The 70382-nt window shown below is 45.8% G+C and overlaps 4 protein-coding genes and 1 long non-coding RNA gene across 14 annotated transcripts in view; 2 read left to right on the forward strand and 3 right to left on the reverse strand.

Annotated features, from left to right (window-relative positions):
* RARA (retinoic acid receptor alpha) overlaps positions 1–1673 on the forward strand; it is a 43313-nt gene extending 41640 nt beyond the window's left edge. For all 9 annotated transcript variants that reach the window (XM_078065701.1, XM_036080006.2, XM_078065700.1 and 6 more), the window contains one exon: positions 97–1673. In XM_078065701.1, coding sequence (XP_077921827.1) covers positions 97–314 — 218 coding nt within the window. In that variant the 3' untranslated portion in view covers positions 315–1673. The remainder of the gene's footprint in view (positions 1–96) is intronic.
* A 6037-nt stretch (positions 1674–7710) lies between these two features.
* On the reverse strand, positions 7711–8615 carry GJD3 (gap junction protein delta 3). The gene has a single exon (XM_078066459.1). The coding sequence runs from the start codon at positions 8521–8523 to the stop codon at positions 7711–7713; it is 813 nt and encodes a 270-aa protein (XP_077922585.1). The 5' UTR covers positions 8524–8615.
* An 8434-nt stretch (positions 8616–17049) lies between these two features.
* On the reverse strand, positions 17050–45924 carry TOP2A (DNA topoisomerase II alpha). The gene is made up of 35 exons (XM_078065706.1): positions 45780–45924; positions 44760–44915; positions 44455–44545; positions 44122–44185; positions 42550–42695; positions 42305–42402; positions 41867–42079; positions 41344–41517; positions 41054–41155; positions 40811–40948; positions 38442–38580; positions 36865–37022; positions 36457–36582; positions 36076–36186; positions 35831–35936; positions 35631–35740; positions 35293–35385; positions 34646–34760; positions 34422–34543; positions 32432–32580; positions 30499–30730; positions 30169–30303; positions 29843–30043; positions 29467–29662; positions 27595–27686; positions 27330–27494; positions 27117–27200; positions 25754–25936; positions 25331–25421; positions 20837–20989; positions 20479–20605; positions 20314–20357; positions 19774–19914; positions 19132–19331; positions 17050–18148 (listed from the first exon to the last, which is right to left on the reverse strand). Exons 1-35 carry the CDS (start codon positions 45798–45800, stop codon positions 18020–18022), a joined length of 4605 nt encoding a protein of 1534 aa, XP_077921832.1. The 5' UTR covers positions 45801–45924; the 3' UTR covers positions 17050–18019.
* A 15644-nt stretch (positions 45925–61568) lies between these two features.
* Positions 61569–67467, reverse strand: LOC118528843 (uncharacterized). Its single transcript, XR_004913823.2, has 2 exons — positions 66581–67467; positions 61569–65205 (listed from the first exon to the last, which is right to left on the reverse strand). It is a non-coding gene; the product is annotated as an uncharacterized LOC118528843 (long non-coding RNA).
* The window catches only part of IGFBP4 (insulin like growth factor binding protein 4), a 12588-nt gene continuing 7410 nt past the window's right edge, over positions 65205–70382 (forward strand). The window contains exons 1-2 of one of the 2 annotated variants that reach the window (XM_078065707.1): positions 65205–66009; positions 68021–68077. In XM_078065707.1, the coding sequence (XP_077921833.1) occupies positions 65661–66009; positions 68021–68077 (406 nt within the window). In that variant the 5' untranslated portion in view covers positions 65205–65660. The remainder of the gene's footprint in view (positions 66010–68020; positions 68078–70382) is intronic. The other variant, XM_036081461.2, reaches the window with a different exon arrangement.

Raw genomic sequence — 70382 nt, forward strand, 5'->3', positions numbered from 1 at the left:
CGGGTAGAACTGGTCCTTCTACCCCTGCACCCTCCCTCCTGGAGCTTTGTGAGGCGGGGGGCCCGTGTGCTGATCTCTGCTCTTCCTTTCCGGCAGGGGCTGAGCGGGTGATCACGCTGAAGATGGAGATCCCGGGCTCCATGCCACCTCTCATCCAGGAAATGCTGGAGAACTCCGAGGGCCTGGACACTCTGAGCGGACAGCCAGGGGGTGGGGGGCGGGATGGGGGTGGCCTGGCCCCCCCACCTGGCAGCTGCAGCCCCAGCCTCAGCCCCAGCTCAAACAGAAGCAGCCCGGCCACCCACTCCCCGTGACTGCCCGTGCCCCGTGGACACAGCCCTCACCCCACGCCCTGGCTTTTCTCTGCCTTTCTACCAACCATGCGACCCCCACCAGCCCTGCCCCCCCCACCTGTCCTCCTTTTCCTCGGGGACAGGAGGGAGGAGGCGGCGACTCTTCAGAGGGAGGCCTGGGCAGGATGGACTGCCTGCTCCTGCAGCCTGGGCTGACGTCAGGGGCAAGGTCGTGAACTGAGTGAGGACCCCTGGTCCTGGGCCTCAGGATGGAGCCTGGGGGCCTTGCGTTCATCAAGACAGCCCTCTGCCCCCCTCGCCACATCTTCATCACCAGCAAATGCCAGGACCTGGCTCCCCCGTACTCAGAACCCACAAGCCATTGCCCCCCGGTCGGGAAACCCCCCCTGCCTCGGTTGGTGACAGAGGGGGTGGGCCAGGGGTGGGGGGGTCCCCCTGTACATACCCTGCCGTACCAACCCCCAGGTATTAATTCTCGCTGGTTTTGTTTTTATTTTAATTTTTTTTTGGTTTTGATTTTTTTAATAAGAATTTTCATTTTAAGCACATTTATACTGAAGGAATCTGTGCTGTGTATTGGGGGGAGCTGGATCCAGAGCTGGAGGGGGGTGGGTCTTGGGGGAGGGGAGCGGCTCACAAGGGGCTCCCACACTCTCTCCATGTCCCTGCACCCCCTAGCCCTCCTCCCCAGCCTTTTTCTCCTCAGTTTTCTCTTTAAAACTGTGAAGTACTAACTTTCCGAGGTCTGCCCTCCCCTTCTCCCTCTGCCTAACCACTGGGCGGGGACAGTTTCAGGCCGCCCCCAGGAGGAGGGGGCCCGCCATGAGAGACAGGGCAGGGGGCAAAGCGAGGGGGGCCCTCAGAACATGCTCGTGTGTGTTTCTCAGCCCTGTGGACTCGGCAGAGCTGCCTCTCCCTCATCTAAGCCCCCCAGCCCCCACTGTGAAGGGGCTGGCCAAGGAGTTCGAGCTGCCCCGTCCCCCAGCCTCACAGCCACCAGCACTGCCCACAGGGCCCCCAGACACACACACACACACACACACACACGCGCGCGCGCACACACACACACGCAGTGGACCGATGGGCCAACGGACACACTTGGCCCGAGTTCCTCTGTTTCCCTGGCCTGCCCCCTGCTCCCCACCCCATCCCCGTGCCCCCTCCTTGCCCCGCAGGACGGGCCTACAGGGGGTTCCCTCCCCTCACCCCCTGCACCCCCAGGCTGGGGGAGCTGGTTCTGCCCTGCCCTCCTTGCCCCGGGGTTGGGGTCTCATCCCCCCAGAGCCCGCTGGTGCACCTGTTACTGTTGGACTTTCCACTGAGATCTACTGGATAAAGAATAAAGTTCTATTTATTCTACACATGCCTCAGAGCCTCACTGCCTCGCTGCTTTCTTGCCCTGTGTGGGCAGGGAGCTGGGGATGGGGGGCAGCTAGGAGCACCGGGACCAACCTGCCTTCGGGGCCTGCCTTGCTGCGCTGGGGTCTTTGGTGGAACAAGATAGGCCTGCCCTTGGGAGGCCCTCTGTCTAGGGGTCTACATAGCCCGTGTCAGGGAGCTCTGGCTGGAGGTGGGGGGGGGAGAGGAGAAACTGTTCCCACCTTCGGGGAGTCCCCAGTCTGAGGGAGGAAGCCAACCCCAGCTCTCTGGGAATCTTGGTCTGAGGGAGGAAGCCTGCCTCTGCCTTCAGAGAGTCCTGAGCCCTTGGAAGCCAGAGCTTGGGTCTGGGGGTCACTAAGTGGCAGAGGAGTTCTATTCCGGACTTGACCTTCAGGAGTGGCAGTTGGCATGGGTACCCAGGTCAGGAGCCCTTGGCAACCTAACAAGAACGTAGGATTGGGATGGCCTTAGAAAGCCAGCCCCTCCATCCCTGTGCGTCCAAGAAGGACTGTCTTGCCCTCCCCTGCCTACCCCTAAGCTCACTCTGTGGGCAGGAGGCAGAGAAGACAGCTTGCAAGGGAACTTGGTTGCTCCTGGTGGAGAGGATCAAGTGGGCAGGCCTGTAGTGGCATCAAAGACCAATTCTCTCCACTCTTCACACTACACATCAAGGCCCAGAGAGGGCAGAGCCCTTGCCCAGGGGCACACAGCGAATTCATCGCAGATGGGGGCCCAGTACCCAGGGTTCTCACCTCTCAGCCAGAGGTCTTTCCTGGAACCCTGATGCCCCCAAAGAAGCGTCAAGCACTGAGGTCTGAGGGCTCCAGGGAGGTGGCAGTGGAGGCTGTGTCTGGGGCGGGTTCTCAGGGCGCCTGGGCAGGAAGAGATTTCCCGGGCAGGAAGAGCTCCTTCCACAGGGGCCTGCCTGCCATTTCTATTTCAGCCACCAGGTGGCGGCAGCTCCTCACTTATCTCGCCGTCTGGGCGGCCGGAGTGTGCGCGGGGACAGAGGTTCTCGTCCTCCAGCAATTTTTTTCTAACATTTTCTTTATGTATCTGACGGAAATTTAACATAACACACCTACCCACGTGCTTTACAAAAATCACTATACTATCACACTGTAGCGTAGCAGCTGAAGGGAAAGGTCTATGAATTTCAGTGTGTTAATGCACACAGCTGCATGGCAGATAGGATATCGTCCTAATACACTGACATTTAAAAGAAGTGAGAAGAAAAAAAAAATAAAGAAGTGAGAAGGTTGAAAGCCATTCTCTACAAGAAGCCCAGGAAACTTAAGGAATATGGGTGAATGTTGAAATAAAAGCTGACAATGTATAATAAAACCATGCCCCCCCAAAAAAATCCACAACCCCCTAATATTTTACATGTAGAACAGAATCAGGTTTGTTTTTTTTTCAAGATTTTTTTATTTATTCATTCGAGACACAGAGCTAGAGAGGGAGAACATGAGCGGTGGAGAAATGGAGGGGGAGAAGCAGGCTTCCCGCCGAGCGGGGAGCCTGATGCGGGGCTCCATCCCAGGACCCCGGGATCATGACCTGAGCCGAAGGCAGACCATCTGAGCCACCCAGGCGCCTCCCCCCCCTTTTTTTAAAGATTTTATTTATTTATCTGACAGAGAGAGACACAGCGAGAGAGGGAACACAAGCAGGGGGAGTGGGAGGGGGGGAAGCCGGCTTCCCGCCGAGCAGGGAGCCCGATGCGGGTCTCCATCCCAGGACCCTGGGATCATGACCTGAGCCGAAGGCAGACGCTTAACGACTGAGCCACCCAGGCGCCCCCCCCCCCCCGCCCGCTTTTTTAAGTAAGCTCTGCATCCATCGTGGAGCTCGAACTCAAGACCCCAAGATCGAGTCACATGCTCTTCCGACTGAGCCACAGGCGCCCCCACGCGTGATAATTCTGTATTGCAAGAGGGCATCTTGGCATTTCTAGTCTGTGCCTACCAAATGCCAAGAGGGTCGCCCTCATTGTGGCGACTAGAGCAGTCGCCCCGAATTTACAGAGTGCCCCCCACCCCGGGGTAGTAGCTTTGACCCTGGGGCTTGAGGTTGCCCTCTGAGGCTCACAGTTCATTGCTGATGAGCAGTTTCTTAACCACGGCACAAGTGACATTTTGGGCCCAGGAATTCTTTGTTGTGGGGGGGGGCGCTGTCCTGTGCATTGTAGGGTGTTTAGCAGCATCCCTGGTCTCTGCCCACTGGATGCTAGTTGCACCTTCCCCCCAGCTATGACAACCTAATATGTCTGCAGACATTGCCAAGTGTCCCTGGGGGGCAGAACTGCCCAGCTGAGAACCCCGCTGTGGAGTCTGATCACTGAGGTCTGACATGTGCTTTGCACGGGGTCCGGTTCCCTCCTCCACAGGAGAGACTGACCCAAGGACGGTGACTGGGGTACAAGCTGGGGAAGGCAGTGACTAAGTCTTGGGCCTATGGGAGCGCAGGGCATTTAACCAGGCCTGGGGCAAGTTTCAGAAGGCTTCCTGGAAGAGGTGCCCCCTCCCAGCTGAAGGTCTAAGGGGAAGAGTTAGCCAGAGGTGATAAACAGAGGTGATAAATAGCTTCATGTGATCAGAAACTGTCACCAGCTCTGTGCTTTAACCATTTTGGTTGGTATGCTGGAAGAAGTAAGTTGGAGAGGCTGGGATGGGCTCAGGCCAGGTCTGGTTCAGGAGCTGGACTTGACCCTGAGGGCGATGGGAGTGAAGGATTTCAAGCCAGCCAGTGAGCTGTTTGGATTGGAACTGCAGGGAGCAGAGCAGAAGCTGTGGGAGCACTCCAGGTCACCGGGGACAGGGCTGACCTTGGGCAGTCCCCAAAGGGTGAGAGCGGATAAGGGGAGGAAATGCTTAGGTGGCAAAATGGGAGGACCAGGTGATTCACAGGACATGGGAGGCGGGCAGAAGAGAGGCTTTGGCAGTAGAGGGTGGACGTGGCCTGGGTGGATGAAGACAGCAGCACGGAGAGGGGAAACTAAGGCAGTTGGGGTTGCATTTGAGGTGCTGGTGACCCTCCCTCCTGTCCTTTACTCCACTCCAGCCACATGGGCCTCCTTGCTGGCCTCAAACAACCCTCAACGTATTCCTGCCTCAGGGCCTTTGTACTTGCCATTCCCTCCACCCAGAATGCTCTTCCTGGAGCCAGCTTCATGGCTAGCTCTTTGCTACTGTCTGTTCCAGTGTCACTCCCCAGCGATAGTAACTGTCTTGCCTTACTTTAAACGATACCTGGCAGTATATTCTATTGCCTGCCCCTCCAGTGGTTTTATTCACCACTGGAGCCCAACATCTGGATCTGCTCTGTTCAATACAGCAGTCACTAGCCACATGCGGTGACTGAGTCTTAAAAATGTGGCTGGTCCTGGGCGCCTGGGTGGCTCAGTAGGTTGGGCATCTGCCTTTGGCTCAGGTCATGATCCCAGGGTCCTGGGATCGAGTCCCACGGCGGGCTCCCTGCTCAGTGGGGAGCCTGCTTCTCCCTCTCCTCCCCATGCATGCTCTCTGTCACTCTATCTCAATCTCTCAAATAGATAAAACAAAATCATTTAAAAAAAAGTGTGGCTGGTCCAAATTGAGATGTGCTCTAAGCATAAAATACACACCAGATTTTTTTTAATATATATTTTTCAAGATTTTGTTTATTTATTTGACAGAGAGAGACACAGTGAGAGAAGAACAAAAGCAGGGGGAGTGGGAGAGGGAGAAGAGACTTCCCGCAGAGCAGGGAGCCCGATGTGGGGCTCGATCCCAGGATCCCAGGATCATGACCTGAGACGAAGGCAGACGCTTAACGACTGAGCCACCCAGGCGCCCCAACACACACCAGATTTCAAATACTTAGTACAAAGAAAAAATAAATATCTCTTTAATACTTTTTTTTAATATCGATGATGTGTTGAAATAACATTTTGGATGCAATGGGTTAAAGAAAATATGTTATTAAAATTAATTTCATCTGTTTCCTTTTACTTTTTTTAAAAAGATCTTTATTTATTTATTTGACACAGGGAGAGAGACAGCGAGAGAGGGAACACAAGCAGGGGGGAGTGGGAGAGGGAGAAGCAGGCTTCCCGCGGATCAGGGAGCCCGATGCAGGGCTCGATCCCAGGATCCTAGGATCATGACCAGAGCCGAAGGCAGACGCGCAACGACTGAGCCACCCAGGCACCCCTGTTTCCTTTTATTTTTTAATGTGGCTACTGAAAAATTTAAAATTACACATGTGGCTCACATCCTATTTCTATCGAACAGCGCTGATCTTGAACATTGCCTGGCATATAGTATGTGCTCAACAAATATTTCTTGAATGAATACATCTGGAAAGCAGCTGGATATCCACTTCTGAGTTTGTTGGAGGTCCAGGCTTTGCACACATAGCTGACCATCATCAGGGAAATGTCGCACACCACGCGCGTGGATAAGCCCTTGGGCCTCAGGGACACCTTCAGTCCCTCATGAACGCAAATTGACGAAGCACCTCCTCTGTGCCAGTGTGGAGGGGCGAGCAATGCCATCCAGCAGGCGAGCTATGCCTGGGGAGGCAGGGGTGCCGCGGGGCGTCTAGCTCCGCCTTGGGGGTGGGAGCTGTGAGGGACGGCATCTATTTCTTCCCAAATGAGACCAAAAGGTAGGTAGGTATTAGCTAGGGTGGGGAGGGGGTTCTGCAGAGAGGCAGGCTCCTCCAGGCCAAGAAACAGCATGTTCAAACATTTGGAAGGAGATGGGTCACTGTGCCTGGCAGGAAGATTAAACTCAGTATGGTTTGGAGCACAGAAACCGTAGGAAGCCCAGGCCATGGGGCTGGGGCAGGACTGGACAGGGCGGGACTTCAGAAGCCTCATTCGGGTGCTGGACTTACCCCAATGACAGGGAGCCCCCGAGGGCGTAAGCAGGAGGACTAGGAGACAATCAGCCAGGTTGGGTGGTGGTGGCCTGCTCAGCAGGGTTGGATAAAGCCCAGGGCAGGGTCAGATGGTGGCCCCTGGATGTCACTTAGGTCCTGGGTGATCTTCGGGAGAGCAGCCCCACTGGGGTGGCAAGGGAAGAAGACAGATGGGGGCGGAGAGGAGGCAGGAAGGGGACAAGAGGAAGCCACGTAGGTTGCTCTCTGTTTTCCCCCAGGAGGGAAGATGGTCGTGGCTGCAGGGAAATGCAGGGCCGGGGGCACGTTTTGGGGCGGATTTCTTTCGAGGATGGAAGGAACTTGGCCATGTTTATGGACTTGGGGAACAGCAGCAGGGTGAGGGAGTGAAGCTAGGACAGAGTCCTGCCTTCTGACCCTACTGCCCACCCCCACTCTACTTCCAACAAAAGGGACCGCTTGGCCACCCTGCCCGGGCCACACAGTCGAGGGTGTGGATGGTGCCCACAAGCCCTCCACACCGAGTCCTGCGCAGGGTGAAGGGGCACCTCTCTCCTCCCTGTGTGGGCTCCATTAAGCGGGGAGAGCTTCCTACAATACCCCTGCAGGTAAGGGGGGAGCCATTGTGCCTGTCGCTGGCACCTTATCAGATCTCTCTCTCTCTCCCCCCCCCCCCACGCAGTCACCCAGGGCATTCAGATGCATGCACATATAGAGCCCACACAGGGCATACACATGCACACACCGCGAGCCCACATAGGATGCACCTGTGCGTACACACATGCACACACACAGCTCACACTATACATACGTGTACACGTGTGCACACACATAGCGAGCCCGCACCCGGGCCACACCTCAGTCTGAACGAGGAGAGGCCCGCGCGCGGGAAGCTGGTATCACGATGACTTTTTTCTGAGCACCACCCGAACCCCCACTTTCCTCCCTGCTAAGTCCTCCTGTGCCCTTCCTCTCAGTCCCGGGCCTCCTTCCCCGCCGCCTGGGTCGGGGAGGGCATCCGGACCCGCCTCCGGTCATCCCCCGGCCCCTCACCCGCCCCACCGAGAGCACCCGGGAGGCGCCCGCGCAGGCTCGTGCGGCCAGTCCCCGCGGAAGCCCCCGCCGCCCGCCTCTAGACGGCCAGGTCCTGGCGGACGGTGGCCAGGGACGCCTTGCTGCGGCCGCTGCCGCCCTCGCTGTCGCCGGCGGGGGCCGGGTGCGCGTAGGCGGGCGGGCCGCGGGGGTCGGGGCGCGGGCGCCGGGCGGGCGGGACCGGGGGCGGCGGGAGCAGCTGCCGCGCCTCCTCGCGCGCGCGGTGGCGACGGCGGCCGGCGCGCGGGCGGCCCTTCCAGAGCAGGTGGCCCAGCTCGGCCACGCTGAGCAGCGCCGAGAGCAGCCCCACGGCGAAGTAGAAGAGCACGAAGACGGTCTTCTCGGTGGGCCGGCTCACGAAGCAGTCCACGGTGTGCGGGCACGGCGGGCCGGCGCACGCGAAGTGCGGGGCCACGCGGAAGCCGTAGAGCAGCGCCTGGCCCGCCAGGAAGGCCAGCTCGGCCAGCAGGCGCAGCGCCACGCTCAGCAGGTAGCAGCGGCGGCGGCGCGGGGGCGGCCCGGGCCCGGCGTCCGCGCCGCCCGCCTCCTTGCCGGCCCGGTGCACCGAGTGGATGACGAAGAGCACGGGGGGCGCCGAGAGCAGCAGGATGTGGAAGAGCCAGAAGCGGTAGTGGGAGACGGGGAAGGCGCGGTCGTAGCACGTCTGGCGGCAGCCCGGCTGCAGCGTGTTGCACACGAACTCCTCCTGCTCGTCCTCGAACACGGCGCCGCCCACCGTGGCCAGCACCAGGATGCGGAAGATCAGCATGACCACCAGCCACAGGCGGCCCACGAGCGGCGACTGCAGCTGCACGGCGTCCAGCAGCGAGCCCAGGAACGCCCACTCCCCCATGGCGCTGCGGACGCGGGGGCGTCAGAGGCCGGCCCCAGCAGCGTCCCCCCCCACTCCCCCCCAACCCCGGCCCATGGGATGAGGTCAGCTGGCCCTCCTCTAACTTTGGGGCGAGGCAGGGGCTCAGTGAGGCCTGGGTTTAGCTGGGATTTGGTGGGAACTCGGGAGTCGGGGCTGGGGTGGGGGGCAGGAGGCGTTAGGAGATTCTCCACTGTGGGTGCCCTTCTCCTTGGGACCGACAGGTGCGGGGGAGGAGCCCCACCGTCGTGCTCTAGCTCTAGACCCCCATGGGCCTGCTTGGTTGGGCCGCTGGCTCCTCCAGAGTCCAGATCTGTAGGGTGTGAACTTGGACATCAGGAGGGGCAGCCACCCATCGCACTGTAGAAGCAGAAACCCAGGGGTGCCCTTATGTGCTCCAGGATGCTTTCCATGGGCAACCATGGTGCCTCCAACCCAGGACTCCAGACCCAGCTTGGTACCCCTGGGAGAGCTGGGAGCCGGTAGACCCAGAGGGACCTCACCTCCTTCTTTCTCTGCCCACCATTTCTCTTGCCCTTCTTATTGCAGTGAACTCCTCTCAGAATTGGGGGGTGGACACAAAAGTAGTCCCACTTCCTTAACTCGATCCTTTGTTCCAGGTGTCCCCTGCCATCCCACCGCAGAGTGGTGGGAATACGGGCCCAGCCCTCTCCCATCTCCTCCCTCGTGTCCCTCAGCTTCCAGGCTCCCACATCTCCTGAGAACCTCCCCCAACACACACACACACACACACACACTCACATGGGTCCCACAGCCCCCTGGCGCCCCCCAGACCCTCACCTGACCCCACTCACCCTGGAGCTGGAGCTGAGGTGTTAGAGCTGAGGGAGGGATCCTGGGAGATGGCTGGGACTTGTTCCTCCTAGGCCCTCTTTCATTTTCCCTTTTGGATTTGGCCAGGACGGATGACAGGACAGAATGGATGAGAGGGGCTTGCTCTCCCCCTTCTCTTAAAGGGACAGGGTGGCCCTGTTGGCTGGCTCCACCCTTGGGAACAGCCATGCCCCTTGCTGGGCTTTGCCAGCCCTCCCTTTCTCCCTAACCCACTCCTACCCCCATCCCACTGCTGTGTCTCCTTCTGGGAATGGGGGAGGGGGTTAACCAGAACCAACCGCTTTTGAGGGGGCAGGTTATGGAAGCCCATGGAACAGACTCCCTCAAACTGGAAGGCGTAGATCCACTATCAACTGACTGCCACCTTTGAGGCTGAAGAGAGGTTTGGTGCTGAGTTGGGGGCAGCAGCTCTGTCACTGATGGCCTTGGACAAGTCACTGAGCAATTCTGGGCCAGTCTCCTGGCTTGTCAACTGAGGATGCTGGGCCATCTGACCCCCAGGTTTCCTTCCAGCTCTTTGTCTTAAAGCGAAGGTCCCAATCATATTACGGAGAACAAAGAAAACCTGTGTCCAGAAAAAAAAATCCCATATGGAAACCATTAAGGCATCAAGAGTGGTCAGCATTGGTGGTTAAATAAAAGCTTTTTCTTTCTTTCTGCTTTTCTATAATTTCCAGATTTATTATAATAAGCATGTTATTTTATAATGGGAAAAATAGACTTCTCCTAGAAGGCTCTGAATCACATCCTATGACTCTAGGTGGCAGGAGAAGCTGTCCCTTAGGGGAAGAGTTAGGATGACTCACGCTGACCTGAGTGGCCAGGGAGGGGACGCTCCCAGGTTGAGACATTTTGTTCGTCCCCTGTAGGCCTTTCTAGGAATCCACCCAACACGCACACCATTCCCCTCCACCTGTGCACCTGGTCTCTACCAGGCCCAGCGCTGAGCCCGTCACACAAATTAGCACATTTAATCTTCTTGATGACCCTGGCAGGAGGGAAGCTGAGACTCGGAGGGTCTCAGCCACTTGCCTACAGTCACACAGCATGTAAATAGCTGGTCCCTGTCTCATGCCTGGCTTGACTGGCTGGGAGCCCATGCGCTTGAGCCCATCATGGAACTGTTCTCCCTCTAGCCTGCTTGGGTTTCCCAGGGCCCGACAATTCCCAGGGCTTTTGTTGGGTCTGGTAGGCCCAGACACTGGAAGTGGACCATGCCTGCCCGGCTCTGAGTGGGGAGGCCCAGACTCTCCCCCTCCACGACATTTCCTCTTCCCTTCAGCCATGGGGGCCTGTATAATTTTCCATGTGTTGACAGGGACCCCCTGACCTGATTTCAGGAAGGGGTGGGAAACGAGCCCTTCACCCACACTGGCTCAGGGGCCCAGCCCAGCCTGGAAAAACCCTAGGTTAATGATGGATGTGCCGGGGAACCCTGCCCACCGTCATGCAGAGTTCCCTTGGGAGTGGGCCTGGCTGGGGAGACACTGCCTTGGACAAAGTCCAAAGGAAAGCATGTGCTGGGGCCCCACATTCCAAAAACAGGATGTGGGGTGGGGGCATGGCTGACTTTCCCAACCCTGACCTCTGCCTGCTCCTGGCAAAGCTGCTCCCCGACCCCCAAACCCCAGCCCCAGGTATGGGGGCTCAGGGACACACCTCATCTCTCCTGGCTGTCCAGGATTGGTCCCTGCCCTGTCCTCATGGCCCCTGCTGGGTCAGGCCACCGGCCTAGCCTGGAAAAACCCCATCAGACTGTCTGCCTGTTGGGAGTAGAAAATGGCAGAGGTGGTGGGCTCGGGTGGGGCAGGAGCATGGTCTCGCTGTGCTGCCCCCAGCCCCTGGTGCCACAGGGCCAGACACAGGAGAGTACAATCTCTGGGGCCCAACCTCCTGCCCAGACAGTGCTGTCCAGCCCGAGAGGAGGTGTCACTGATGCTGCCCAGGGCTGGTGACACATGGCCCCATTCTTGGCCATACTTAAGATCTGGAGCTGGGCTGAGAGGCCCATCCTACACAGGGTCACGGTCAATCTCCACCCCAGACACTTCACCCTAGCCGGTGGGACTGTGGAGCCGATTCCCGTTCTGTCGCACATGGACACACACGGGCCGCTACTGCATGGTTGTACCCGGTAAGTGCCATCATCAAGACACGACTGTACTTTCTCTTCCCTGTGCCCCTCTAACAATTTTTAGTCTTTACAGAAATGTTGCCTTTTAGTGAGGCCTTCCCTAGCGGCCCTCACTGGAATTAACCCCCTACTTCCCATCCCCTTTCTCAGCTTTGTCTCCTTTGCACTGATCACTACATAACATACTCGGTATTTTTTTCTTTTGATTTTTTATCCTGTGTGGCACCTGTCTCCTCCATTAGCATGTCAGCTCCATGAGGGCAGGGCCTCTGGTGCTCTGTTCACTGCCCTGGGTCACCACCTACAACAGTTCCTGGCACCTGGTCTATGCTCAGAAAATATTTGTCAGGTGGATGAATGAAGTGGGGTGGGAGGGCTGCAGAGGGCGCGGATCGGCTGCGCCCCGAGACCATGAGAACGCTGGTGGGTCGCCTGCCTCAGTTGCTCACTCTGATCTCCTCTAAAGCTTGTGATCACTTAAATGGCCGATTTGGTCCGAGATCAGTAATCAGAATGTCCAGTCCTGCGTAGAAATGAAAACCCCAAAACGGGTTAATGGTACAATTCCTCCCTCACCTTCCTCCCCCCTCAGCCTGGGTGGGAACGGTGCTGGCCTCCGAGGGTGGGTGCGTTGGTTTCCGGTTACCCTGCCGCACCTCTCTACCACTCCCCACCCCTTCTGCTGCATAGTGTCTGACCCTTCAAACCCTTTCCGGGCCTGAAAACCTCCGGACGGGCGACCTTCTGTTCACAGGTGGTCCCCGCTCCTCTCTTCTCCCCCGGCCTTCAGTCTGCGGCTCCCAATACACCCCTCCGGCTCTGCCCCCTCACCCACGGGGACCCGCTAACCTGCTACCTCCTCCCTTGGCTCTATCATTATTTAAGATTAGGTTCGGCTGTAACAGAAACAGCAAGAACAGTGGCTTAAACAAGAGAGAAGCTTGTTTCCCTCTCATTTGAAAGGAGGAGGCCGGTGGGCTGTTCAGCAGTGGCGGGGCAGCTCTGTGCTCCAAAGTCCTTAGGGGTGCAGGCTCCTCCCCACCCCTCCCTGGGTGTGGCCCAGTTCCCCCCGATCCTGTGCGCCACACTCCAGGCAGCGCCTGGAGGAAGGGATGAAGGCGGGAGAAATTAAGTGCTGGGACGTCTCTCAGAAAGTCCCGGGAGCTGCCACGTGACCGACTGCTCACATATTATTGGCCAGGATGGCCTTCCGCAAGGAAGGCTGGGAAATGTAGTCTTTCCCCCCCCAGGTGGCCTTGCACGCAAGAAAGGGGAATTTCACCCTCACTGTCACAGATCTGCTTCTGTTATTGGCCCTCTCCGCTGAGGTGGGGATTCAGAGAAACTCGGTTCCCTCAAGTCTGCCCCCGCCAGCTGAATAGTTGTATTCAGGTTCTCAGCGGTTTGGATGATGTCCACCCGCGTAGGTGGTGATCTTTACTCAGTCTACTGATTCAAATGCTAATTTCTTCTGGAGAGGACACCCTAAGAGACATCCCTAAGAGATATCCCTAAGAGACATCCCTATCTGGACATCCCCCCTCCTTTTTTTTTTTTTTAAAGATTTTATTTATTTATTTGACAGAGAGAGACACAGCGAGAGAGGGAACACAAGCAGGGGGGAGTGGGAGAGGGAGAAGCAGGCTTCCCGCGGAGCAGGGAGCCCGATGCGGGGCTCGATCCCAGGACTCTGGGATCACGACCTGAGCCGAAGGCAGACGCCCAACGACTGAGCCACCCAGGCGCCCCTGGACATCCCTTAATGCAGTCAAGTTGACACATACAATTAACCTTCACATGTTCCTCAGATTTGCAATGGTGCTGCACCTGAGTGAAAGACACCCGAGACTGATTCCTGGAGTAGTTCAAGTTCAGCGTCATATCAGAACTGGAACCCACATATTACTTTTATAACCTGAAAAAAATTATGGTTATTTTCATTTGGAAGGTAGACATGTAACATTTACTATTTTTGTAAACTATAGGAAGATGCAAAAAAGAAAAAAAAATCACCCAAATCTCATTCTCCAAAGAAAAGCAGATGACGTTTTGCAGCAACTTACAGTTGGCCTTTCATTTTTTTTTTTTTTAAGATTTTATTTATTTATTTGACAGAGAGAGACACAGCCTCTCTTGGGAGAGGCTTTTTTTTTTTTTTTAATTCTGATGTTGCTTTTATTTTTAAAATCTGGTTAAAAATATATTTTTAACATCTTTACATTGAGAACATTATAAGTATCTGACAGTTCAGCCTGAGCTGGGCGGGTTTTAAGGCTCTAGCTTGGTGGTGCACTTGAGCGTTGAAGCACCTTTGTTTCTGCCTGGACTCATGGCCTGCAGGGCCGGGTCCCCCAGGTCAAGGGTAGATGGAGCCAGCTCACTTCAGTTTCTGACAGACCACACAAGACCATGCAGCTTAGGTTTAACAATAAACTAATTAACAAACTAATTTAAATAAACATTCTAGGAGTTTTGAAGACCCTAATCTCCTTTCCACTCCCTCAGCACTGTATCTGTAGTTCAGCAAGATCCCTAATGGATTTGTAAGTACAAGTTTGAAAATTACTGGTTTATATTTGAGCCTCACGCTGTCTAAAAGTTAACTTTTAAAAATATATTATTTTTAAAGATTTTATTTATTTGAGAGAGAGTGAGCGAGGTAGAGAGCACAAGCAGGGGGAGGAGGAGAAGGAGAGGGAGAAGCAGACTCCCCACTGAGCAGGGAGCCTGATGCCAGGCTTGATCCCAGAACCCAGGCATCATGACCTGAGCTGAAGGCAGACGCCACCCAGGCGCCCCTAAAAGTTAGCTTTTTATTGCAGTATTTATACACAATAAAATGCACCATTTTATAATATAATTCAATGAGTTTTGATATATTATATAGGATAGTTTTTGTATCTTTTTCTCCCTGCTACCCAACAGGACTTTCCTGTTGTTAAATGCTCTGGGAAAATATGACTTTTATTGACTGTAATACATGGTAAGGGTGTACCAGTTTAACCAGTTCTTCCATTGTAGGACACTTATTCTGTTCCCAGTTTTTCACCAGTGTGAATAATGCTACAATGAATGCTTTTGGACACAAACTTTTTGTTTTTTGGACTTCAGAATAATTTTCCAAAAGTGGAATTACTGAGGAAAGACACACTGGGCAGGTCAGGACAGATATCCATCATTCTAGGAGCCAAAGTTAATGACTTAAAAAATTTTTGTCTTTGGGTTTTAGGAAAAAATGGCCAGAAATCACTTAAAAAAATTCCCTTGCAGCAGGAACAGTGGGCTGCAATGTTTTTTTTTTTTTTTTAAAGATTTTATTTATTTATTTGACAGAGAGAGACAGCGAGAGAGGGAACACAAGCAGGGGGAGTGGGAAAGGGAGAAGCAGGCTTCCTGCCGAGCAGGGAGCCCGATGCGGGGCCCGATCCCAGGACCCGATCCCAGGACCCTGGGATCGTGACCTGAGCTGAAGGCAGTCGCTTAACCAACTGAGCCACCCAGGCGCCCCTGCAATGTGTTTTAAAAGAAAAGCCTTAGTATGCTTATTGTATTATTTATCAATGGATGTATTTTGAATTTTGAATTTTCTCAATATTCTTTTGTAATTCTGATTGGTGTAATATGTATTTATCTAAGCAATGCTTCATGTGTAGGAAATAACTATTCTATAGAGGGTCTAAATGTACATAACCAGGTTTATTAGCACTAGAATTTTTATCTTCTAGAATGTTAATTGGTTTAAGGAATGAAGTCAAGAGATGTATTCGTTTGGAGTCTTAGTTAACAAGTGCTTTACTGATCAGGAGCAAACTTCTACTTTTAAAAGATAAATGTTTTGGACTTTTTTCTTTCTAAAGAGGGTTTGTATGCTTTCCTTCTATCAACAAATGTGTACTTACCAGACAGGGACTTCACCTCTGATTTGTAAACCTTTCTTCACGTCAATCAATAATGTATATGATCATTCTTAAGGAGTACCTTGTATTCCTCATTGTACCAAATTTGTTTAAACTAATTTTTTTTTTTAAAGATTTTACTTATTTATTTGACAGAGGGAGGCACAGCGAGAGAGGGAACACAAGCAGGGGGAGTGGGAGAGGGAGAAGCAGGCTTCCCGCCCAGCAGGGAGCCCGAAGCGGGGCTCGATCCCAGGACCCTGAATCATGACCTGAGCTGAAGGCAGACGCTTGATGACTGAGCCACCCAGGCGCCCCTAAACTAATTGTTTTATCCGAGGTCTCTTGTTGGACATTTAGGTTATTTTCAATTTTATTAGATACTTCAATAAGCATCTTTGCATGTGGCTTTTCTTGAGATAATTGTAGATTTACATGGAATTTTTTTTAAAAGATTTTATTTATTTGAGAGAGAGAAAGAGCATGAGCTGGGGGAGAGGCAGATGGAGAGGGAGAGGCAGACTCCCCGCCAAGCATTGGAACCCCCCGAGGGGCTTGATCCCAGGACCCTAGGATCACGATCTGAGCCAGGAAGGCAGACGCTCAACCGAGCCACCCAGGCACCCTTTACATGTAGTTTTGAGAAACAAGAGATCCCTTGTATACTTCGCCCCACTCTCCCCTAATGGTAGCATTTTGCAAAATCAGGTGACTAGGATATTGAGATTTCCTGTTTCTGTGCGTTTACGTGACTTTTTACACATGTCCCAATTCTTGTCTTTAAAAATTTTTTGAGAGAGAGGGAGAGAATGTGGGGGTGCAGAGAGAGAGAATCTTAAGCAGGCTTCACACCCAGTGCAGAGTCTGATGTGGGGCTCAACTCATGACCTGAGGTAAAATCAAGTCAGTCGCTTAACCAACTGAACCACCCAGGCACCCCATGTCCCAATTTTTCTCTTGAACTACATTTCTTAAAGTGAGAACTGCTAGGACAGAGCTTGACCTTTTGGCCCAGATTCTGATTCAAGGGCTCATTTTTCCAGATCTTTGTCAACCCCTGGGGCTAGGTTTAGGATATCCCTCTGAAACTCAACATTACTTTTCTTTTGGTACATTTTTAAATGGTTTTGTTTTTGACATGTCTGTTTGAACTTAAACTTTGGTATAAGATGTGAGGAAGATGTGAGGAAGGGATTGGATTTATCTAATATTTCTTTTTTTCTAAATGATTGGCCAGTTGCCCTAACGTCATTTATTGAGATCATCAAGTAGTTGTCCTGATTATCAAAATAGTCATTAAAGGGATCATTAAAAAACCAAAACAAAACAGCACAAAAACCACGCATATTTGAAACTACTTGCTCATGGCGGGGCAAGGCCTTCTGAGTGTGAAGGAGATGAATAACTTTGTACCCATGTATAAAAACCTGGGGAAAAACCTGATTGCCCTTGATTAGGTCAGGATGCTTATCTCTTAGACCTATTACTATGGCCAGGGGCTGTTAGGTAGGTACATCAATAAAATGACCAGAATTTCCCTTTCCTCAAAGGGAAGTAAAGACGGATATATTTTAGAGTAAGGAAAAGGGTATACTGCAAGGGGGAAAAAGGGTAATCAATGGGTTGCAATGTTTAGAACATTTTATTAAAGTAAAAAATTGTTGAAATTAAGTGAAATAGAAAAACATAGTAAATATTTACAAAAACACTGAAAACACCACTCAACTCACACACATGTAAAAATGCAGAAATTTCATAAAAAGTCTGTAAGTTGAAAATTATGGAGATTTCTCAAAATGGATATAACCGCTCACTGCTGAGTATGGATGGCATTAATATAAGATCTTTGAATGAATGTCGTCCCCGACTTTTTTGCAATCCAATCCTCCCTAGAAATTTGTTCTTTGGGAGATTCGAACTTGGAGACAGCCCGAGGGGACAAGTCAAGAACTGAGATAGTCACAACACTAATTTTCTTCACCCTATTGACTGTGTTGAGGTTATACAGAGACAGCCAGGCTATTTTTCTTCAGCCTCTGCTAATATTCAAAAGGATATGGAGAATATGAGCAATTTCTCATTGCTTGAGCAAAAATTCAGCACATAAAAGGCTGAGTGGGGAGTATTTGTACTAGAACTATAAAGTTCTATCTGATGGAAAATTACCTATAAAACTAAGGTAAAACAGAATTAATCATGCTCTATCTCTTATTTACTGAAAGTATGAGAAGAGGCAAAGTAGACGTTTATAACAATTTTAGCTTAATGAGTGGTCAAGAAACTATGTTATGCTGAAGTGACCACACAACTATCTCCAGAGTCCAGAAGAACTTAAAATCAGATTCGAAAGACAAAAGAAAAGACACTCCAAACATGGACAAAGCAGAGAAGAAAACAATGCCCATGGTGGTCACTACTTAGACAGTATTATAAAACGGTAATAGATACTTGGGCTCTACATACTTCACTTTGATGGTTCTGGATTAAAACTACCTTCCCCAAACAAAATTCAGAGGGGAGGAAATTAAGGGACTCAGGTAACTCTAAAACCAGTCTTGGACTCAATAAGACCATTACTTAAAATTATCCCATTTTAGAACAGATCATCTTCGTCTGATTCTTCGAGGTACTTTATAGGTTTCTTTGCCCGTCCAGATTTGGCCCGAGGAGCCACAGCTGAGTCTAAGTCCAGATGGAAGTCTTCACTCTCCCCCTTGGATTTCTACAAGAGGAAGTCCAAGTAATATGCACAATGTTAGTCTGACAGCAACATTTCACTGTAAAAAATATATCAACAGACTACAATTTAATGAGTTTCCCTCCTTCTAATAAGTAGTAAGAAATAGATCTAAGGCAACTCTCATTGACTAAGTGGCATATATATATATATTTTTTGAAGATTTTATTTATTTGTCAGATAGACAAAGAAAGAGAGAGCACAATCAGGGGAAGTGGCAGGGAGAGGGAGAAGCAGGCTCTCTGCTAAATAAGGAGGCCGATGTGGGACTCTATCCCAGGACCCTGGGATCATGACCTGAGCTGAAGGCAGACACTTAACTGACTGAGCCACCCAGGTGTCTCATAAGTGGCATGTTTTTATTTATTTTTAATTTTATTTATTTATTTACTTGCTTACTTTTAAAAGATTTTATTTATTTATTTGACAGAGAGAGAGCGAGAGAGGGAACACAAGCAGGGGGGAGTGCGAGAGGGAGAAGCAGGCTTCCCGCTGAGCAGGGAGCCTGATGCGGGGCTCGATACCAGGACCCTGGGATCATGACCTGAGCTGAAGGCAGATGCTTAACTGACGACTGAGCCACCCAGGCATCCCAAGTGGCATGTCTTTACATATAACTTTGTTACAACTAGTAAAAGCTAAATGGATTATGAGATTCACATTTCTTTCCTTTTTTTTTTTTTTTTTTAAAGATTTTATTTATTTGAGAGAGAGAGAGAAAGCACGAGCCAGGGTGGGAAGGGAGGGGCAGAGGGAGAAGCAGACTCCCCAGTAAGCAGGGAGTCTGACGCAGGGCTCGATCCCAGGATCCTGAGATCAGGACCTGACCTGAAGGCAGACATTTAACCATCTGAGCCACCCAGATGTCCCTACATTTATTTTCTTAAAAATGTGTCAGATTATTAAGAGCAAATCTTGGTTATGTATTTTAAAACACCTACAGCAAAAGGACTGGCTAGGATAAATACCTTGTTTGTGACTGTTTTAGAAATCATTTTCTCAAAATTAGAGTCGGAATCATCAGAAGTGGATGGCTTCCTTTTGCGGCGAATTTTGGTTTTGGGGGGATCAGGCTTTTGAGGCACATCAGAATTCAAGCCTGGATCCTTTTTGGTTCCTTTTGGTGCAGCCCTTTTTTTGGCACCTGTACTGGAGGTGGAAGACTGACCTGCAAGTCAACACAGGCATTCATCATGTGTCCACTCAGATGAATTTTTCTCACTGTGAACTTTTTTTAGCAAGCTGTTGATTGCTTCTATTTAATACAGGAAAAAATCTAATACAGCCGAAAATACATTAGAGAATCAAAGTATTCTTAAGCATCTAACTTTTTTATAGGTTTATGTTTTACATTAAACTTCCGCACTGTTTATAAACCCTGTCCCTGTCATAGAAATGAGCTAGCTAATGCCTTGCATTTTGAGAAATATGCTGATTTTAAACCTTTTGACCACCAATTTTGATTATAAAGATCTAAATATTTGCTTCCATTTGGAAAAGGCTTAATTCCACTATTAATAGTAACTTTTGAGAGTAAAAAAATTGAAATCGACTTGTGGCAGCCTGCTACTTAATCCTAATACGAACCCATCTCAAAGATTGAAGCTCACTTTTTGCTGCCGTCTTCTTCACTGCCACCTTCTTTTTAGAAACCGGGTTTAGGATTTCAGTGTCCGCTGAGAAATCAGCAGCAGGAGAACCTGCAGGGAGTGGTGCACTGTCCTTGGCCTCATCAGCGTCGAGGTCCATTACTTCAAACGGGAAGGAAAATAGTACATATAAGCAACACAGAAAAATCTGTTTCCTGCTCTAAATCCCTATTTAAACACCAAGTCCGTGACTCTTCTAGAATATTTAAAACATACTCTTATAACTTTGATCTAATTTCTGGATTCTGCATCAGCAGTTATTTTTTGTACCTCTAGCACTCAGCACAGTAAACAGCAAGCACGTGATGACTTTCAGTATATTAAGTGTAGAACCCCTTTCTGTGCAAAACTAACCCTAATGAACAACAGCAATATAATGCTAATAAGAACCCACATTTATCTTCCAAAGCAGGACTTAGATAAGGTAGTCAGATTAGAACCCAGCTGGACCCGTTCGTCCCAGTGAAGCAGACATCTCACTACTTTTACTTAAATACATACCTGACGTGGCACTTTTCTGCAGCTTCAGTTCTTTGGTAGTATGTCTAGAATAAAAAAACCAAAAAACATCCTGACAACCAATTCTAAATGTGTCAAGTAACAAAGACTATGTCATTGACTACTGGCAACAATCATGATAAAATCCACATTAGAGAAGATACTCACTTCGGGGAAGCTTTGGTCTTAAGTGGACTAACATCTGATGATGGGACAAAATCCTCATCTTGAATTTTTTCATCAAAATCTGAGAAATCGTCATCTGAATCCAAATCCACTGTGAATTTGGTTTTTGCTATAAAAAACATACATAGACAAAGAATAAAAGAGGGTAACAGAAATATTTAATCCACAGATTGATACAACATTTCATGAAGATTTAAGCTTTAGTTTAATCTCCTAAAAGATGCTTTCGTTTTTCAAAAACTTAATAATAACTGCTCTAAGATATAACAATTTCTGGGATTAATGCCTTGAAATACACTGGCCACTCAGATCTTTCAACACATTCAGCACTTTTCCTTACTTGCTGCTCTCCGCGGCTCTGTCTCTCGTGGAGGGACATCAAAGTTACTTTCGTCACTGCTCATATCTGATTCTGAATCAGACCAGGGGTTTCTCTTCTTTCCTTTTTTGATTGGTTTAAATGGCAATGTAGTTTGCTTCTTTGTCTTGGTACCTAGAAGCGAGATGGGAATGAACCAACTTTACATGTTCTTTGACTCACTTTTCTCCATCTATCATCCATCTGTCTTTCAAATATTTATTGAGCTCTGTGCTAGTATTGAGAATACAGTGGTGAACAGAAACAAACATAGTCCCTCTTCCTGTGGAGTTTATAGCTTGGTCATCTAATCCCATAAGTAAGTTGTTGTCACCTCTACAATGTACATGCACCCACACTGATCTCACCTTTCTCTCAGTCCCTACAATGGCTAGTATATACTGCTTTAATTTTTGTTCTTTTTACATTTATTTATTTATTTATTTATTTATTTATTTATTTATTTATTTATTCGACGAGAGAAAGCACAAGCAGGGGGAGGGGGAGAGGGAGAAGCAGACTCCCCATTGAGCAGGGAGCCCGATGCGGCACCCGATCCCAGGACCCTGGGATCATAACCTGAGCCAAAGGCAGACGCTTAACCATCTGAGCCACCCAGGCGCCCTTAATTTCTGTTCTTCATAAACCTCTTGAAGGTAAAATGCCATGCTCTCCCACTTCTTGTGCCCACACATTATTTGAGAGTAATCAAACTCATGGGAACATGAAGGCTCAAAATACTCAACTGATTCATTGGTTTTATATGCTAAAAGATCACTAGCTGGGTTTAAAGTTAAAGGTGTGCTGCATTAGAAGGTCAATCTATGGGGCGCCTGGGTGGCTCAGTCGTTAAGCGTCTGCCTTCGGCTCAGGTCATGATCCCAGGGTCCTGGGATCGAGCCCCACATCGGGCTCCCTGCGCTGCGGGAAGCCTGCTTCTCCCTCTCCCACTCCCCCTGCTTGTGTTCCTTCTCTCGCTATCTCTCTCTGTCAAATAAATAAATCTTTAAAAAAAAAAAAAAAGAAGGTCAATCTATAATTTTGCACAGTATAGCATACTTTTATTATTTCTTCAGTTTAATACTAAGATGTTTCTATTTATTTTATTCATCTTTGTATCCCCCACAGAACTGGGCACACATTATCTATTAAAAGTAGACACTCAAGGTTAGACTTATAGATCAATCAATGGAATAGAGTGGAGAATCCATAAATAAACTCTAATACTTACGGCCAATTGATTTTTGACAAGGGTGAAGACAATGTAATAGGGAAAGAAGGTTTTCAATATGGTGCTGGACAACTGGATATCCACATGGAAAAGAATTAAGTTGGACTCCTTCCTTATGGCACATACAAAAATTAATTCAAAATGGATCACAGATCTATAAGAGCTAAAACTAAAACTCTTAGAAGAAAACATAGGGTAAATCTTCATGACCTTGGATTTGGAAAAAGATTAGACATGATACCAAAAGCACAAGCAACAAAAGGAAAAAAAAAAAGATAAATTAGACTTCATCACAATTAAAAACTTGTGGTTCAGGGGCGCCTGGGTGGCTTAGTCAGTAAGCATCTGCCTTCGGCTCAGGTCATGATCTCAGGGTCCGGGGATCGAGCCCCGATGCCCTGCATCGGGCTCCCTGCTAGGCGGGAAGCCTGCTTCTCCCTCTCCCACTCCCCCTGCTTGTGTTCCCTCTCTCGCTGTGTCTCTGTCAAATAAATAAATAAAATCTTTAAAAAAAAAAAACAAGGGGTGCCTGGGTGGCTCAGTCGTTAAGCGTCTGCCTTCGGCTCAGGTCATGATCCCAGGGTCCTGGGATCGAGCCCCGCATCGGGTTCCCCACTCCGTGGGAAGCCTGCTTCTCCCTCTCCCTCTGCCCCAACTTGTGTTCCTGCTCTCACTGTCTCTCTCTGTCAAGTAAATAAAATCTTAAAAAAAATAAAATAAAATGAAAAAAAAAACCCAAAACAAAACAAAAAAATTTGTGGTTGAAAGGACACTATCAAGAAAATAAAGAGATAATCTATAGGAGAAAATATTTGAGAATCATATATCTGATAAGGGACTGGCATCTCGAATACATAAAGAAATCTGGGGCGCCTGGGTGGCTCAGGTGGTTAAGCCTTCAACTCGGTTTTGGCTCAGGTCATGATCTCAGGGTCATGAGACTGAGCCCTGTGTGGGGCTCTGCGCTCAAGGTGGAGTCTACTTCAGATTCTCTCTTTCCTTTTCCCTCTGTTCCTCTCCCACTTACGTACCTGTGCTCTCGCTCTATAAATAAAATAAAAATCTTAAAAAAAATTAGAATACATAAAGAAATCTTACAACTAACTCAACAACAAAAGATAAATAACCTAATTAAAAAAATGGGCAAAGGGTCTGAATAGACATTTTTCCAAAGAAATATAAATGGCCAATAAGCACATGAGAAGATACTCAACATCATTAGCCAACAGAGAAATGCAAACCAAAACCACGAGATACCACTTCATATCCACTAGGATGGCTAGAAAGAAAAAAAGTGACAAGGAGTTAACTGTGCTGGTGAGGATATGGAGAATTGGAACCCTCACACATTGAGTGTAAAATGGGGCAGCTGCTCTGAAAAACAGTGTGGCAGTTCCTCAAAAGGCTAAACATAGAAAAAATCATATGACCCAGCACAATTCCACTCCTAGGTATCTACCCAAAAGAAATAAAAACATTAAGTCCATATAAAAACTTGTATACAAATATTCATAGCAGTGTTTACAAAAGCCAAAAAGTGGAAACAAGCCAAATACCTATCAACTGATAAACAAATAAATAAAATGTGGTATATCCATACTATGAAAAACTATTCGGCAATAAAAAAGAATGAAGTATTGATACATGTCACTATATAGATGACCCTTGAAAACATTATGCTAAGTGAAAAATACCAGGGACAAAAGACCAGATATATGATTTCATTCATATGAAATGTCCAGAATAAGTAAATCTAGAGACAGAAAGTAGATTAATGGTTGCCTAGGGGGAGGAGAAATTGGTAGGAAATGGGGAGTGACCATCAAGGGGTAGAGTGTTTGTTTTGGGGGCAAAAAATGGTTTTAAAACTGTTGAGTATACTAAAATGATTGAATGGTACAATTTATTTATTTTAAAAAGATTTTATTTACTTATTTGAGAGAGAAAGAGAGAGAACAAGCAGGGGGAGTTGCAGAGAGGGAGAAGCAGGCTCCCCACTGAGCAGGGAACCCGACATGGGGCTTGATCCCAGGACCCTGGGATCATGACCTGAGCCAAAGGCAGACGCTTAATCGACTGAGCCACCCAGGTGCCAATGGTATACTTTAAATTAATGAACTTGGTATGTGAATATCTTATTAAAAAAAGTAGATGCTCAGTAAGGGTATAATCAAATGGTTAGTAGAATTTTTTTTTTTTTTAAAGATTTTATTTATTTATTTGACAGAGAGAGATATAGCGAGAGCAGGAACACAAGCAGGGGGAGTGAGAGAGGGAGAAGCAGGCTTCCTGCCGAGCAGGGAGCCCGATATGGGACTCGATCCCAGGACGCTGGGATCATGACCTGAGCCGAAGGCAGACACTTAACGACTGAGCCAACCAGGCGCCCGGTTAGTAGAATTCTTAATTCTATTTAATTTATTGAGTGCTACTTATATCCCAGGCATGGTGTTCAACTTTAGGGATAATACAAACATGACTAAGATGTGCTCACTATTCTCAAAAAGCTTTAGTTTTATAATTGGCTAGAAAGTGGAATTTAATAAACTGAGTGTGTTTTCTTTAGATCCCACTAAGGAATTCAAATTGCCAAATTAACAAACTATTTCAAAATGATCTCTTCTAAAATAAATCATATCCAAGGACAATATCAGGGAGGTTCAAGTAAATTTTAGACATAGTATCCCATCATGTTACTCACTAAGGACTTACTAAACATCTACGCGGAATGTACTGGGTAACAGACACAATTTTTTTTTTTTTAGATTTTTATTTATTTATTTATTTGAGAGAGAGAGAGAGAGAGAGAGAGAGAAAAACAGCATGAGAGGGGAGAGATCCAGAAGGAGAAGGAGGCTCCCCGCTGAGCCGGGAGCCCGATGTGGGACTCGATCCCAGGACTCCGGGATCATGACCTGAGCCGAAGGCAGTCGCTTGACCAACTGAGCCACCCAGGCACCCCCTAGGTAACAGACACAATTTAATCTCAACTCTATACCATTTTACTTAAAATATTTTAATACCGGGGCGCCTGGGTGGCTCAGTTGTTAAGTGTCTGCCTTCGGCTCGGGTCATGATCCCAGGGTCCCGGGATCGAGCCCCGCATCAGGCTCCCTGCTCAGCGGGAGGCCTGCTTCTCCCTCTCCCACTCCCCCTGCTTGTGTTCCCTCTCTCGCTGTCTCTCTCTCTGTCAAATAAATAAATAAAATCTTTAAAAAAAAAAAAACTTTAAAATATTTTAATACCTGGTTCTCTTTTCTGTTTTTTCTCCAACCTTTGTTTCAGACCTTCTAGTTCGATACTGTCTTCTGGAGGGCTCCCTTCAGTGTTTTCATTCTAAAAGAGAGCAAGACAAAGATGGTCAAGTTCTGCTAACTTATTATTTGGAATAATGTAAGGTCAAATATACAAATATATATCTGGTCAAAGAGTGATTTTTTTTCTTTAAATTTTGCTTAAGAGCTCTGTAAAGGTATGGGTATGACTTTTTCAATATACTTAAACATTAAAAAAAATATATCAGGCTCACAGGAAAGCAAAGTTATGATTAGATATAGGATTCTCTAACCCTAACTGCAAACTATGGGATTAGAAATTTTATATCATTTGTTCAATTTTAAGCCAAAATAAGTTTTAAGTATTTATGTATAACTTTTCAAGAGTAGTACCTTAATTTTCTTTTTAATTTTCTTTTCTGCCTCTGCTTTCATCTCTACGGTCACTCGGGGGATGACTCTTCTCCCGGACGGAGAAGGCAAAACTTCAGCCATTTGTGTTTTTTTCCCCTTTGCTTTCCCCCCTTTCCCAGGAAGTCCGATTTGTTCTTCTTGTTTTTCCTTTGTTTCAACAGCCTATAAAAGGGGTAAAAGAAAGCAAGTTTATAAGTCAATAAAGACTACAAAATCTAGGCTACTTTATAGGAATAGAATAAAAGGCCAGTTAAACTGATTCCAATTTATTACATCTTAAGATAAATTTTTTTCTTTGATTTATGTATGTATGTAATCTCTACACCCAGTGTGGGGTTTGAACTCACGACCTTGAGAGATCAAGAGTTACATGCTCTTCTGACTGAGCCAGCCAGGCACCCCACATCTTAAAGTAAATTTGTGATAAGCTGTGCCAAAACTAAGTATGCCATCAGTAATAGTGAAGATATAATTAAGGCCCACTTTGACAAGTGTGGACACCAAAGATTGGGTTCTACTCTTGATTCTACCATTTAAGCTTTCTGAAGATAAAAAGGGGAAACTGTGTTAGGGATAAAATACTTAGATACATATACACATATTTGTAAACTCAAGTAAGAAGTGAAAGGATGGGATTCCACTTGCACATCCATACCGAAGTATAATAATATAAAACTGCATGTTAAGCATTTTAGCTTAATTTATGAAATGCTTTTTCTTATCTTAAAATAGTGTTGGAAAACAAAGCATATTAGTGAGATTTAGGTAACAAAGTATCTTCTGAAACTACTGATTAGCTAGCCCTGAAGGTAAACATCTTTGTCCTTTTAGATTGACTTGGGAGACTGTGTTGGTCTTTTTCCATATTTAAGTAAATATTCTTATTCCATACTTATTCCCACTAAGTCAGAAATCAACTCCTACCCTTTCCTCTCTTTGTCCAAAAAATTCTAGGCAGTACGCTTCTGGCCATCATTTACTTTATTCTAACAATCTGTTCTTTCATGTGTTATCTTGGAATGTTTCCTTATGCCTCTTGTATTCTTTCTATTGCTAATTGTGAAATTTCTTTTTTTAAAGATTTTATTTATTTATCTGAGAGCGAGAGAGAGAATGAGCACGAGTGGGGGGAGGGGCAAGCAGACTCCCTGCTGGGCAGGGAGCTGGACTCGGGGGTCGATCCCAGGACCCTGGGATCACAACCTGAGCTGAAGGCGGACGCTTAACTGACTGAGCCACCCAGGCGCCCCCAATTGTGAAATTTCTTGACAAAGAGGTATATTGCTAGAATGTACTATTTCATTAATAAAAACTCTAACATTGGCAATTATAAACTACACACCTCCAGCTCTTCAATAAAAGCAGCCAAGTCTTCTTTCCACAAATCTGATGGACTCTTTCTCTTTAATGTTTCTAGCTCTTGCTCCTTCATAAGATAGACAGAAAATTAAGAGTTAATTTACAGGCATAAATAGCACACAATTTTCATGAAGCACAGTTTGTCTTTCACCATTTGAATAACTGAGCAATATGTTACCCTCCACCAACAACTCACTTTTTCATTTCTCAGCTTGCACAGTTCATCCTTCTTCTCCTTGGTGAGATACCAAAGAGGCATATCAAGAAGGTAGTTGAAGGTTGGTCCAGAGTCTCTTACAGAGTCACTCTTTTCAGCTTCATTTTCATTGTCACTCTCTTCATTCTCTTCTTCATCTGGTACCTAGAGAAATTAAAATGTAGCTTTAACAGGAATTATGAAACAGAGACATTAGGTTATATACAGTCTTCAATAACATAGAAAATGCTAACCGAGAAATTACCTTTAGCTGGGCTTCTTTCCAAGCCTTCACGGGATCTGAATCATATCCCCTCTGAATCAGAACTTTAATTAATTCTTTCTTAGGCTTATTTTCTATTAAAAAATGTAAACAGAGATAATGGTTTTGAGCAATATTTTAGGAAAGGAATAGGTTTTACCATATTAATTCAAAAGATTAAAACTAAAAATTGGGGCGCCTGGGTGGCTCAGTCGTTGGGTGTCTGCCTTCGGCTCAGGTCATGATCCCAGGGTCCTGGGATCGCCCCCCGAGTCAGGCTCCCTGCTCCGCGGGAGTCCTGCTTCTTCCTCTCCCACTCCCCCTGCTTGTGTTCCTGCTCTCGCTATCTCTCTCTCTGTGAAATAAATAAATAATCTTTAAAAAAAAACAAAACTAAAAATTAAACTGTCTTTGTCTTGCATAAATCTGTACATCCTGGTTTAGAGAGAAGTCTTTTTCCTAAACCACTGACAAATGTAAATTACCACAAGTGGGACAGTCAAATCACATGAAATTGTTGACCTAATTATAATCTTAAAAGAACAGAAGACAATCAAACCTTTTTTTCTGATAAGTCTCTACCTCAATTATACTCCCTTTTAAAAATTTTAACATTTGATTGGGCAAGATTTCAGTGCCACCAACCGAAACATTGATTGGGTTGCAACACACAGATTGCACCCATTCCCTTTTTCTAGAGTACCTCTCTTCCAATGACTATTGCAGTCAATTTATTACACTTTGAGGGATATTAAGTTACTAGCTACAAGATATTTCAGAATGAATTTCTGAGTACCATCTTTTACCAATTAACTTGACACAGATTACATGTTTAGGCCCTCTACATTTTTATACTCAAGAAGACTGCATAGTGCCATTATTCCTTAAATTCCTGTCAACAAGACACAACTTTTACTTTCTGTTCTTTGAAGGATGTCCATTATCACTCATTTTAGCTTTGCCTTAGGCAATAATTCTATGAAATTAAGGGGTGGTTATGCTAGTGTTATTAGTTTTAAAAAATATTCACGAATTTGGGGTGCCTGGGTGGCTCAGATGGTTAAGTGTCTGCCTTCGGCTCAGGTCATGATCCCAGGGTCCTGGGATCGAGTCCCACATCGGGCTTTCCGCTCAGCGGGGAGCCTGCTTCTCCCTCTGCCTCTCCTCTCTCTCTGTCTCTTATGAATAAATAAATAAAATCTTAAAAAAAAAAAAAAAAAAAATTCACGAATTTGAACATGTAACTATTAAGTTAAACATTTTTGTGTACGACCAGAAAATTATTCTGTGATCACCAGGAACGCGTGTTGCCATGTTTTGGAATTTGCTACTATAACCCATAAGTTTGTTGCCTAGCTTTCCTAGTTAGCTCTGGCCAGGGTTGAGCTATTTTTTTTTTTTTTAACTTCCTTACAACCCAGCTTTTATCAAAACTGTTTCCTTCCTGGTCACTTAAACCCTGACTTAGTTGCTTCTAGAATGTCTTAAAAAAAAAAAAAATTCCAAGACATGACTCTTTCAGTCTTCAGTACACAATTTAGTTGTAATATAAGCCATTTATAATCTTCCTTCTGGCCTTTTTCTCCCCTCTCAGACTTAACATCTCTTCTCTTGATCACTTTACACAGGTTACCTTTCGATCTCTCTATTCTCTGTCTAAATGTCAACTAAATCTTGATTTATCAAGATGTTCAATCTAAGAAAAGCTATCTTTTCCAAACTGTAAATGACTGGGTATTTAAAAGAAATGCTTGTATAAGTGACCAGCTGAACTAAATGATTTTGCCCTCCCTCCCCACCATTACTCTTCCAAAATGTTTAAAGTTTGGCATAACTGTAGTTTTAGTACAGACAGTTATTAATCCAAAAACATACCAATGATTATTTTGCCATCTATTTTCTCTAAGATAAAGCGAGCCTGATTGTTCAGTTTAGCAGATTCAGCACCAAGCATTCCTAGAAGCCATTCTTTTCTTAATCCATAATATTTAAGCCTGAGTTCAAAGAAGTCTCTTAGAATATCCAACACTGTGTCGTATTTCTTTAAACATCCTACATGGTCAAAAAGCACCTAGGAAAGAAAAACAAGATTATAAAGCCAAGAACAGATAAATTGGCTAAACTTTAATGGTTTTAGAGAAAAGACTTTATTCTTCAAAAATATAAAAGTATTCTAGGATTTCCTTTTAAAATTGATATTAAACTTTAATATAAATTGAAACATGAGTACCTCTCATAAAATAAGACATACCATAGAGTTGCATGTGAGACTAGTTTGGAGTTTGAATACTTTGTGTAGTCCCACTCTCTCTGCCTCTGCCAGTTTCTCTTCAGTCATTTTCACAACAAACTTCACAGTAGTGTCTGTATGGTATTCCCTATAATCTGTTATGAGAGGTGGTGTCTTCTCAGTTCCATTCAACATAGGTTCTAGAACCTGTTCTTTATATGTCTAAAGAAAGATATAATCCTTTTGTAAGTGTCTAAAATACAGGCTTAGGAGTAGTCAACAAGTAGTAGTAGTACAAAGTGTTTCCCCGATCACAAAAATCAAAGAAGAAATCCACAATTACTTACCTGGGTCCATGTTCTGATAGGAAGCTCTGAGATTTCAATGGTTGTGGAATTAAGAATAGCCACTTCACCACTAATCACATATTGATTTGGAGCCAGCTCTTCAATAGTACCCTTGAAGTTCTTGTAACTTGGAAGCTAAATTGGTATTTTAAAGAAGAATAGGTTTTCTAAATGTGACACTAAAAAATAGAAATCCCAACAGCATTAAACAATAAATCTAACGAACATTAAAGTATGAAATAAATTTTATATGTGTCCTCTTTAACTATATAGTCTACTGAATTGAAACCGGAGAAAAATGAAGGATGCTTATATACACAGAATAGTTACCATTGGCAAAGGTTCTTGTCCATCCATCAAACGCCTGATATTATTTACAACTTCACGAATATCAAAGTTGGGGATTTTGCAGGACCACCCAGTACCGATTCCTTCAGCACCATTTATCAGCACCATGGGTATAATAGGAATGTACCATTCAGGTTCAACACGTTGATTGTCATCATATAAAAACTTCAATGTGTGATCATCTTTTGGTGGAAATAACAACCGAGTCAAAGGGCTAAAGAAAACAATCAAAGAATGTTATTTTACAAAAATACTGACTTTGATACTTAACTTGTGAAAGGACATGTGTTATCTTATATCTATGCATGAAAATTACTTTGGCTTTACTTGCTGACTAACAGTATTTATTTAACAGTATTTAGCACTTTGTATGTGCCAGGTACCACAGACATAAAGTCTCTAAGGAGCTCACATTCTACTACAGGGAGACAGACAATGCACATACATTTTTGTCAGGTGGTGGGTAAATGCTAAGAAGAAAGAAAAAATAGGTAAAAGTGATTGAATGATGGAAGGTGCTAAGGAATGGTAACACTTTCTGAAAGGATGACATTAGAGTGAAGAAATTGAGAATGAGCCACCATGTGGTTATCTGGAGAAAGGGTATTGTAAGCAGAGGGACCAGTAAGTAAAAAGCCCTGAAGAGAGAGTGTGCTTCGCGTCTCTGAATATAGGCAGAGGCCAGGTGTTTTTGAAACAGAGACAGTATGAGATGGAGTCAAAAGATATGGGGAGTGGGCACATAGATCATGTAGGTCCTTTAGATTTTACTCTAAACGAAAAAGTTGGAAGGTTCTGAACCAGAGTGATCTATTTGAAAAAAATTAGTTGGCTGCCATAAGAAAGCAGGATGGTAGACTATATTATAGTACTTTAGATAACTGGGGTGCCTCAGTAAATATTGAGAGGGTAGTCAGCTATGAGATTCAGGGTTGGAGCTGTTGAAACTAGATGGATGGGTAATCATCTACGGATGGCAAGTGAGTGTGGCTAGTGGAAAGAGAACTAATGAAGGAGCTTTGGGGCAGGCCAGTAGTTAGAGGCTGGAAAGATGAGAAGGACCCAGCATAGACGACAAATAAGGAAGAAAGCCAACAGTCTGGTATCTTGGAGGACAAATAAGAGTTTCAAGGAAGATGAAGTGATTAGCTAATGCTGCTGAAAGGTTGAATAAAATGAGAGTAGAAAATTGACCATTCATGATGTACTTTCCATAGACTTATAAAGAGTAAAATTTCAACTGTGGTATTTAGGAAGAATTAAGCTCTTCTTTACTCTGACCCCAAGTCTACAGCAGGGTTTCTCAACCTGGGCATTATTGATATTTTGGGTCAGATAATCCTTTGTTATGAGGGATATCCCATGCATTGTAGGGTATTTAGCAGTAGCTCTGGTTGCTGCCCACTAGATGTAGCACAGCTCCCCTAGTCACGACAATCGAAAATGTTTCCAGACATTACTACGTCTCCTGGGAGATGGGGTGGTGGTGCAAAATCTACCCTGGTTGAGAACCACTGCTCTGCACGATGGAAGTGAAGAAAATATAAGAAATGGAAGTAAAAACATTTAGTTTGGCAAGGAAACAATACTTTTAAGAAATTCAGGCACGGCTATCAAACTAAAATAGACTTTAGACTTTCTGCTTCTTGTAAGGAGTAGCAAAATTAAACTTAAGTGAGCTAGTTTTTAAAAAGTTAATACTGTAAGCATCTACATCAAAAGTACATTTTCTGATTAACTGCATTTTTATATTTTTTGTCAACTAAATGTCACATTAGTTCAAAATTGGAAATGGCAATTCACTAGAAATTTTTTTTTAAAAGTTGAATATATTTTTTTTATTATGTTCAGTTAGCCAGCATATAGTACATTATTAGTTTTTGATGAACTCACTAGAAATTGAAGTTATACCCACCTGAGCATTGTGAAGATGTATCGAGGACTAGCAGAATCCTTGCCACCATGCAGCCTAGTACCAAACTGACCAATGGGCTGCAAGAGGTTCAGATTATTGCTACCCACAAAATTCTGAGCCAAATTGATAATGGTCATCATTAGTGACATCTGGGGGTGGAAAAAGATTAGTTAATCTGATCTGTAGGCTTCTAATAATATATGTCCATTATTATGACTAAGCCTCACTATAATCCTATAAGGTTTTATGAGATATAGATGTTTATTGACTCTTCCCAGATAATTACATGGCAGATGTACCTAAACTCAAGACTTCTGGCTCCAAGTTCAGGGGTCTTGCCTTCCAATAATTTCTATCAAGTCCTATTCAACCTTGAAGGCATAGCTCTTCTCTTCACCTCAGCAGAATGAAATATTTCCTCTTTGTGTTATAACACTTTGCTCATTTCTTTCCTTTTTTTTTTTAAAGATTATTTATTTATTTATTTGTCAGAGTGAGAGAGAGCGCTAGAGAGCACACAAGCAGGGGGAAGCATCAGGCAGAGGGAGAAGCAGGCTCCCTGCTGAGCAAGGAGTCCCATGCGGGACTCAATCCCAGGACGCTGGGGTCATGACCAGAGCTGAAGGCAGACGCTTAACCGACTAAGCAACCCAGGCATCCCGACACTTCGCTCATTTCTATTCTAGCATGCATCACTTTATTCAATAGTGTGTGTGTGTGTGTGTGTGTGTGTGTGTGTGTGTGTGTGTGTGTGTTGGCTAATTAAATTGTGATTATACCTTGAGTAAGGAACACACTTGTTTTTATATACCTGGTACATGGTAAGCATTCGACAAATGTTTGTTGTGTGAACATTTACTAAACGCCTACTATGTTTTTTTTTTTTTTTTAAGATTTTATTTATTTATTTGAGAGAGAGAATGAGATAGAGTATGAGAGGGGGGAGGGTCAGAGGGAGAAGCAGACTCCCCGCTGAGCAGGGAGCCCGATGCGGGACTTGATCCTGGGACTCCAGGATCATGACCTGAGCTGAAGGCAGTCGATTAACTGACTGAGCCACCCAGGCGCCCACGCCTACTATGTTTTGATTGAAAGCAACAAGCAAGACGATCATTACATTTAAAGCTCTAGAAACCTATAGGCAACCTAGTTCTTTAAAATAAAATGAATACAAAAAAGCAATTAATCAAAAAATAAAAAAGGAATATATGTTTGTATAAAATCAAACAACTCAGAAATACAAAAAATTGGCAAGTTGTCCTTTTTAACTGACAGATTTAACCAAAGTTAACAACCTGGAGCACACCCTTCTAGGTATTTTGCTTTAAGTACTGGTCTGGCTCTTTTTCTCCCCACTGACAATGGACTATGGATATTCTCAATGTTAGTACACACAGATTTACTTCAGTTATATAATTGATTCCAGGCATAGATGTATCACAATCAACAATTTTCCAGTTGATTGACATCTTTAATGTCTAAATTTTAGCATCACAAAGGTATATTAAACATCACTAAATATCTTCGAACATAGATCCTTACAGACTTATGAGTCTCCTTACCAGAATATTATTTTTATTTATTTATTTTTTTATTTATTTATTTTTTTTTTAAAGATTTTGTTTATTTATTTGAGAGAGAGAGAATGAGAGAGAGCACATGAGAGGGGGGAGGGTCAGAGGGAGAAGCAGACTCCCTGCAGAGCAGGGAGCCCGATGCGGGACTCGATCCAGGGACTCCAGGATCATGACCTGAGCCGAAGACAGTCGCTTAACCAACTGAGCCACCCAGGCGCCCTTTTTTTAGAAATAGATTTGTTAGGTTAAAGGATAAGCACATTTATAGTTTGACAGATTTTACCAGACTTCACCAAATTGCCTCTACTATGGATGAACAAGTGTTCATCTCACCAAGTACTCTGTTTGGAAAATAATTTTGCAGGTATCATTGCTATAATGCTTTCTGGAAACATTATGGATTGTGTGTTTACCTCACCATGATGATAAGAGGACATCTCAGCCACTGACCCAGCTAACTGGGCAACTTTCACCTCTCGCTTGTCATTCCGTTTGAAACAGGTAAACAAAACCTTTCTTTGACCTGGTTTCAAGCCTTCAAAATGAAAGAAGTACAAATATTAGTATACTCAACCTAACCATTTATGGACATTGATTTCTGTGTACGATAAAAACAGGCTAACATATTGGAACTTACCATCCACCATAGATGGGATAGATCTCTCGTTATCAGAATTTGAGAACAGGATAAGTTCCTTATTTATGAAGTCATTGTATGTCAGATATGTGGTAGTTTGTCCATACAAGTAATCCTGAGGGACCAAAGAGAGTTATTACATGATCTAGTTTAAAAAAGATCATTGATTTTAACAATGCTTAACATCAAAAATAAAGAAATCTTTCAGCATATCAATTCTATGATAATTCTTAAGTCCCTCAAAGATAAAGAATTATGTAGAAGTATTTTAAAAGGTTTTAAAGATAAAGCAAATTTAATTGCTGCACAATTAGGAAAAACTGCATTGCCTTTTTAATTTTTCAGTCCCCATACATTTATGCAGCAGTCTAGATAAGCACATTCATATATAATTATCTATTATTAAATTTTTTACTGAAGCAATTAGTCATTGTGTTGTAAGATATATAAGATTTTTTTTTTTTTAGATTGAGAGAGTGAGCGAGCAAGCACGTGAGTGGGGGTGGGGAGAATCCCAAGCAGGCTCCTAGCACAGAGCCCCATGTGGGGCTCGATTTCATGACCCTGAGATCACAACCTGAGCCAAAATCAAGAGTTGGACATGCCCGACTGAGCCACCCAGGTGCCCAGATATATAAGATTTTTACCTCAGGAAGGCCAAGTAACTTCCGTTGCCTTCTATCCTCCATGAAATGAGTTAACCATTCCTTTCGATCATCTATCTGTTTCTTGCTAAAGGCCTACACATTAGAGGTAAAAAAGATGTCACTGGTACGAACAATCTCCCAAAATCTCTTGTATAAAAACTAAACAAAAATAAACTCAGTTTCCTAAAACATGTCCCTTTCTCTAGGACATGCTTACTAAAAACATTCTATATTCTATAAAACATTCTATTATATAAAAATTTATATGTTTCAATTGACTAGCTAAAGTAGTGACTTACAAAACTAGAATGTATGTATGAAACAGAACTCAAACTGACCAGGCTGATGGCAGCATCATCTTCAGGACCAGAATATTTGAATTGAATACGATGTCTTTTCATATCTGCAAAGTATTCTTTAGCTTCTTTTGATGTGCTGGTGCCCAAACCTACACAACCAAGAATATCAAGTTACTCCATATAATCTTGTACAATGGTATATAAAAAATGAGAAGTTCTATATGGGTTTCCTTACAAACCTTTGTAGTACTTGACTTTCCATTTTTTATGATTTGGAGTAGAACTCTTCCATTCTTCAAATTCAGGAAGGCTATAGAATGCCATTTCTTGTTTGTTTTTAGACACCTATGGTAAAGAATATGTTGCTGTGGTTTTGCACACTGCTGAGTCCCCTGTATACCATATAACACTGGGGTTATATGCGTATAAAACGTTGAGTAAGGGCCTTAAAATATCCATTATGGTAATTTAGAAGTTAATATACCTTTACAATGGGAGTGATAAATTCTTCCAGAAAACGATGCCGTAGAAGAGAGGGCCAGTTGTGATGGATAAAATTAATCAGCAAGCCTTTGATATGGGAACCATCTTGGTCCTAGAAATATGTGGAAAGCCAAAACACAAAAGAATTATTTTGAAACTAAAAAAAAAAAATTATGATTGACCTACTGGTAATTTCTCTAAAATTTTTCTTTTAAAAAAAAGAAAAAGGCTATTTAAATCCACTCACTTAACCTGTATATGTAACACACATGTGATGAATAAAGCTCCAAGTTAAGTAATTTCCTTCCACAGCAGGAAATGCAACAATTAAAACATGTTTAATTTAGTGTAACAATCTAAAATATTTGAAAGCAAATCTGACCTGATCTGTCATAATCATTATCTTTCCATAACGAAGAGTCTTCAATGAATCTTCATCTTCATAGTTTTTCTTGTACTGAAGACCCACAATCTTGATGATATTGTTAATTTCGGCATTTTCCATGATCTGAAATAGACATATACCAAAAAAGGTAATGTTTGTTTATAAATTTGAAAAGAAATAGCAGAGTATATGTTGTTTGGGCTTTCTTGAGCTCCAGTATTTTCAGTTATTATTAGCCTATATTTTAGTCAGAAAGATCTGTTAAGATATGCTACAATGTACCCGATTTCTTAAAATAAGAACAATAAACTGAAACTTATTTCATAATGCCCAGTGAAGGGAATGAAATACAAGCATGAAATCCTGCATTATAAAACTGGGTTTAGATTTTAAAGATGGTTCTACCTGTTTATGAGAAGCTTCTCGAACATTGAGTATTTTTCCTCTAAGTGGGAAAACCCCATATTTGTCTCTCCCAACTACACCAAGGCCTGAAACAGCCAAAGTTTTAGCTGAGTCTCCCTCAGTCAGGATAAGTGTACACTCACTGGAGTTTCGACCCCCTAAAATAAAAATACACAAATTAATATTGGCACATTTAGTTCAACCTCAACTCAGACGTGCTATCAATAGTTTTGTGATAAAAACACTAATAGATATTAGAACTAATGTTCATAGTAAAAAAAAAAAAAATCCTAGTTTCTTAGACGATTTTTTTTAAAAGACTTTATCTCCACATCCAACATGGGGCCTGAACTCACAACCCTGAGACCAAGAGTTATATATTCCAATGACTAAGCCAGCCAGGCACCTCTCTTATGCTAATTTCTTGTGACATTTATACTGTTGCTGAACACTCATTTGATCATATTATGTTAAAAATATTTGTTAGTGGGTGCCTGGGTGGCTCAGTTGGTTAAGTATCTGCCTTCAGCTCAGGTCATGATCCCAGGTTCCTGGGATCAAGTCCCGCATCGGGCTCCCTGCTCAGCGAGAGTCTGCTTCTCCCTCTACCCTTCGCCCCTGCTTGTGATAGCTCTCTCTCTCAAATAAATAAATAAAATCTTAAAAAAAATTTTTGTTAGTGATGGGGTTTAGAACACACTACCCCAAAACAGGGCACTTGGCATATTGAATATTTTAAGCTGAAGGAGTTTGAGAAAATGCTAGAAGCAAGTTCTCTCTGACCTCATTCCCCAACTTTCTACCCTGAAGCAGGTCACGAGGCCCTCATGTGAGAAGTGCCCTCCATATACCACAGAGGAAGGGAACATTCTTATCTTTCAGAGTGACACTGAAAAGAATGTGAATGAACAGGCCTCACTGAGCTTCCCCCAGTTTACTATACTTAGTTCATACTCTGCCCTTATCATATCTTTCCACTCTTCCTCACACCTGACAAAAATGCTCAGGTTTAACCACTTCTTTGGGTCTTCATTTTCCTATGAAAACTCCTGTGTCAAGTAAAGTTTATATTAAATAAATTTGTATGTTTTTCATCATTTAACCTGTCTTTGTCAGTTTCATTTTCAGACCCAGACAGGAACTAAGAGGGTTAAGGAAAATTTTTTCCTCCCCTACATTAGGTAATAGATCACTACATATTCTTTTTTTCTTTTTTTTAAAGTAGGCTCCACACCCAGCATGGAGCCCAAGGCAAGGCTTGAACTCACGACTCAAGATCAAGACCTGAGGTGAGATCATGAGTCAGACTTTTAACCGACTGAGTCACCCAGGCACCCTAGATCACTACAAATTCTTATTTTATACTCTTAATAGTCATCTCAACATTACTGTAACAGCCAAAAATTAGAAATGATCTAAATGTTCAATAACAGGGAATTGGTTGATTATTAACCATATAAAAACATTCTGTTGAATATTACATGTTGAGTGGGAAGTATCCACGGTATGCTGTTAATGAATAAAACAAATACCTGAACCACAAGATTTAAAGTTTAGAAGCATTATTAAATGTGTACCTGCATCATTGGCATCATCGAGTTTGGGAATTCCCTTGATTCTGTTATGTTTTACAGCTGAACACTTCTTGTTTAATTGGACTTGGGCCTTAAACTTCACCCAGTTTAGTATGCTTTCCACAATACCACAGCCAGTTGCCTGAAAATGAGAAGATTCATGTTAGGGAAGAAGCATCTAGAATACAAATGAGCTCCTATAAAAATAATTCAAAGTTTTAAAGGAGGTAAAAAATAATAATAATTTTCAGACTGAGTATGAGGATGACATGTCTTCCTGTCTTAGGTTATCATAACTGAGGGAACTGGTTCCCTTGAGTTCATTCATTCAGTAAATATTCACTAACTACATATTTACGTTGTGCTAGGCACTGAGATCCATGTTGGAGATTTAGTGGTTAAAACAAATTGGTCATGGTCGTTGTCCTCATGGACTTTAACAATAAGGAAGATAGAAATAAAATGAGAAATTCCGAGTGTGATGAGTGTTATGGATAAAAGTATGCTACATCTAATAACGTATGTCCAGGGAGAAGGGTAGAAAGTAAAGGCTTTCCTGAGGAAATGACATTGAAGATCTAAAGTAGCTAGCTAAGTGAGAAGCATTTCAGGCAGAAGGATTACCAAGTGGAAAAGCTCTAAGGAGGGGGAAGAGTACTAATGCTTCTGAGTAATTTGAAGGCAGTAGGACTGAAGCTTAGACAACACAGGAAAAAGTGGTACTGAGATGAGGTTGGAGATGGCAGGGTCTTGTAGGCCACATTAAAGAATTTGGACTTAAAACATTTTTCTTTTTTTTAAAGATTTTATTTATTTATTTGGCAGAGAGTAAGAGAGCACAAGCAGGGAGAACAGCAGAGGCAGAGGGAGAAGCAGGCTCCCCACTGAGCAGGGAGCCCTATGTGGGACCCAATCCCAGGACCCTGGGATCATGACCTGAGGCAAAGGTAGATGCTTAACTGCCTGAGCCACCAAGGCACCCAAAACATTTTTTTTTTAAAATTTTTAAAGATTTATTTGAGAGAGACAGAGAAAGAGTGTGTACAGTGGGGGGAGGGGCAAAAGGAGAGGGAGAGAATCCTAAGCAGACTCCCACATGAGCACAGAGCCCAATGTGCAGCTCTAGTGCAGCTCCATCTCACAACCCATGAGATCATGACCTAAGACAAAAATCACAAGTCAGATGCTTAACCACCTGAGCCACCTAGACGCCGCCCCTGAGTCATTTATTTTTTTAAAGATTTATTTTTAAGTAATCTCTATACCCAGCATGGGGCTCAAACTTACAACCCTGAGATCAAGAGTCACATACTCCACCGACTGAGTCAGCCAGGCGCCCTGGACTTTTTCTAAGAGTGGAAGTTACCAAAAGACTTCAAAAGAGAATGAAGACAAAAACGTGTGCTTTAAGACAAAAAGATTACTCAAGAGCATTGCAAAGAAAGGACTGAAATGTTATGAACATTAAGAATCGTTACAGTAATATAGAAAAGAGATGACCGTGAGAGGCTACTGAGGTATCCAAAAGATGAATCTTACTGATTGGATCAGAGGAGGCATGGGGTAAAGAGAAGGCTCCCAGGTTTGTTTATGCAGCCTAGTGGTTGGTTGGGGCCTTTTACTAAGACCGGAAATAGTTTTGTTTTTGCGGTGTGGGGAAGCTCCTTGTGTAGAGGTGAGTATGGAAAGAACTAATTCAGTTTTGGATGTGTCGACTGGGAGCCAACTTTAGGCAATGTTTAGTAAGCAGTGAAATGGGCTGAATGGTGACAAGGTAATGGGGAAATACAGGCATATGGATGGTAATTAAGGCTGTAGTAAGTCCAGTGAGGTGAAAAGCTATTTCTTTTTTTTTTTCAAAGATTTTATTTATTTATTTGAGAGAGAGAGAGAGAGATCACGAGCAGTGGGGAGGAGTGGAGGGAGAAGCAGATTCCCTGCTGAGCAGGGAGCCCGATGCGGAACTCGATCCCAGGACCCTGGGATCATGACCTGAGCTGAAGGCAGATGCTTAACCGCCTGAGCCACCCAGGTGCCCCTCATGAAAGCTATTTATTTCCTTTTCAGAGGCAGAAGACATGTAGGATGAATCTTGGTTTTTGCGGAGCAGAGAAGGGCAATGGACAATAAAGCAAGGTGCTTCTATTTCTTATTTCCCTGTAAGTATTTACAACTTTTTTTTAAAAGATTTTATTTATTTGAGAGAGTGAGCAAGCGAGAGAGAGTGAGTGAGCATGAGCAGGGGAGGAGTAGAGGGAGAGGGAGAAGCAGACCCCCCCGCTGAGGGGCTCAATCCCGGGACTCTGGGATCCTGACCTGAGCCGGAGGCAGACGCCCAACCGACTGAACTACCCAGGTGCCCCAGTACTCACAGCTTTGATGAATTTTTCACTTAATTGGCATGTCGATCCAAAGTTCTTGACTTGTAAAGTCATGTTTTCTTTTGTCTGAGAGTCAAAGGTTGGGTTTTCAATTAAGGCATTCACAAAAATCCACATGTGATTTTTCACCTGCAGGAAAGGTTGATATTACATAGCTAAAAACTTATGCTTTATTTATAGCCTTTCTCTTCTTCCTTGACTTTAGAAAAAGAAAACTGTGCTAAAATACCATACCTGATGTGCTTTTACTGCAACACCACCCTTGTTCTTCTTCTTCACAACATCAACAAGTTTAGTCACAATCTGATCAGCTACATAATCAACATGTCTGCCACCCTAATGGGGAAAAATAACAAATTGTAAAGCTCAGGATCCTCAAAATTATAATAATGATCAAATACTAAAAAATGTAATTTAGCTTTCTTTATGCCAGGGCAGCCAAATATTCAAGCTCATTGTATTTATGAAAAACAGTAACACTTCTATGTAAAGATAAATCATGATTAATACAAAAATAAAATTACCTTGGAAGTAGCAATGCTGTTGACAAAGCTAATTTGCTGAAAGCCTTTTTCACTCATTGTTAAGCATACTTCCCACCTGGGGTTTACTTGTTCGTGGATAATTTTCAATGGATTGCCAGTTTCATCTACCTTATCCTTCAAATACATATCTACATAGCTACGGAATCCTTTTACCTGTACAGGAATTAAAAGTTATGGTATTAGAAAAAAGTTATAAAAAGTATTCAATGATAGACCATGAGGATTTTTCAAAACTAATGAAATGATGTTCACTGATGGGCATAAGAGAATGGTCATTAAAGGGCACAAAAGGATTCATTTAGGAGATTGTTTGAGAAAGACATTTCTTTAGTGAGTTTAAAAGAGCTAAGTAAAAAATGTGGCATACTGTTTTCTTTTCAGGAACGTATCTGAGAAGTGGTAAAAAAAAAAAAAATATGGGAGGAAAAAAAAAATCAATTTTGCCTCTGACAATGATCATATCAAGTCCCTCATTGCCCTTAACACCCTGGAAAATGCTTACTGGCAGCTTATTTCCATTGAGAAAGACTTTGACATCTTTGGTGGATCCAGCAATATCATATGCTCTTCTAACCATTAGTGCAACAATATCTTTATCTAGGCTTTGCATTTTAAACTTGGACAAGTCAGGCTGGAAGGTAATACATGTATAATCTTCCCCATTAAAGGGTTTGAGTTCCATCTCACCAGCTCTCCCCATGTTATCCATCCATGTCTGTGGAAGTAAAAAATAGGAAGATAAAAAATTCAAGTCTTTTCACAACAAACTAGAACTAAACACAAATTTATAAGTCCTAAAAAATAACCTAATTATGTTCACGAATAGTTTTCCATGATTTAATAGCCTATAAATTACGTTAAATTAAACCAACCACTAATGCTGTTATAAATTGCTAAAGTACAATTATAATTGAGGCACAAGATATTTATTTATACTTGCCTGTTTGAACATTTTCTTGTATTCTCTACTGGCTGTTTCCACAGTAAATTTGGTACTGAATATGTTACACAATTTGGCCCCATAGCCATTTCGACCACCTAAGCAAATAAATTTAAAATACTTTGTTATCACTGGAAATGCTAATCAATTATAGAGATTCATTCCAATATTTTTAACTTTTATGTCACAGTCATTTAAAAGATGTGTTTTCAGCAACAAATATGTTATTTTCCTCCATACTCTACCTGTTACTTTCTTTTCATCATCATCATAGTTACTAGAAGTTAGGAGCTGTCCAAAGATGAGAGCTGGGACATACATCTTCTCAACTTTGTGTTCAACAACAGGAATACCTTTCCCATTATTCCATATACTAATTAAATTGTTTTCCCTAAGAAAAGAAGAATGAAACTTTTATTGTAAAACAAATGGTAAACTAGTGCTTGATATTTTTTATACTTAAATATCATTATTCTTAAAATACAGAAATTCACAAGTCTCAATTTCTTTGACTCTTTTTCATACATATCTTCTGAAATTCAGCATCAACTACCTTTCCCACCATGCTTAGTTCCTGACATTCCTGAAATAGGAGCCAAGAGGGGAAAAAAAAATTAATCCTTTTCCAACACCTGGGCAGACACTGATAATGTTGAAAAAATATGAAATTTTAAAATGTTAGGATAAACAAAGGGAAATGATTTATGCCCAATGGAAAGGAAAAATTTGGAAACTATTATTTATACTGCTTTCTTTTTTGTTTTGTTTTTTAATATTTATTTATTTGAGCACGAGTGAGCGAACGCATGCACATGAGCGGGATGAGGGGGTGCAGAGGGAGAAGGAGAGAGAATCCTCAAGCAGACTCCTTGGAGGGAGGAGCCCTACCTGGGGCTCGATCCCAGGACCCTGAGATCATGACCTGAGCTGAAATCAAGAGTCTGACACTTAACCGACTGAGCCCCCCAGGTGCCCCTATTATACCACTTTTCAGACGATCATCTATCTGTACTGTCCTAGCTCCCTTAGTTTTCTCACCCAACAAAGCACATTGCAAAATAAATATGAAAGGGAAAAACATTACCAATTGTAAACTTCCCTGCTCACCAAAAAAATGCTAAAAATTTATTTGGACTTATTTCTTAGTTATTTTAAGTTAATTCTCATAAGCTAGTATAGTTTAGTTATAACCAGACAAACACTATGGATCTTATTCCAAGTAGTGCTCAGTATTATCTACAAAAAAGACTAAAACTAGCTCAACATTTTTTTAGACTATGGTATCAAGCCCTTAGGAGCATTCAGTACATCATTAACACACTTCCCCAAAGAAGCTAAAGCATAGTTTATGTCATAACTGATCAGGCTAATAAAAAGGTGAAACAAGCACCCTGAGTACCCACAAAGGGACACCCAGCATTTATAACCAGAAATGATGGATCCAATTATTCTCTATCACCACCTGCTGGTTTACTATTTGAATAGCATCATGAGAAAAAGTAAAAGCTCTAGACTCCAGAAAGCTTAGACTGAGCAATTATTGGAGATGCTTACTGAAAAATTTAGGGATGAAGTGTCATATGTCTGTAATTTATTTTGAAAGGACTCAAAAAATATAGATGGAGCAAATATGGCAAAGCATTGATAACTTGGATCTAGGTGGTAGGTATCATAGATTGTTCATTTTAGCATTCTGCTTTTCTGTGCTTTTGCAGAATTTCATTTACTAAAAAGGCCAACGTTAGTATAAATCAAAGTAAATGTAACTAACAGTGACAATGAACTATAACAAACAAAAGACCATGTAAGAGACTTACGGGTCAATTGTGACTCTAATACAAGACATTTTTGGGTCCCTTTGTTTGTTGTCTGCAGCATTGACTGAAAGAAAATACACATTGGTAAGAAATTAAATTAAAAAAAATTAAGATATAGAAAGAAAAAAGTCATATTAACGAGGCGTGAATTTAACATTTATTCACAGTACTATTTCTAGGAAAGAATTCAACTTGTTAGACTCCAGTAAACTGCCTCACCTTGCCAGCTATTGTTTGAAAAGATAGGAGCTCTGGTTATAGAGGGTTTGCTAGAAATGATACTTCTTATGAAGGATTTGACCAGTAGATCTTTATGTGAAAGAATTTACTCACCTAGGATCTCATCAAAGATTTTGTACAACCCAGGGACAAAGGTGACTTCCCTATAGTTAATGCCAATATCTTCATCGTAAACCCACATTTGCTAGAAATAAGGCAAAGAAATATAGTTACTTTTACCCTATATTTATTCTGTTTTATCATCATTACTATAAAGTCTTCTGGATTAAATACAATATAGATACGATAGCTTAGGCCAGTTCCCGTGACATTCAGAGTACATGGAATATATAGAAAATTCACCTGGAAAAGTATACATTTTAACTACTTCGTAACTGCATTTAATTACTTGGTTTTACCTGGGTCACTAATTCCACAGAGCCAATGTAGGTGTCTGGGCGGAGCAAAATATGTTCCAGTTGTGTTTTCTTTTGATAGATTCTTTCAATAGACAGTCTTTTCTTAGCATCTTCATTTTTCTTTGTTTTGCTGATTTGCATATTTTCATTTACAGGCTAGCAATTTTAGAAAATTGTAGAAAAGGGATGTTTAATCGGAGGTTTATTAAAAACTATAAACAAAACACCCACCGTAATGATTTACGCACTATGTGTCATCACACATAGTGATGTGTAATCACAATCTTTTACCAGGTATTGGTGCAGTTTACATCATTTTGTACCAACACGGCAATTTAAGTTAACTGCAGCCAAGTTCCCAGGTGTCAGTTTGAATAAACGTATATTATCTCATCCAAGTGCATGTGACATGGAACTATTTTCCTTGAATGTTTTAGATGTCATCAATAAAATACAACCCACTTCTTTCACACATTCCACAGATATTTACTGAGTGCCTGCTATGCCCCAGGTACATAACAGATTCTGGTCAGCAGCAGTTTGGGAGCCCATCGATTCAATCCTTTGAATCGTTTTGAACACAGGAAGGACATATTTTGAGCAAGTCGGGCCTGCCGGCTCCTCACTGGGAACATCGTGCCATGCTCTGCACCTTCCAAGGTCAGGGGCATTCAATCCCATTTTCCACCGGAGGGTAGGAAAGTATCTGACTGTGCTGCTTGAAGTCACACGCGGGCCATAATAAAACGGGCCAGTTGAATACTGGCCCTAGAGACAGTAAAACGGAACCCAACACCCCAGAAGCCAGCCAGCGTAGCCAATATTTCACTACTAGCACCATAAAGGGGGGCTATCCACTTCACGATCACTCCGAGCCCAGGAGACCCGGGGCGACGCGGAATACCCGCTCCCAGCCGGCGGCGAACGGACCACAGCCCGGGAGCCTAACCCTTCACCGGCAGCCAGAGGGATGCGGGGCAGCGCTGAGCCTCCACGACCCGCCCCTTCCTCGAGCTGTACCTGCAATGGTGACACCTCCATAGTGACGGTCGTGAAGGGGCTCGAGAACCCTGCAAGCGACTAAACCGGCGGGACCGTCGAGACCACCGCGTAGCAAGCCGCTTCTCCACAGACGCTCGTCGGTTAGAAGAGCTCTTCCAGTCGCAATTGAACCTTCCTGTAGCCCGCCCAAACCAGATAAGCCAATCTCTGACTCGCTCTCACAGGTTCCGTCCCGAGGAGCCAATCGTAGCTGGCTTTTTATATTCACCAATGAACGTCTGAGTTGTCCGGGGGCCTGTTTGAACAAACCAATTACGCAGAAGAAGGCGGGACTAGAAGGGTTTCAAAAGGCACCACTCGGAGTCGTCGCGGACAGACTGACAGGAAACCTGGCCAATGAGGAGGGGCTTATTTGTTCTCTCGGGGCCCACAACTCTGAAGAGACTCGCGATGGCAGCGGGAAGGGGTTTTCTGAGGTGCAGGCTGGGGCAAAAGGAGGAAGGAGAAGAATTACTCAGTAGCTGCTAACTTAGTTCAGATTCTTGAAATCTAGAAACTGTTTTCCGTCCTGAGGCTTTTTAGCGAGAGGAACGGGAGTCCTAGCTTCATTTTCCTGAGGAAATTTTGAGCGCCGGCTTTCTGGACTGGCAGCCTGGTGATTTGGTGTAGCGAACAGATTCTGGCGTCTGCCTCAACCTCCCCTCCCAAGAATTTATTTTCGAAGAAACGGAAGTGCTACAGCTGTGGTTTTGGGATATAATAGTAGGGCGTGGAGAGGCCACGCAAAATAGAGAGCAGTATTCAAGTCCCCCAGTAGAGCGACGTTGCGCGCAAGCAGGTCAATCGAAAGGAGTAGTTTGTAGTTACCGTCTCAGGAACGGGGGATGGGGTTTAGGGGCCATTCTAGGACAGACAGTTTTTCCTCAGAAAGCCAGTAGGATGCCCTGCTACTTGTTACTTTTCTTTCCTCTGTTAAATTCCCTGAATTCTGCTGTCCAGAAAAGTTGTTCACATTTGACGAGAACATGCCAAAGACCGAAGTTGTTTTTTTTTTTTAATTTTTTATTCTGCCGTGTAAATGTTTGAATGGGTTTATTCTGTCCTTGTCAATCCACAATGTTAAAATGACAAAAGAACGCGTTTCCCCCCACCCCCTTACAAGATGCTTGAAAAAAGAACTGCTCGATTTGAATGACTAGCTAATTCTGTCATCTGAACCATCTCCTTCCAATCATTATTACCTGAGTTTCTATCCCTGCTGGGCAGTTTGCCAGTCGTGCGGTCTTGATGGAGGCAGGCTTTTTGGTGCTTTTGTTTTCTCTGCTGAAAAAAGAATAAAAATAACAGTAGTACCTCAGGGGTGCCTGGGTGGTTCAGGGGGTTAAGCCTCTGCTTTGGCTCAGGTCTTGATCCCGGGGTCCCGCCTCCTCGGGCTTCCTGCTCAGCAAGCAGTCTGCTTCTCCCTCTGCCCTTCCCCCCGCCCCCCTTGTGCTTGCCGTCTCTCTCATAGTCTCTCTCAAATAAATAAATACAATCTTAAACAAACAAAAAAACCCCACAAAAAAAACAGCAGTACCCAAGAGTTGGGTGAGGATTACCCGAGATAAATGTAAGGTGTTTAGAAGAGTAGGCTAACAGTATCAGAATCAGGAAGCAGGAATCTTCCTTAGGCTTGCATGACAATTTGTGGCTTTAATTCTTTTTTTTCCCCTTCTAAAAGAAACCAGAGGTCAACCAATTGTTAAATCACCCCAGCATATCCAATGCCTACTCTGCTAGCAAAGCCCCAAAGAGGGCCAGTGTGGAGGTTGGGGGTTGGGGGATGAGGGGTGGGGTGGTGGTGGTGGTGTGACAGGAAATCGAGCATGGGAGGTAGCCTATGGGCTAGGGTGATTTTTTTTTTTTCACCTGGCCTCCAGTAATTCCAGGTATTTCATTCCACTCTCCTCACTGCATGTGTTGATACAGATAGGCAATCTCCAATGCACAGGATCACCCAGGGTCTCAGAGCAGTTGTAGGGAAGCCCACCCAAACCAGGAGCTTCTGCCCATCCAAAAGGCTGACCAGGCCTGAGCTCTAGGGCAGCCTCTCATTCTCTGCACTCTCCCCAGAACAGAAGATGACTCTGACAGACACCAGCCATTCTACTTTCTGCCTCCTCGAACACAGAGACCCCACATGGTAGTGGTAGGTGGGCATGCTTCCTCAAGGATGGCAGCCCAGCCTCTGCCTTTCTTGGTCTCTACCCTGTAGCTCATCCTAGCCTGCAGTACCTTGTAAGACCCATCTGGGGATGAGGCAACAGGAATTTAATAAGCAGCTCCAGTCCTATTTTCTGGGACCCTGCTGTTGAGCTGGACCCTGATTATGTGAGGCTCTGTTCCAAAACCCAGAAACAGAACTGTGGAGTCAAAAGGACTCTGGAGTCACACATGCTTGAGTAAAGCAAAGCAAAACAAAACAACAACAACAACAAACCTCCCTGAGCCTCAGTTTCCCCATGTCATCATCCTTTATTAAAAGTACAGAGGGCTAAATGAGACATGGAAGCACTTAGGACAATCTTCTAGCCCTCTAGCAGGATGGTCTTGTGGGGGGTGGGGGTGGGGTTGGGGCTTCTCTTTTGGACACAAGCTGTTTATCAACCCCTCTCCTTTCCAGAGCCTATCACAGAGTGTTCTACAGGACTTGTTGGGAGCCACGGAGGGAAGTCTGAGATGGGTGGGCCTGGGAGGCATTGTCCACAAAGAGGGAATTTCAGGTGCCTGCTAGCCACTACTCCTGGGAGGCAAGAAGGGGTTGGGAGTCAGTTCCAGGGGCTTTGATGGACTGAGGGGGCAGCTCCCATATCCTCATTACCTACCCACAACTTTGCTAGCTACTTGTACCTTGCCCCCATCCCTACCCCTACCTGGGGGCAATATTAAGCACTAGAGTCAGATTCCTGGCCACAGTACTTGGCTGGGTGTATTACCTTGGCAAGTCACTCAGTCTTACTGTGTCTCCATTACTTTACCTAAAATGGGGATAATGAGAGTACCTCCACATAGGGGAGATAACACATGGGTAAAGTTCTTAGTGCATTGCTTGGCAAATAATAAATGCTCAAAATATGTTAGCAGTTATTACCTCTACTCCTTTTCAAGACCATCCCCCCCTTCCCTTTTCGATTCTCCCAAGTCCTCTCCTCCAAAACCAATTCAAAATTCCCCTTGTTCAGGGAGTCTTCTTAGATCTTTTTTCAGGCTTCCTTCAGTTGTTTGGAATACATTTGCAAATGCGGATGAGTTCCTTTGATAAATATTTTTTGGTTTTCTTATGGGTATTTGTGTTTTTTGTCTCTCCACTCAGCAGCAGGGGGAGGGGGTCCTAAAGGAGCTGTGTCTCCATCCTCCACCTGGAAGTTCCCTTGAAAGTGAATTATTTCTTCCCTCTAGCTGGCTGAGTGAATGGGGCTGGGCTGAAAATGTGGCTCTGGATTTGGGGGATGGAGCTGGTTAGGCTAGAGCTAACTGGGAATTCCTGAATGAGGCTGGGCTGGCCCAGGGTCGGTGGTGGTTAGGGCTGGGCCAACAGACCCTGTTTACCTTGAGGTTAATGACTGCAGGGTCCAATCAGTCCTTTTTACCAGGGATACCAGCTTTGGGTTGGAGGAGGCCAGGAAAGCCCAAAATGTCCCATAGAGCTCAGCGTCTCCCTGCTCGTGGCACTGCAGGTCTGTTTCTTGGAACATTAATGGCCCCAGGCAAAGGGATAGTGAGGGCCACCAAACAGAGCTGGGAGGAGAGCAAGGGAGGCTAAAGTAGGGAGGAACTCAAGACCAGAGATTAGTCCCCAATAAGTCCACTCAGGGGTTTCCCTCAGCAGTCTGGCAGTCCAGTATCTATCAAAATTTAAAAGTGTACATACCTTTTGATTCAGTAATCTAACTTCTAGGAATACCTGACACACTCCTATAATTGTGTGTGTACATAAAATTATTGCAATATTGTTTTTGTTGGAAAAGAACTGGCAGCATGGAATGGAATGATATTGTGAAAATTAGTAAAGGGCATCTGACTCTTGGTTTGGGCTCAGGTCATGATCTCATGTGTCATGAAATCAAGCCCTGCATCAGGCTCCACATGGGTTCAATGGGGAGTCTGTGTGAAGATTCTTTTCTGCCCCTCCCCAACTTGCACTCATGCTCTCTCTCAAAAATAAATAAATAGATCTTTAAAAAAATAGACACATAGATCAATGGAACAGAATAGAAAGCCCAGGAATAAACCCACAATTGTATGGTCAATTAATCTATGACAAAGGAGACAAGAATATGCAATGGTGTTGGGAAAACTGGAACAGCAACATGCAAAAGAATGAAACAGGACCACTTTTTTTTTACACCATATACAAAAGTAAACTCAAAATGGATTAAAGACCTAAATATGAGATCTGAAATATAAAAATCCTAGAAGAGAGCACAGGCAGTAATTTCTCTGACATTGGCCATAGCAATATTTTTCTAGATACGTCTCCTAAGGAAAGGGAAACAGAAGCAAAAATAAACTATTGGGACTACATAAAAAAAAAATTTCTGCACAGCAAAGGAAACAATAAAAAAAAAATCACAAAAAGACAACCTACTGAATGGGAGAAGATATTTGCAAATGATATATCTGATATGGGGTTAGTATCCAAAATATATAAAGAACTTATATAACTGAACATCAAAACCCCCGAATAATCCAATTAAAAAAATGAGCAAAAGACATGAACAGATATTTCTCCAAAAAAGACATACAGATGGCCAACAGACACATGGAAAGATGCTCAACATCATTAATCATCAGGGAAATGCAAATCAAAACCACAATGAGATATCATCTTACACCTGTCAGAATGGCTAAAATCAAAAACACAAGAAACAACAAGTGTTGGTGAGGATGTGAAGAAAAAGGAACCCTCATGCACTGTTGGTAGGAATGCAAACTGGTGCAGCCACTGTGGAAAACAGTATGGAGGTTCCTCAAAAAATTGAAAATAAAGTTACCATATGATTCAGTAATTCCATTACTGGGTATTGACCCAAAGAATACAAAAACACTAATTTGAAAAGATATATGTACCCTATGTTTATGGCAGCATTATTTACAATAGCCAAAATATGGAAGCAACCCAAGCGTTCTATCTATTGAAGAATGGATAAAGAAGATGTGGTACACACACACACACACACACACACACATATACACACACCGGAATATTACTTAGCCACAAAAAAAGAATGAAATCTTACATAATTTACAACAACATGGATGGACCTAGAGGGTATAATGCTAAGTGAAATAAGTCAGTCAGAGAAAGAAATACCTTATGATTTCATTAATATGTGGCATTTAAGAAACAAAACAAACGATCAAAGAAAAAAAAGAGACACAAAAAACCAGACTCTCAACTATAGAGAACAAACTGGTGGTTACTGGGGGGGGGTGGGGGGGGAAGGTGAGTGGGGGCATGGGTGAAATAGGTGAAGGGGATTAAGAGTACACTTATTGTGATGAGCACTGAGTAATGTATAGAATTATTGAATCACTATATTGTACACTTGAAACTAATATAACACTGTACATTAATTATACTGGAATTAGAAAAATTAAAACATTTAAAAACAAAGAATTTTGACCTGATAAATACACATTTAGACAACTAAGGAAGTATTCTATTCAAGGATGGGAAAAATCCAGGGTAAGATTTATCTTTGATAAGTAAAAAGGAACAATTTATAGGAGAGGTGCTGATGTAAGAAAGTACCATGTAAAGAAAAAGTTTCCAATTAGAGCTGTTCAAGAACGGACACTCTTAGGACATAGGGACTTCTACCACTGGAATGTTGAAGAGTCTAGATGACCATTTTCTAGGTATGTTGTAAGAGCAATCTCTCCAGAGTGAGGGTTGGACTCAATGAGCTATAAGATCCCTTCTGACTTTAAGATGTTATGGTGATTTTACCTAGGAGTTTATGTTTCCATAAATTGTGCTCTAAATTGTTTATCATATTCAAACATAGTCTTATTTAACACTAGTATTTTACTAGTTTAACAAAGAGTGATTTTTCAGAAAGCATAACCAAGCAGAAAAATGTAACATAGTCCCTGTCTGGAGTAGCCTCTGCTTGGAATGACCTCTGTTAATGGTTAATTTTCTATGTCGACTTGGTTAGGTTATGGCATCCAGTGGTTTGGCCAAACAGTAATCTAGATGTTGCAGTGAAGGTATTTTTTAGATGTAATCTAAATCAGCTGACTGTAAGAAAAAGGCTTGTAGGGGTGCCTGGGTGGCTCAGTCGGTTAAGCGTCTGCCTTCGGCTCAGGTCATGATCCCAGGGTCCTAGAATCGAGCCCGCATCGGGCTCCCTGCTCAGTGGGAAGCCTGCTTCTCCCTCTCTCACTCCCCCTGCTTGTGTTCCCTCTCTCGCTATGTCTCTGTCTGTCAAATAAATAAATAAAATCTTAAAAAAAAAAAAAAAGAAAAAGGCTTGTAATGCCTCTATAATGCTTCTGTAATGCAGGTGGGCCTCATCCAATCAGTTGAAGGCCTTAGGAGGAAAAAATGGAGGTTTCTCAGAAAAGAAAGAATTCTGCCTCAGGACTGAACAGAAATCCCACAAGAGTCTCCAGCTGCCAGTCTGCCTACATATTGCAGACCTGCCAGACCCCACTATCGGAGCCAATTCCTAAAAATAAATCCTATTACATATAAATTTTCTGAGTGCCAATTATATACTAGACACAGTAATAGGCACTCTGCATAATTTTCCCCCTAATCTTTATACCAGCCCTTTATACTGAGGAAACTGAGGATTAGAGGAGTTAGGTAATTTCCTCAAGATTGTTAAATTCTACTTATCTTTCAAGACACAGATCCAACATCACTTCCCTTTGAAGTTCTCCCTAACCACACACTCTGGGCTCCTCTCTGCTTTCTTGGCATCCAGTACTTTTCTCTCTGTTACATAACACTGATCATGTTGTGTTTACCTGTGGTCTCCCTCTTCAGACCACAAGCTCTTCTGAAGGCAGGGATTTGCCTGCGCCTTTGGAACCCTCAGCACCAGTACAATGCTCACTCCCCAGGAGACTCTCTGTGAATGCTATCAGTACTATCGTTGTCCACCTGGGGGCAGCATAAGCATCAGCAGGCCCCCTTATGCAGGAGTGCACAACTCTGGAGGGACAGCCCAATAAAGTCAAACCCCAAAGTGAAAGGAAAGGTCCACACATGCCTCTGTTTACTACCCCCTGGAAGCTGGGACCCACTGTACCAAGAGTTTGCTCCCTCCCCTTGGGATTCACTCGACTGAGTACCCATTGCTGACATTGGCTGGGCTGCCCTTTGGGACACTGGGACTGTCCCAGGGCTTTTGCACCTTGAACTCAAAGACTCAGTGAGGGAGCTGATGGAATGAAAACCCAGAAGGGGCAGAAGGGGTCAGCTGCAAGAGTTCTACTCGAGGAGACTTTTCCGGAATAAGGCTGTATCCCCATGAGGTGAAAGGGGAGGAGGAGAATTCTGCTCTAGGGTGAATGAACCCTGCTCCTAACTGGAGTGGGTAAAGAGAAAGCCCAAGCAACCTCAGTCACAAGCCCCTTACCTCCAACCCTTCTCTTAGATGTTCTGCTCTTCCCATATCACTTCTAAGGATAGGGTAAGCTGGGGGTGTGGACAGGTGAGGTGCTCCTACATCAGTGTGTCTCACCTGAGCTCAGCAGAGAGGTTGGAGATCAAGTCTCTGTCTGAAGTACAGACAGGGTAGTCACAGGGGGTCTCTGTAGATACTCTCCTACTTCTCTTACTTGGGGCTACCAGGAGGCAGAAGGTATGTCTTGGGGGGTGGTGATGGTGGTACTGGGGGCAGCAGGGAAGGGGGGGGAGAGCATCCATTCATGCCAGAGCACTTTGAGAGAGGTGCAACAGGTGAAGGAATGAGGGAAAGGCAAGGTATTGCAGTTGACTTAAATTCTGAGCAAACAGATGAGAGAAGAACAGGTAAGGGAGGCATCTGGAATCATTTATCCAGAGAAAATAAAAATATTTTCATAGGCTTCACTGACATGTAAGAAGTGACACGTCCAAGATCACATACAATTCTCAGTGTTTTGACTATACACACTACCTCCTCAAAGCTAAAAGAATTAATGATGGAAGGTGAGATTTAATAGGCATATGAGGATATTCCTTTAGGAGGGAAGAGGAGGTAGAAGAGAAAGAGGGAGAACAGCCATGAAGGAGGGGTGCTCTGGCCTATTCTCTCAGGGAGAGCCATCTAAGCATAGATCATTTTTCCATTTGGACCTGGGGCTCCAGGAGGCCCCTGCAAGCCTTTTTCTCCAGGCAAAACTGGGCCACTTATTGAGCCTCTCTCTCCCTTTTGGCTCTGTACTGGGAAGGGGGGGAAGGACACAGGATGAGACAAATGATTCAGCCCCAGGGGAAGACCCCCAAGGGCAGAGAGATACAAGCAGAGGCAGGGTAGAGGGTCAGTGAATTAACAAGTGTTACTGAATATATATTATGTGCCAGCCCCAGACCACAAAGGATGTGTGGAGACTGTGTCTTGAGCACATTTATTGTAGGAAAGGGTGTAGAGAAGGATGGGGGATGGGTTGCTAAAGAAAAGGAGGGAGGGAGTGAAGAAATAAAGGGAAGAAGAGGAAAGAAAAGCACAACTGTTGATGTCTAGTAACTCACATTCTAGTTATAGCAATAGGACAACTGGCTAAAAAGCTCAGTGAGAAGTGAGCAGTCCCCAGAAAGAAGTTAAAAAGAGCATTGATGGAGGTTGCAGGAAGGCCTAGAATAGAGGAGTTGGGCTAGGGTGGGTATCTTCCTCTTCTCCTTCCCCTTTTCCTTCTTCTTCTTCTTTTTATTTTTTATAAAGGAGAGGGGATTCTAAGGTGGATGAATTTTAATTTTTTTTTTTTAAAAGGCTCCACACCCAATGTGGGGCTTGAACTCACAACCCTGAGATCAGGAGTCACATGCTCTACTGACTGAGCCAGCCAGGTGCCCCTAGGGTGGACCTTCTTCTCACCTGTGGACCATGCTGGCTTGGCTGGGCTGGAGGAGGCTTTCTTTTTTTTTTTTTTGAGAGAGAGAGAAAATGAGAGTGTGCATGCATTGCGTGTGTGAGATGGGGGGGAGGGGCAGAGGGAGAAGGAGAAAGGGAATCCCAAGCAGGCTCCACTTCTAGTGAGGAGCCGGACTCGGGGCTCAATCTCACGACCCTGAGATCATGACCTGAGCTGAAATCAAGAGTCAGATGCCTAACTGCTTGAACTACTCAGGTGCCCCCTGGAAGAGACTCCTGCCCAGGGAGCCCCACTGGTCCCTGAGCTCCATGGGGGTCCATCTGGGCTTGGCAGCCTTGAAGAGCCAGTGTAGCCCTGGGTCCAGGAAGGCCTGGTGTTCCCAGGGTTCCTGGGAGCCCATCAGTCCCAGTCCCTAGGTATCCAGGGTGGTCCTGGGAGTCTTCATGGCTAGGATAGCCCTGAGGTCCTGGGAGTTCTGGAAACCCTTGGCAACCAGGGGGACCAGGAGGTCCAATTCCATCCTGCACCTGGAAGGAGAGGCAGGAGGGGTGGAGGTGAACCACAGAGCTGGCAGTGTATATTTTGAGAGTGGGGGACTCTTGTAGGGAAAGGCAATGGGGCCAAGCCAGAAGCTATGATAGGAGTAGAATGTGTACATGGGAAAGTGCCCTTGGCCCCGAGATTATTTAGGGAATTTTGAGATACCCTGGGGGTGGGACATTAATTGAGTCACCTACAGAATCATTAATTCTGGGTTCAAGGCCCTATTATAGTACTGGGCACACATATAGAGATTGTCTCAGGAGGAATCTGGTTCTCAGTTTTAGAGTCCTGTTGCTAACTTTACCGCAGCCCCTGATTCAAAGGACCCTCAACCAGCCTTCTACCCAAAGAACACTATCATTTCTTATCCATCCACCACTTACCCATTACCCACTCCACCCATTTACCATCCACCCAGCCCCATCCACCACTTACCCTCCCATGAACTCACCATCTACCCATTTTTCCACCCACCATCTATTTACCACTCACCTCCCACAACCCATATGCCATCCACCCCTTACCTCTGGTCTGACTTCTCCCTTCAAAGGTGAGGCTGATCTGGGGCTACGGGATGTGCTGAGAGGCCAGGGATTGCTGGGGGCCCTGGAGGATTAGGGGGCCCTGGGCTCCCCGTAGGCCCCTTCTCACCAGGAAAGCCAGGAGTCCAGTCATGGGGTACTCCTTCCCCTTGCTCTCCCTGTTGGGGCAGAAGGGCTGGTAGTAGAGGTAGAAGTGGGGATGGGAGAGTGAGTTTTCTCTCTCACTCCAGCTCCTCAATCTTCCTTCTGTTCCCCTATCCCACCTCCACTACCATCCCAGAAGGTCCCAGAGTTCCTGACATTTCCACCCAGACAGGCACTTACCTGACATTCAGGGGGCCCAACAGAACAGACACACCTAGAAGATGTGACAGGAGCAGGGTTGGATCTCCTTGGAAGAGAGATTAAAACTGGCTCTTTGATTACCAAATTCAATGTCCTCATTGTACAGATGGGGAAACTGAGGCCCAGAGAGAGATATAACTGTAGGTGACTGCAATGGGGCAGCAAGCCGGCCTGGAGGATGGGGTGAGAAAGCCAGTATGTCTCATAATGTGGGGAATGGGGTCACCTGGATCTGTCACTTTCTTTTTTTTTTTTTTTTTTTTTAAGATTTTATTTATTTTTTGATAGAAGGAGAGATAGCAAGAGAGGGAATACAAGCAGGGGGAGTGGGAGAGGGAGAAGCAGGCTTCCTGCGGAGCAGGGAGCCCGATGTGGGGCTCGATCCCAGGACCCCGGGATCATGACCTGAGCCGAAGGCAGACGCTTAACGACTGAGCCACCCAGGCGCCCCCTTTTTTTTTTTTTTTTTAAGATTTTTTATTTATTCATTTGAGAGAGAGAGAGAGAACGAGCATGAGCAGGAGGGGAGGGTGAGAGGGAGAGGGAGAAGCAGACTCTCTGCTGAGCAGGGAGCCCGAAGTGGAGCTGGATCCCAGGACCCCCAGGATCATGACCTGAGCCAAAGGCAGATGCTTAACTGACTGAGCCACCCAGGCACCCCTGGACCTGTCATCTTCTACCCAGTTCTGAAATTGGCAGAAATCCCAGAAAATGTCCTTGGGAGGTGTGATGTGATAAGAAAAATATGTTTGGTCTTTCTTTGATCCTGGCGCAGAGTTAAACCCTTGGAATTTCCTAAGTGATCAGAGCCATAAAGGAGTCTTTTGTTATGTTAATGAGGTAACTTTCAGAAAGCCCCTAGGTAACCTGAGGATGGGGGCTGGTTGCCAGGGAGCCACCCCTGTGATCAGAGAGTGGGAACTGTTCCAACCCCCTACCTCCAAGGAGCGGAGAGGTGCTGGGGATTGAGTTCAATCACCAATGGCCAATGATTTAATTAATCATGCCTCTGTAATGAAGGCTCCATAAAGGATGGTGTTCCTCCTTTCTTTCTGGGCCCCACCCCAATGTCTTCTATGATTCTGATACCAATTCTGATGTGTGGGTTTTCCAAAACCATCAAACAACTAGTTTTCTGAACCCTGTCCTTTGGGGTGCCTGTCCCATTCCTTAATGAGAGTCAGGGTGGGAGAAGGGGGAGAGGACAGGCATTCCTAGGAGCTAGCTGCCTCCCTACCTCTGACTTTGGCTTGTGAACCCAGGGGTCTGATCTGAGGAAAAGGTTACTTGGAGCTGCAGAGACGCCCCCTGCCTTCCAGCCTAGTGCCCTCTGAGAGCTCTCGGGTGCTGCTGGGAGAAAGCCTCTGGCTAGATGTAGGCGCTGACACCCTGTCCAGCTTGGCAGCTACTGCTTCATTCCTTCATCTGAAGAATGAATGAGTGAATGAATGAATGAATGAATGGAGAGAGGGAGTCTGGACTGGGATGTTTGGTTTCGTATCGATCTATAAATCTCTCCCATCTCTCCAAGTTCTTCATTTCATCACATCTATTCATCTTCCTCTGCCTTCCATCGCTGTGTCCTACTCTTTATTCAATCCCTTCCTCTCTTGGCCTTCCCCTTGTTAGTGCCCTCTCCCTTCCACCTCAAAGCATCATAGAATCTTAGAATCAAAAAAGGTCACAATAATGACACCACTCATTGGTAACCTGCTTTCAGTTATATATGTCCTTACACTTATATAGGTAGCCTCACCTGATCCTCCTTAACAGCGTTTTGGAGTGAAGTAGGGACTGACATTCCTATTTTACAGATGAAAAAATTGAGGATCATTATGGTGAAGAGACAAGCTCATGGTACATGGCTAATCAGGACAGAGCTGGGATTTGAACCCCTAGCTTTGACTGCAAGACTAGCGCTGTCTGCCTCACAGCTTGTGTCCTCTAACCTGAGGGCAAAATTCTCCATCGCAGGCTGTCTGCCTTTCCCCTGGCTTGGTGCCCAACTTCTCCTGCTTTTTAGATCAACAAGACTGGGTGGGGGTGAGGAACAGACTGCACGGATCTTGAGGATTACTGGCTCCAAACATCAAGCCTCTGGAAACAGTGAGGACTGAGGGGGTGGGGGCGGGAGGAATCCAGGTTTCAGTAGAGGAGAAGGTGGGGGCTATGTGAATTAGGGGCTCCAGGCAGGATGGCCCTTCTTTCTGGGCTTACTCAGCCTTGTCCCTTTGACCTCAAGTTCTCTCCAGCCCTCACCAGCCATCTTTAGGACTATCTCTACCTCTCTCGGAACAAGGAAAATCAAAGACTGCAGCAAAAGAGGCCCCTGGCATGGAAGGCCTTGTGGGCAATGTGGCTTCTCTCTGAGACCCTCTCTTCCCACAGCTGGGGCTAGATCTGGGTTCTGGGCTGCATCCCCAGCACCCCAACTGGAGGGTACCAGAATTATCAGATTGGTGCTAGAGCTGGGCAGGCGGGGAAGGCACAACAGCCTCTGGACATACAGAACCCTGACAACTGGGGCTAGGAAGACAAGAGCTTCAGCTGCAGCAGGGCAGCCCTGCAGGAGCAAGAGGGGCTACTTGGGTTTGGGCAAAACTCTTCAAGGCTATGGTGCCTCTGGAGGTGGTGTGGGGGAGCCAGTTGGAGCCTGGGCTCCATCATCACACAAATGGGTTTAAATCACATTTAGTTGCATGTGACCTTAAACATGATCTTTTTACTACCTGGAGCACCATCTATACAATGGGTTTATAGGGTTACCATGGTGATAATAATAATAATGGCTGGCATGGTTTAGTCTTACTCTGTGGCAGGCCCTGTGCTAAGGGCCTCTCTGCATTGTTTCTGTAAGTTCTCATATAGCCCGATCAGGCTGGGCTACCATTAGCCCTCCTTTACAACCAGGATATTTAAGGATAAGAGGGAGGATGTCACTTGGCCGAAGTCATAGAGCTAGTAAATGGCAAATCCAGGATTTAGTGCAGGCATTTTGGCTCCAGGCTCTTAATCTCACTCACTTGGCTGGTCATGGCTAATGACCAACACTCCCCGGGCACTTACTATGTAGCAGGCACCATTGTAAGTGTTTTATACAGATTCATTCATTTAATCATTATAGCCACTCTATGGAATAGTCACTTAACATGAAAGCTGAGGACGCTGAGGCATTGAGAGGTGTGCTAACTTATCCTAAACATACTGCCAAGAATCCAGTCCAGGCAGGCTACTTGAGAGCCAGCATTCTTTAAAAATATAAACAAAAAAGTTTTTTCTTAAAAAAATTAAAGGGCGCCTGGGTAGCTCAGTTGATTAAATGTTTGCCTTCGGCTCAGGTCATGATCTCTGGAGTCCTGGGACGGAGCCCCGCTGCATGGGCTCTCTGCTCAGCGGGGAGCCTGCTTCTCCCTCTCCCTCTGCCGGTCCCCCTGCTTGTGCTAGACCGGCAGAGAGAGAGGGAGAAGCAGGTATTTATTTTGTAAAAAATAAATAAATTACCAAAAAAACCTCTTACACAAATAAATAAATAAATAAATAAACAAAATCTTTAAAAAAATTTAAAGTAAAAAAATGAAAGTACATACAGAATGGTGCAGAAATAAGAAAAGTTTAGCTCAATGAATGTTCATATGGTGAATACACTATGTAACTAAATAATAAACATCACCTGTACCCCATGAGGCCCTTTCTAGTAACTACTTCCATTCTCCCCAGAAGTAACCCTATCCTGATTTCTAAACCGTAGGTTAGTTTTGTCTGTTTTTGAATTCGATAGAAATAGAATCCTACAGTAGTAATCTTTTGCTCACTTTGTGAGCGTGGCTCAGGGCACTAAGTCTGTGGCAGGTAGTAAATATATTTGGCCTAAGTCTTGGCTCTATTAATTACTAGCTGTATGCCCTTGAGTGAACCTCATCACCTTTCTGGGCAGTGACAGAACTCTCAAAGGACCCAACATCATTCACTTGGCTTGTCTCCTACACAGGCTTTGGCTAATGAGAAAGTGATTCCACGGGTGCCAATTGGCTTGGAAATAGTGCAAACTCTGGAGCGTTGGGAGCCATGCCGGCGTGGGGCCTAGGACCATGCAAAAAGACTCCAGAGGTTCTAGATTCCTAGACTGCCCAAGCTGGAAGGGGGTTCCCAATTCAATGAGTTCCCCTCCCCTATTTTACAGATGGAAAACTGAAGCTAAGGAAGGAGAAGTGGCCACAAAGGAGCAAGTAGCTGAGCTGGTTGGACTGGAAATACGAAACTGAATCCTGGCTAGTCCAACTACAGATGGGCTCTCCTCTCCCCTCTGCATCCTCTCTCTGGACGTTCATTTTCGGAGCCACATGACCTGAGGGAAGGACCCAGGCTCTAGCCTCTGAACCAGACTTCCCCCGCATTGTAGGGTCTCTATGGAGATCCTAGCTCTCTTGATCTGTTCTCTCCAAGTATGGGGCCCTGGTGCACAAGAAGGCAGCTGTACTGATGTGCTAGTGCTCAGCCCACACCTGGAGTGACTGTGGAGGATGCTTCCCTGGGGTCTGGATCAGCAGACACGGAGGGGAGTTGAGCTCCCTACTCAGTGTGCGCACTGTGGGAAGTCCAGGGCAGCCCGGGAGGGGCTGGGAAGCCAAAGTTAAGAGGAGGCCTGGGGCCTATTTCCATGCCACTGTCTCCTTCACTCTGCCCCCTCACACCAGTCTTGCACTCTGTACCATAGTCTTTTGCCCTTGGCATTTGTTTAGAATACTTCTGACAGCTATTTTGGAGGCTATAAAACATAAAACATATAAACTCTGGAGCCAGACCGCCTGGGTTCAGTCCCTTGTTCTTCTACTTACTTGTGTGACTTAAGTAAGTTACATACCTTTCTGTGCCTTAGTTTCCTTATCTTAAAAAGGGGATAATGATAGCCCCTACTTCATGAGATTGTTGGGAAGTACACCCGTGAAGCACTTAGAACCATGTCCAGCACATGGCCCATGCTCATTAAGTGTTAACTTTCATTATTATGTATACTTGCCTACTCCATCAGACAAGATAGTCTCTAGGGCAAGCCCATGAGCTTGGGGGTTCCCTGAGGGCAGGACTATCAATTCTCTAAGAAGCCCAGACTGAACCCAGTAGAAGTGTGAAACCAAACCAACAAGGGAGCTAGTTAGACTCTAAACAACAAGCCAACGAAGTTGTGGGCTGGAAGAAGTGGGTGGGGAGTGGGGATTTTTCTCACTTCTCCATCAGGAGCATCTTCCTGGTGCCCTGGGTGCCCAGGAGCTTAGGGACAGACAAGGATGTGAGACGGAGGCAGAGGTTCTTTTTCTTTTTCTTTTTTTTTTTGAGATTTTATTTATTTATTTGACAGAGAGAGAGAGTGAGCACAAGCAAGGGGAGTGGCAGGCAGAGGGAGAGGGAGAAGCAGGCTCCCCACTGAGCAGGGAGCCTGATGTGGGACTCGATCCCAGGACTCCAGGATCATGACCTGAGCCAAAGGCAGATGCTTAACCAACTGAGCCACCCAGGCGCCCTCTTTTTTTTTTTTTTAAGTTTATTTTATTTTTCAGTAATCCAGCATGGGACTGGAACTCACAACTCTGAGATCAAGAGTCACATGCTCTTCCAAGTGAGCCAGCCTGGTGCCCCACAGAGGTTCCTTTTCCGGTGGAACCTTGGGCTGGAAAAGATGACAGGGAAGGAAGGCCGTGTTTCTATCTCTGGGGGCTCCGGGAGGTGCTCTCAGGCCTCAAGGAGGCAGCAATCAGGTGGGGAAAACCAATGAGCAGCATCTGTACCCCATTTCTTGGGTTTCAGAACGCTTTCTTATCCATTATCTCATTTTCTCTTGCAGTCATCCTGTGGGGTAAGCCCAATTATCTCTCTTGCTCTTTGTTTATTTTTTTTTTTTATTTTTTATTTTTTTAAAGATTTTATTTATTTGAGAGAGAGAGAATGAGAGAGAGAGCACATGAGAGGGGGGAGGGTCAGAGGGAGAAGCAGACTCCCCACCGAGCAGGGAGCCCGATGCGGGACTCGATCCAGGGACTCCAGGATCATGACCTGAGCCGAAGGCAGTCGCTTAACCAACTGAGCCACCCAGGCGCCCCGCTCTTTGTTTATTTATTTATTTATTTTATTATATGTTTTTAGGATTAATTTTTTTTAGTTATATCTTTGTTTCAAGAGCATGTAAAAAACACTGGAGAACTGAACTCAGAATTTTTTTTTTTTTTCTCTTTTTAAAATGGATGAAATAACCCTTCAAGACATTAAGTGGGTATCCAAGGTCACACAGCTCTTAAGTGACTGTGCTGCAACTTGAACCCAGGTCCTCTCACTCCAAATCCTGTGCCCTTTATGTAGCCTATCCCCAGACACCAGCAAGCCCAGGGGGGACACTAAACCCAGTCCTCTGAGAGCCTCCATTCTGCTGAGGGAAACACGGGTCCTGCCACCGGGGGCTCACCAGGGGCCCTGTGGAGAATTATAGTTTCCTGCAGGGTGGGATAGGGTGGGATCGCAAACACTCAGCGCCCCCTGTAGGCTGGGCAATTTGCACAAGCCACTCTTTCTCTCTCTCTCCCTCCTCACCCTTCTTTCTTTATCACAAAGCCCCATTTGCGAGGTAAGGACAGTGAAGCTCAGAGTAACTTGTTTCAGGTTCCCCAGTGAGTCTAGTGGCAAAGCTGGGATTAGAATCCAGGTTGGCCTGATGTTAATACCTGTGCTTTTTCCTCCAGCATGGAAGATGGTTGGTTCATGAGTCACCTTCTCTGTGAAACTTTTCCATGCCTTGGATGTAGAACTGACCACTTGTGTATCTGGGTCCCCACAGTGCCCCGCATGGATATCTCCCAGGGCACCTGCACACTTCTTAGGCTCATTTTATTTTTATGCCTGTCTCCCCTCACTAGGCAGTGAGCTCCTTGAGGGCAGAGAGTGATCTTGGCCATTTCTGTGTCCTCAGTATTTAGCACAAAGCCTGCGCACAATCAGCGTCCAGTAAATAGGTGTTGCATGAATGATGGGAAGGTGCTTGGATGGCCTACTTATATCTATTTTCCTGCTTCCTTGGAATTATCCTAGACAGTGATGTTGGGGGGTGGGTGCGCACCAGCGAATAGATGGGGGATGCTGGGGTAGAGGTCTGGGCACCTGACTCACCTAGAAACCTTTCTGGATTTCCCACACCTGCACTCATGCTTCACCTCCAGGTACTTTTTTGCTTTCAGTCCAGCCTCTCCTACACTCCTTCCTCCACCTCCCAGCGCCTTTAGCTCTCCCAGGTTTGCTGTCTACGGGGCAAGTCTGGTGTTGGTATCAAAACCATCCTTTCTGGTCCCATTTTACTCTCATAAGAGCTTTAAGAGGCAGGATTGGTGGAGATGACCTACCTCTATTTTAGAGTTAGGGACATTCAAGCTCTAAGGAGTGGTGTCCAACTTCATACAATAAGTTGGTGGCAGAACCGGGTTCAAGATGATGGAAGGGGAGAGGGCTGGGGGAAGTTTTCTGAATCAGGGACAGGCTGGACTTCCCCCAGGGACGTGAGGAACCTGGCTCTGTTTTCCCGGCTCCAAAAAAGAAGAGACCCCAGTATGTCTGTGAGATAGATGGCAGGGAGAGAATCCCAGAACCTTGTCCCCCGCCAGAACTCTCCAGACCTTCTGCAGTCTTGATGATTGCCAGTAGGTGCCGTCAGTTTGCAACTTTTTGGTTCTGTCCCTACACTTTCAGCTTCCAGCCCCTCTCTTCCTCCTATCACCTGGACAGTCTACACTGGAGAAGGTGGGAGAGGGCCTAATTGCTGTGAGACAAATGAAAAACTGCTGCCCTGGGAGAGGAAGCAGGAAGCGGGAAGCAGGAAAACGGTCTCTGATCTGCACTTTGGCTTGGCTGCCTTGCCGCTTTCTAGGCTAAGCCAAGCCAAAAATAAATAAATAAATAAAATAAGATAAAATAATAATAATAAAAAAAATCCACACTGGGCCGCCGATTGTGCCCTGACAGGCACTCTTACCCTGAAACCAGCTCCAGGACAGCAGAAGCCTTTGTGTGGAGGATGGGTGAGTACTGGGAGACCAGAGAGAACCTGGGAGGTGGGTCTCTGCTCAAATGTTACTCTAGGGTCTCTCCGGATCCCAGCAGGACTGAGGCAAGGGGCCGGGGAAACAGGCACCAATAGAATCTCACAGAGGGCCTAGTCAGCCCCCAGGCACTAGCCCAAATAGCAACACCAGCTGAATTAGAAGGCACCCCTCCCTCGAAATGCTTGACTGCCATCTGCTGGAAAACTGTCATAACAGCTACACAAACCTACAATGACCACGAGAGAAATGGTGCCCCCTGGAGTTGTGCGATGCACAATTTGCACACTGAGAGTGGCAATCTCCCTAGCCAATCCTCCTCTGGGGAGGGAGTCGGGCAGTAGAAGCAAACATCCAGGAAGGAAGAAGAGGCTGGGCACCTCCTTCTCCAGGAGTTCGGTGGATTCAGTTCTCAGGAAGGCAGAGTGGACCAGGACCCAGATGAGCCCTGGGGAGATAGGGCGCGCGCGGGGGGCGTGGGGGAGTTGGAAGGGCGAGTGGGAAGAGAGCCTACTAACTTCTTAGGGCCATCAGGCCCTTCTGGGTCCCTCGTTGGGTGCTTGCTTCCTTTTTCCCACTTCACCCGACTTGGTCTCCAGTGGCTGGGAGTGGGGTGGAAAGGACTCTGGCCCGGGAGACTGAATCCGCGGAGCCGGGAGTCCGGGCTAGGAGGTCGCGTTCTTGGAGGGTGGGGGGTGGGGTGGGGCTGCAGCCGCCTTCGCGGGGTAGGGGAGGAATCCTCCGAGGTCGAGGGAGGGGGCCAAAGAGCAGCCCCTTGGCGTCTCCTCTTCTTTCTCTCCCCTCCCAGGCTCCGGTTCAGAGGCGCTGTCGGCGCCTGCCACGGCTTCCAAACTGCTCCGCTTCCTTCTGCGGCAGAAAAGGACTTTCAGATGTTGTAGCGGCGGCGGCGGCGGCGGCGGCGACTCAGGACAGCGCCCCCTCCCCCTAACGGCCGCCTCCCCCTCTCCCCCCCCCCCGGGCGCCCCCGCTCCCCCACCTCTGGGAAGGAGCTGGGGGTGTGGCCAGGGGCCGGTATAAAGTCCGGGGGAGCCGGTCCCGGGCAGCCGCTCAACCCCCTTCCCCCCCCCCACCCCTTCGCCCGCCGCCTGGGCCGGGCCGAGGATGCGGCGCAGCGCCTCGGCGGCCAGGCTCGCTCCCCTCCAGCCCGCTTGCTAACTTCCCTGGCTCCGTCCCTGTCCGCCCGCGGGGCCGCCCCGTCTCCCCGCGCCCTCCGGGTCGGGTCCTCCAGGCGCGCCCGGGCGCTGTCGCCGTGTGTCCCTGCTGCCAGTGTGCGCGCGCGTTCGCCCCGTCCTAGCTCGGTCATGCTGCCCCTCTGCCTCGTGGCCGCGCTGCTGCTGGCCGCCGGGCCCGGGCCGAGCCTGGGCGACGAAGCCATCCACTGCCCGCCCTGCTCGGAGGAGAAGCTGGCGCGCTGCCGCCCCCCCGTGGGCTGCGAGGAGCTGGTGCGGGAGCCGGGCTGCGGCTGTTGCGCCACTTGCGCCCTGGGCAAAGGGATGCCCTGCGGGGTGTATACCCCTCGCTGCGGCTCCGGCCTGCGCTGCTACCCGCCCCGGGGGGTGGAGAAGCCCCTGCACACGCTGATGCACGGGCAAGGCGTGTGCATGGAGCTGGCGGAGATCGAGGCCATCCAGGAAAGCCTGCAGCCCTCTGGTAAGGTGCCCCTGTCCTTGCATGCCCTACCTGGTGTTCTCCCCTCCTAGAAGCCCCTTCCCCATTCAGGCTGGCCTGGAAAGCCCTTGAAAATCTGTGAGTTAACGAGGAGGCAGGTACTTGGCAGGGCTGAACTGGCATGGTACAGGCTCACCCAAGGAAACTGCTGTTGAATCCCTAGCAGCCTGTTGCCACCAGCAAGGAAGACTGTCCCAGCCCTCCATCTCAAACCTCCCAAGGGTGTCTGTTTGGGAAGAGAGGTCTCAATGGTAGTCCTGGCTGCTGGTGCAAGAGTGGAACATAACCTGACCTGGTCCAGCCAGCAGCCTGCAAGTGAGCGGCCTGGGGCCAGATAACTAGAGGATGGAGATGGCAGTGGTGGTGGCTGTCTGTTCCTGATCCTGGAACTTCCCTCATCCTGGCCACATGTGAAACCCCAGGGGTCTAAGAAGCCAGGGCTTGGCCTTTTGACATTGAGGCAGGGTTGAGTGGGACATGCAAATTAGAGGGGCTTTGGTGGTGGGGGGCATCAGAGTTGCCCCTCCCCAAAGCCCCCCCCCAGGCAGCTCACCTTGCTGTTTGAGAGGTATTGGGAAGACAGAGGTCTCTCTGCCAGGCCTGGGCACCTCATCCTGCACTGGTATACAGGCACCCCGCTCCTCTCTCCTGGCAGGTGTCATCTGAGGTGGCGAAGAGAAGCAAGTCTTGGCTCCCAGCCCAGAGCTGTAGAAACCTAACGGTGTGGGATAGGGAGTAGAGAAAGGAGAGAGAGAGAGGGAGAGGGGGAGGCGGGAGAGCAAGAGGGGGGAGAGAGGAAAAGGGAGAGGGAGAGGTTTAGAAGGCCCTTACACTTTCTCTTTTTCCATTTTTCAGTGAGCCTCTCAGTTTCTCCTTATAATCTTTCTCAGTCTTTTGTTCTTTCTTATTCTTTTGTTATTTCCTGCTACGTCTCTCAATCTCTAGTTTCACTACCAACATTCCTGAGTTCTCCTTTCCTCAATGTCTTCCGCCTGTTATCAGTTTCTCTTTCTCTATCTTGTTCCCTTTCTGCTTTTGTCCTGTTTCTCTCACTTTCTCCTCAGCACCTTTCTGTTGCTCTTTCTCTCCGTGTCTCTGTCACTGTTTCTCTTTCTGTCTTTGTTCCTGTCTTTCTCTGTTACTTTGGCAATCTCTCTCTGCTTTTCTGTATCTCTGCCTCTGTTTCTTGTTCCCTCTCTGACTCTGTTTTCCTCTCCCTGTGCCTCTGTCTGTGTCTCTTTTCCTGGTGCTTGAAGCTTCCATTGTTGCAGTCCGGATGCTGGGACTCCGGCCCCAAGCTTCCTGCCCTGGGTCCCAGACCGTTCCACTTCCTCAATCCTCTGCAGCTTGTTAGCGGAGGAAAGCAGGATGCAGGGAAAACAGGAAGGAGGTGGACCCCAGGGGTCTGGCCTCAGGCCTCTCTGCCCTTCCTGTCCCTAGGCAGTGAGAGATAGGTCAGCAGAAAACATTCTAGGAGAAATGCCAGCCTGGCACCCAGCACATCTGGGAAGCAGGGGGGTGGGGTGGGGGTGTCCTGAGGGAGTAAGGCACTGATCCTGGGGCACAGATGCTGGTGCCAGTGGGAGAGGAGGGGTGCTGGTACCAGACCAGACTGGGAGTGAGGGCTGAGCCCTTGGGCTCCCTGAGTATAATGGGACCTCTTTCCCTTCATATCTCCATCCTCCACTGTACAGTGGGTATGTATCTGGCACCAGATTAGAATAGGTGCTAACCTTCTCCCTCACTGACTTGAACTCGGGGCAGAAGAGCCCTCAGAGGGTCTTGAGCACCCCCTCCTCCCTGGCTGGGTAGGAGTACCCCATCCAATAGTGGAGGAAAATCTAATCCCCTAGGGGCTTTGGGGGAAATGGTATGAAGTTTGTGATTATCCTGTGGACATCATGCAAATTGGCCTTTATGTCCCCTTGGGATTACAGGGTCCAGGTCTCTAATGCCCACTCCCTCCCTCCTTGCCTGTCCTCCACCCATGCAGGGTATGCAAAGATCTGGAGAGGGAAAGGGCAAGCCTGGAGAACCCTGGGGAAACTAGGTACCTACTCGGCAAGCTGTGTCCGTGCCTTCTCACCTCCTAGTCATCACAGAAACATCCCCTGCACCATGTGAAAGGTGCCCCCTAGAGTTGTGCAACAGCCCTGCAGGGTCTCTGGTGAGACAAGATGGCCAGAGCTCAGACCTTATCCCTGCTATTCTCTCTAGCCTTTCACTGTCAATAGGCCACTGTCCCTCCTAGGTCCCAAGGCTTGGACCCTCTTGCCTTGGGAATAGTTTGGCAGAGGGTATCAGGCTTCTCTTTCTGCCTTTTCCTCTTGGAGCTAAGCTTCAGCAGGTGACTGGGGGAGGACAACCACTTGGCATGCCCCTTCCCTTGGCCTGCTATGTCCAGCTGCCTACTATTTGCCCCAGGAGCAGGTTTCCTCCTTCCATCTTAAGCCTCTGCCCCCTAACCTCCCCATAGCCCTCCTGTCCCAGCTTTCTGAGCCAGAAAACGTTGTGGATTAATGCTGCTCAGGCCCCCAGAGGTGGGGGTGGGGTGGGACATGTGCGTCAGAAGTCCACAATTCTGCATCAGTGGACTGACCCTTGACTCATGGAATCTGGGGGAGTGGACAGTGGGAAGATCAGTGTTTGGACTGGGGAGCTCCTAAACTGTGCTCTTGGGTCTCTCTGGGACAGGGTTAGGGAACAGACAGCCTGGGTTAATTTTTAGTCAACGCAGCAAATATTGTCCCCCTTACTTCAGTACTGGGAATCCAGTCATGTCATGGGAACAGGGCCTTCCCAGAAATTCTGTGCCTTGGGGGAGGTAGGGGGAGGAGCATGGCTGCTTAACATTTTTTCTTTAGTATTGGCAAAGCCAGAATTATTGGTGCCTCGGGTATCAAGAGTCTTTTCCATTTAAAGACATAGGATCTGCAGGGATAAGTCTGTCTTCCTTCCCCTCCAACCAGTCTGCTGCATTTCCTCATCTGTAAAATGGAGATGACAATGGGACCTGCCTCACAGGCTTGGGGTGTCTGGCATGGAGTAAGATCTCCATCAGTTAGAGCCATGATGAAGATGGTGATGAAGAAGAAGCTGAGAAGATTTCGGTTGAAACTTAAATTCTCCTCTGATGCTGGGATTTTGAGGGACAGTAGGGCAATTGAGCAAAGTAGGGGGACATTCAGAGGAGTTGAGAGGGGTAAGGAGGAACTTGGTGCTTTTTGCTGCTGTAAACATGGGAAGGACAGGCCAGCTTTCCTTCAGTCTGAGGAGGGCAGCATGGCATGACGGTGAGGGGGATGCCATGTGAGCCAGACCTCGAAGAAAGGGCTAGGTACCTGGCATGGATGATCTTGGTTTCTCTAGGCTGAGTCCAGGGGAAGAAAGAAAAGGCCTTTCTTGCAGGGTACAGGGGTGAGCTGAAATGCCTGTGTCTGGGTGGCTGGGCCCACCCACCTCACAGCCTCACCCTGGGTGTCTTAAAGGGGACCGGGCCTGGAGTTGAGGAGGAATCATGGGGTTGAAATCAGTCAGCCAGAAAGAGGAAATCCTTTAGCTTTGACCATGAACTTTTCAGCCAGTGGTGCCAAAGCTGTGAAGTCTTTTCTCTCTCTGGGTGCCTTACCCTTGGTTGCTAGAGCAAAGACCAAGGTTTGCGCTGTGTTTGCATGTTGTTGGCCTAGCTCCAAGCAGGGGCTGGAAGAGATGACCTGGCCTACCTTGGAAGTCCCACCCCTTAAATAAGCCTTTTAGAGGTCAGGTCTAACTCTGGGGGGACCAACCCACAGGGATTGGGGTCTTTCCAGAGGGCCTCACCTGGGTGAGCAGTACCAGGTACTGAGTAAGCAGGGAAGTAGTAAGTATTTAGACAGCTTTGGAGAGTGGAAGGTTAACGTTTTTCAGAGGCCCAAGGCTACGATCCTCACCCTCCCAAACCCAGTGTCTAGGGGTGGATCGTGGGGTGGATCCTCAATCTGCCTGTTAAGCAAGGCTGGGCAAGGAAAAGTTACAGATTAAATGGAAAGTCAACAAGCTATGGGGCAGGCAGAGTGCCCCGCCCCGGGTCTGTGTCTCTGCTCGGGGCAGGGTCAGAGTGCCCGAGTGCATGTGGGTGTGCACGTGTGGACCAGTGTGTGCCTGGACACGTGATTGTTTGTATATGTTTGTGGTTCTTGCATCCTGGCCTGTCTGTGTCTGCGTGGGCAGATATGGATATACTCTGTGTACCTATGTCCCCATGAGAGTAAGTAAGCAGCTACTCTCCCTATCTGGTGTATTCTTCTCTAAGCTTAGACACAAGGTAGGGACAGACCGGGACCAGATCTGGAGAGTGGCAGAGCAGCTGGAAGTTG

The sequence above is a fragment of the Halichoerus grypus genome, chromosome 2 (genome assembly GCF_964656455.1).
Source record: "Halichoerus grypus chromosome 2, mHalGry1.hap1.1, whole genome shotgun sequence".
NCBI lineage: Eukaryota > Metazoa > Chordata > Mammalia > Carnivora > Phocidae > Halichoerus > Halichoerus grypus.

Excerpts from the sequence above, each read along its gene's own strand:
- GJD3 (XM_078066459.1), bottom strand. The coding sequence starts at position 8,523 with ATGGGGGAGTGGGCGTTCCTGGGCTCGCTGCTGGACGCCGTGCAGCTG.
- TOP2A (XM_078065706.1), bottom strand. The coding sequence starts at position 45,800 with ATGGAGGTGTCACCATTGCAG. Across the intron at positions 36,583-36,864 it reads GAGAAGCTTCTCATAAACAG|ATCATGGAAAATGCCGAAAT; the intron begins GTAGAACCATCT and ends TGTCTATTTCAG. Across the intron at positions 30,304-30,498 it reads GACAAGAACCTTTGCCAATG|CTTCCAAGTTACAAGAACTT; the intron begins GTAACTATTCTG and ends ATACCAATTTAG.